We start from the raw sequence: 72,089 nt of genomic DNA on the forward strand, positions 1-72,089 counted from the left end.
CAGTCTGGTTGCAGAAATTTAAGGAAAGGCATAGCATTAAATTTTTAAAGGTTTTTGCTGATAAAGTGTTTGATGATCAGGAAGCAGCAGAGAAATTCAGTGATGAGTTTGCCAAGATCGTCACCGATGAAAATCTAATACGCTGAATTTTTGCATCAGTACATATGAGTGATGAACAAGTGTAAGACAAAGACATAAATTCAGAGTTAGAAATAATGGCGATCCCAGGCTATCTCATTCTATATTCCAAAATCCAAAACACTTCTGTCCCCAAGCATTTCAGGTAAGTGGTACTCACCCGGTAGAAGCAGAACATTATAAATGCATGAAAGCACTGGGGATTCTAAAGAATGACAAGGAGAATGACAGAAGGATGGGGTGACAGAAAGAACTAGAATTAATTCCTCAATCCTTGACTTCTGCAACAGATGACTCATTCTCCTGCAACTTGTTGGCATGTTTGTTTCGTTTGTAAGAATTCTACCCATGCTTGGAAACACTGCTTAGTTTAAACACAGCTTGAGCTATTTTGTTAGCTAGAAGTATCTCATCCTTGGTAGAGCGGGGATCCCAGCACTCAAGCAAAGGGTATTGGTAGCTAGACCTCTCTGCAGACACTAGACAGGGAAGTGAGCTAGTCTTTGAAGGGTAGGCAGATACAGTATAACCTCCCTGTAGTGAAGGCACCCATGGATAACTATATCGGATGGGGTTAAAATCTTCTTTAGAGTTTAAAGTTTTGCAGTTAACCATATAACTATATAACAATTACAGCACGGAAACAGGCCATCTCGGCCCTTCTAGTCCGTGCCGAACTCTTCCTCTCACCTAGTCCCACCGACCTGCACTCAGCCCATAACCCTCCATTCCTTTCCTGTCCATATATCTATCCAATTTAACTTTAAACGACAACATCGAACCTGCCTCAACCACTTCTGCTGGAAGCTCGTTCCACACAGCTACCACTCTCTGAGTAAAGAAGTTCCCCCTCGTGTTACCCCTAAACTTTTGCCCTTTAACTCTCAACTCAAGTTAGTGAACCCAATATCATCACACTCCATCTATTAATCCAAGCCTTCCCTCCTACTTAGGCCTCCATTTTTCTATCGTTCATGTACCTGTCTAAGAGTTTCTTAAATGACCCTAACTTGTCTGCCTGTACCACCTCAAATGGTGCAGAACAACTGGTGTGATATATTATTGACAATGAATATTTAAAAAAACACAGCCCTCTGAGACAATAATATATCTACTGAAATGCACAAAATAGCAAAGTTTGCACTCCTATAAGTGATTTACTATAAGCTCTGCAAACCCTCAAAAAGAACAAACAAGGTGAACTTGTGCCAACCTACAATGAGGCCAGTGTCAACATTAAACCAATTCCTATTCTAATTCCAATTAACAACAAAGACAATATCAAAACTTGGCCTGATAGGGTACCAGTGCTTTTAGTTCCACACAAACATCAAATAATGGATCATCACAAGAACCAGCCTCCCCTCCATGGAGTCTGTCTACACTTCTCACTACCTCAGTAAAGCAGCCAGTATCATCAAAGACCCAATCCACCCTGGGCACTCTCTTCTCTTCTCCTATCAATCAGGCAAAAGATACAAAAGTTTGAAAGCTCCTACGACCAGGCTCAAGGGCAGCTTCTATCCCACTGCTATCAGATTCTTGAACACACATCTTGTGTGCTGATATGGCCTCTTGGCCTTATAGTCTACCTTATTATGATCTTATATGTTATCGTTTACCTGCACTGCATTCTTTAAATCAAGTCAAGTGAAGTTTATTGTCATTTAACTATGTACATGTATACTGTAAAATGAGACAATGTTTCTCCAAACCAGGGTGTAAAGCACAGTAGTACACATGACACACAATAATTTAGGAAAGTAAGAATTAAATCTATAAATAGATTAACAAAGTAAAGTGTATAAATTAAATATTGTATGGTACAGTACAATTTATCCAGTGATACCTTGAATGTGATGTAGCAGGGAGTTTAGAAGCCTAATGGCCTGGGGGAAGAAGCTGTTCCTCATCCTGACCGTTCTTGTCTTTAAGCATCGGAGTCTCCTGCCTGATGGTAGAAAGTCAAAGAGGATGCTCGATGGATGGGTGGGATCCTTAATAATACTAATGGCCCTGCATACGCAGTGCTCTTGATAAATGTCCCCGATGGATGGTAGGGAGACCCCTATGATCCCCTCAGCCATTCTCACAGTCCTTTGCAGAGGCTTCCAGTCCAATGCTTGGCTGCTCCCATACCAGATTGAGATGCAACTTGGGAGTGACAAACCATGCCTGCCAAGACAAAGGACATAAGCACTCAAAAGCTTGCATCCAAAACAGAGAGCCCTCCTGGCACAGGAGGCCCAGTCGATTCACTTCACTGCACTGCCAAATGGCCACATGCACGCCCATCATATTTTCATAGTCAATCTGATATGGTAATCTCCCTTCCCTACCAATAGGAATCACAAAGGAAAGGACTATGTGAGATAAATGGAGAAAAATAATGACATGTTTATCCTGCTTGGTACCGGTCAACTGGCCAGCATACTCTAATGGGCTGTCGCAGCCAGCAGCTTCTCCCTCTGTGCGCTCCTGGTCTGTTGACGTGGGGGTGGGCAATGGGGCTGTGAATTCATCCCCCCCCCCAATCTCATCTGGATGAAGGGTCCATTGGTTCATCTGCTGAGATGCTGATTTCATCACAGAAGATAATTCTCTCGCTTCCCTGGATCGCCCGTCTGTTTGAGTCATAGACTCATAGAACAACACTGCACAGAAACAGGCCCTTCAGCCCATCTAGTCTGCACCAAACAGCTGTGCCCAATGATTTTCTGGGGGATGTGTTCCAAATGTCACCTGACAATTTGTCCGTCAGCTCAATCTCTGCTAGTTGACCATGACATTTCTTCCTGCGTGATGTGCATTTGTTTAACTCCATTATCATCACAGGTCCGCATCTGGCATCACCCTGGGGAACACCAATGAACAGAACATAGTGAATCTGACACATGCGGCTGGTGGCTATAAGACAGGTCAGAGGCTGCAAATTATGTGGTTGTGACTCACCTTCTGATTCAAAACAGCTGTTCTAATAGCTTCAAGGCACAACTAAAACGTGCCATGCCCCACGCTTCACTTGCCTGAGTAAGTACAGCTACAGCACTCAAGCAGAAGCAATCAAAAACAAGTGAGTTCCTTCATGAATATTTTGTTCGTCATTGCCAGACCAAGTACTATTTACCGGGGCACCAGAGACGTAAGAGATTTTGCAATTTGTGATGAGTTCCTCCAGCCTCCAGCATAAAATGCTGGAGGAATTCAGCAGGTCAGGCAGCATTTTATAGAGCGGACGATGCAGATTAAAGATAAGCTTTATTTATCACAGTTACATCAAAACTTCGAAACGTGCAGTGAAATGCATTATTTACATCAACGGCCAACACTGTCCGAGGATGTGCTGGGGCCAGTCCGCAAGCATCACCAACAGCATTATTGCAACTTGCTTTACACCTTTAGACTGTGGGAGGAAACCGGAGCAACCTGAGGAAACCCATATGGTCACGGTCTGAATGTATAAACTCCTCACAGACAGCAGAAGAATTGAACCCATGTTGCCCTACAGCCGAAATTTTGGACCGAGACCCTTCATCACGACTTGAAAGGAAAAAGTGGTCAGAAGACACGATAAGAAGGTGGGGGGGGGGAGGGAGATCAAGATGGCAGATGATTGCTGAGATTGAGTGGTGCCTGGCTGGGAGGGAGGGGGATGAAGTAAGAAGCTGGGAGGTGATAGGTGGATGAAGTAAAGGGCTGAAGAAGTAGGAATCTGATAGGAGAGGACCGTGGATCGTGGGAGAAATGGAAGGAGGTGGATGGACAGGTGAGGAGAAGAGAAGGGGCAAGGGAGGAGTCAGAGTGGGGAATGGAAAAAGGGAGAAGGTGATGGGAAAGAAAAAAAAGGGCGGCAAGTTAGAGAAATTGATGTCCGTGCCATTAGGTTGGAGGGAGCCCAGACAGAAAATGAGGTTTTACTCGAGCATTGACTATTTATTCCTCTCAATAGATGCTGCCTGATCTGCTGCATTCCAACAGCATTTGTATGTGTTACTATAGGGCAGGGGGTCCCAACCTGGGGCCCACAGACCCCTTGCTTAATGGTATTGGTCCATGGCATCTGAAAGGTTAGGAATCCCCGCTATAGGGCCATAAGACTATATGTCATTGGGCCTCTTGGATCTGCCAATCATGGCTGATCCTTTTTTTCCCCTCTTCAGTCCCGGCCTTCTCCCCATTACCTTTGATGCCATGGCCAATCAAGAACCTATCAAGCTCTGCCTTAAATACACCCAATGACCTGGCCTCCACTGCTGTCTGTGGTAATAAATTCCACAAATTCACCACATTCTGGTTAAAGAAAGTTCTCCACACCTCTGTTTTAAATGGATGCCCCTCTATCCTGAGGCTGTGCCCTCTTGTCCTGGACTCCCCCCACAGTGGGAAACATCCCTTCCACACCTACTCTGTCTAGGCCTTTCAACATTCGAAAAGTTTCAATGAGATCCCCCCTCGTTGTTGTGAACCTCTTCTGAACCCTCTCCAATGCCAGCACATCTTTTCCAGATAAGGAGACCAAAACTGTTCAGAATACTCAAGCTGAGGCCTCACCAGTGCCTTATAAAGCCTCAGCATCACATCCCAGCCCTTGTATTCTAGACCTCTTCAAAAGAATGGTAACAATGCATTTGCCTTGCTCACCATTGACTTTACCTGCAAGTTAACCTTTAGCGTATTCTGCCAAGTCCCTTTGCATCTCAGATTTTTGGATTTTTTTTCCCCGTTTAAGAAATAGAGCCTGGACATTTATTTCTACTACCAAAGTGCATGACCATGCATTTTCCAATATTGTATTTCATTTGCCACTCACTTGCTCATTCTCTGAATCAGTCCTTCTGCAACCCAGCTGTTTCCTCAACACTACCTGATCCTCCACCAATCTTCGTATCATCTGCAAACTTGGCAAAAAAAAAGCCATCTATTCTATCATTCAAATCGTTGATATGCAGCATAAAAAGAAGTGTTGCCAACACCAACCCCTGCAGAACACCACTAGTCACTGGCAACCAACCAGAAAAGGATCCTTTTATTCCCACTCGCTGCCTCCTACCAATCAGCCAATGCTCTAACCATGCTAGTAACTTTCCTGTAATACCCATGGGCTCTTAACTTGGTAAGCAGCCTCATGTATGGCACCTTGTCAAAGGCCTTCTGAAAGTCCAAATATACAACATCCACTGCATCCCCTTTATCTATCCTACTTGTAATCTCTTCAAAGGATTCCATCAGCTTCATCAAGCAGGATTTTACCTTAAGGAACCCATTCGGACTTTGTACTATCTTGTCCTGTGTCACCAAGTATTCCATAACCTTATCCTTAACAATTTACTCCAGCATCTTCCCGACCACTGAGTTTAGGCTAACTGGTCTATAATTTCCTTTCTGCTGCCTTCCTCCTTTCTTAAAGAATAGAGTGACATTTGTAATTTTCCATTCTTCTGGAATGATGCCAGAGACCAATAATTTTTGTCCATCCCTTCACTCTGGCCCCAATACCCTGACCTTTTGAATCTGGCCCGGCGTTTAAATTGTCCAAACCATGGTGGTTCCTTGCTGTTGGATCTGGACCCTGCTGCTTCGATATGCTCTCCAAGAACAAGGAACCTGAGCTTTGGACGACTTAAACGCCGGGCCAGATTGAATAGGTCAGGATGTTGAGGTTGGAAGTGAGGGATGGGTATTTATGCATATTTTTTATTCCATATCTGTACTATCAGGGTGTTATTGATGACAAGGTTGTGTGTGGCACATGTCTTGAGGAGCAGAAGGCCGTTGCTGTTACACTTGCCAGTGCCGTGTCTTCCAATGATCCCTTCCCAGGTTTGGTAGTCTGTCCCTACTCTGGCATTGAAGTCCTCGAGAACGATGAGCTTCTCTGACTGTGGGATTGCTGAGATGAGGGCGTCGAGTTCCTCATAGAACTTGTCTTTAATGTCATCTGGGTTGGTCATGGTGGGAGCATAGGCACTAATCAGCGTAGCACTCTTCTTGTTTGCAAGTGGGAGCTGAAGTGTCATCAGGCGGTTGTTGATGCTCTCTGGGTGCTTGGTGAGTTTACGGGCGAGGTTAGAATTGATGGCAAATCCCACGCCTGCTTCTCGTTATTCAGCGCTGCTGCAACCGCTCCAGAAGAACGTGTATCCACCACTACATTCTGTCAGCTGGCCCTTGTCTGCTAGGCATGTTTCGCTGAGAGCTGCTATGTCCACATTGTAGCGAGCTAGCTCGTTTGCAACCAGTGCAGTTCTTCTCTCTGGTCTGTCTGCCTTGATGTTATCTCGCAGAGTTCTCACGTTCCATGTGCCAAGGTTGAGCACCATCACTTTCTTCCGCGTTGGGTTTGAAGTCATGACTTGCGCTTGACGTGGATTAAAGTGAGGGAGAGTTGTGCAGGTCGTCAGCCTCACTCTCTTGTCCCGGCCTATCTGGACCCAGTGGCAAGACATAGTCGAGACGGCTGGAGATAGGTCAGGATGCAGTGGATGGCCAGCAGTGTCCCTCTTAGCGCTCCACGACGCATTGCTGAGAATTGCCTTTCTGCTCGTTGAACCAGTGACGGTTTCTTCCGCGCAGTCCGCCGAATCTAGGCTTCACACGCTAGGTAGACAAGCCCTGAGTGTTGTGGGTCTACGGCAGTTCTTGCGGCGAGCTCGCAAGCCTCCCTACCCAATGTTGGGCATCCTCATCTGCCTTTGCAGCCATTGGGAGATGTCTCCTCTTCCGCCTGCTCCGCCGTTGGGATGATCACCTAGTGGTGTGGTAATGACACCACCCCCTCAGTTGTTTTCGCCCGCTAGCTGCTCCACCTTGGCCAGGTCCTGCCGCTGCTCCCGACCCGCCGCCTCGTACTCGTCCTCGCTGTTGTAGCCAGCTTCTTGCTCTTCGGGCCCAGCCCCGCCGGGGCTGCTGACAGCCACTACCCCCCCGCGCTGCCGGCCCTGCCGCTGCCCCCTCCAGCCACCGCCGCCACCGCCCCAGGGCCACAGGCTGCCGCTCCGCCGGCTGCCCCAGCCACCCCGGGTACGCTCGGAGCGCCGGGCAGCGCCGCCCCAGGGTGAGGCGTAGGCAGGGGGAGGCTGCGGGGCTCACCCATAAGAAGACGTCATGGATGCACCCACACTCGAAGCACTGGCATCTGATTGACTACATCATCACCAGGAAGAGGGACAAGATGGATGTCAGGGCGACGAGAGCCATGTGTGGTGCCGACTGCTGGACTGACCACCGCCTCATTGTGTCCAAGTTCAGGCTTCACATTCTGCCCATGAGAAGACCCCAAGGGCAGAAGACTGCAAAGAGGTTGAATGTCTCCAAGCTGAAAAGCAGCAGGGTTGCAGAAGAACTCGTCAATGACCTTGAAGGCAGACTGCCAGACACACCACAGGAAGACGGGACCAGCGTTGAGGAACAGTAGACGGCCTTCAGAGACACTGTCTACACTACCGTCCCCGAACATCTCAGACCAGCAACCCGAAGAAACCAAGACTGGTTTGATGAGAATGATGAAGAAATACAGGCACTACTAACGGAGAAACATCAACATTACAGAGCGCATCAGAACGACCCCACGTCGCTAGCCAAGGAAGATGCCTTTACCAACGCAAGAAGAAAGGTGCAGAAAAAACTTTGCGAGATGCAGGACAGCTGGTTCAGCAAGAAGGCCGATGAAATCCAGGGCTATGCAGACAGCCACGACATAAAGCGCTTCTACGATGCGCTTAAGGCTGTATACGGACCCCAGTCCTCCAGCTCCTCACCTCTCCTCACCTCTCCTCAAAGCAGATGAGACGCAGCTGCTGACAGAGAAGAAGCAGATTCTGGATCAGTGGGCTGAGCACTTTAACAACATCCTTAACCGCCCTGCCGACATCAACGACGAGGCCATTGCCCGCCTGCCCCAGGTAGAGATCAACAAGAACCTTGACACCCTCCCCACAGTAGATGAAGTCAGGAAGGCAGTGAAGCAACTCTCCTGTGGCAAAGCGCCAGGACCCGATGCAATCCCTGCTGAGGTATACAAAGCAGGAGGCCCTGTCATGATGCAAAAGCTGACTGTACTCTTCCAGTCCATGTGGAAAAAGGGACAGGTCCCGCAACAGCTGAAAGATGCCAGCATAGTCCACATCTACAAGAGGAAAGGCAACCGCCAGTCTTGCGACAACCACCGAGGCATCTCCCTCTTGTCCATTGCGGGGAAGATTCTGGCCCGTGTTCTGCTCAACCGCCTTCTCCAACATCTTGAGCAAGGTCTGCTCCCAGAAAGCCAGTGCTGCTTCCGCGCTGAACGTGGGACCACGGACATGATTTTTGCTGCGCGCCAACTCCAGGAAAAATGCCAGGAGCAACACAGCGACCTCTTCGTGACCTTGTCGATCTAACCAAGGCTTTCGTTACAGTCAGCAGAGAAGGCTTGTGGAAGATCATGGAGAAGTTTGGCTGCCCCAGCAAGTTCATCACAATCGTCCGGCAGTTCCACGACGGTATGATGGTGAAAGTTCTGGATGACGGCGACGAGTCGGAGGCCTTCCCAGTGACAAATGGCGTCAAACAAGGCTGCGTTCTTGCCCCGACTCTGTTCAGTATGGTATTCTCTGCCATGCTGACAGATGCCTTCCGTAACTACGAAGAAAGAATCCACATCAGATACAGGACTGATGGCAGGTTGTTCAACCTTAGGCGCCTGCAGGCAGTTACAAAGGTGCGAGAGACTGTCATCAGAGACTTCTTGTTTGCTGATGACTGCGCACTCAACGCCAGCACAGAGCAGGAGATGCAGCGTGAAATGGACTGCTTCTCACAAGCCTGTGACAACTTCGGTCTCACTATCAGCACCAAAAAGACCTAAGTTATGTACCAGCCTGCCCCAGGAAAGCCATACCAGGAGCCGCACATCACGGTGAAGGGCCAGAACCTCCAGGCAGCCGACAACTTCACCTACCAGGGCAGCATACTCTCTCGCGCAGTGAACATAGACGCTGAGGTCAACAACAGGATTGTCAAAGCCAGCGCCGCCTTTGGGAGACTCCGTGAGAACGTCTGGGAGCGGAGAGGACTCAGCCTTACCACCAAGCTGAAGGTCTACTGTGCAGTGGTCCTTACCATCCTCCTTTACGCCAGCGAGACCTGGACTGTCTACAGCAGACACGCCAAACAGCTCAACCACTTTCACCTGAGCTGTCTCCGCAGACTCCTCCACATCAGGTGGCAGGACAAAGTCCCCGACACGGAAATCCTGGAACGAGCTGGGCTCTGCAGCGTCTACACCCTCCTGCTGAAAGCCCAAGCCAGGTGGGCTGGACATGTGGTCAGAATGCCAGACAGCCGATTGCCTAAGCAGCTGCTGTACGGAGAACTGTGTCAGGGCAAGCGCTCAGTCGGGGGCAGAAGAAACATTACAAAAACTGCCTCAAAGCGTCCCTCAAAGGCCTGGGTGTCGACATCAACACCTGGGAGACGCTTGCCCTCGACCGTCCAGCTTGGCGCAGCAAGATCACCACAGGAGCCCGTGCAGCTGAAGTCAGGCGCATCATCGAGGCGCAAGGAAAGCGTGCTATGCGCAAGGCCCGAGCAGCATCCACTGCCACGACAGCACCCACCCACTTGTGTCCCACATGTGGGCGAACCTTCAGGGCCCGGATTGACCTCATCAGTCACCTCCGGACCCACAGCCACCAATCTCCCATTTGACTTTGAAGCCATGGTCATCTTCAACTACGAAGGACGAACAACAACATCTGTACTATCATCTTTAACTTTACTGGTATATACTTATTTTTTTCTTTATAATTACTGAATGTTGTTTGTTATAAGTTGTGCCTGACCAACACACCACAGAAAATTCTAATACATGTAAATGTATTTGGTGCAAAAAAATTGTCCCTTGATCCTTGATCTTTATTCTTATATCACAGACACATCACCCATTTTTTCTTCTGAACACAAGGGATTCTGCAGATGCTGCAAATCCTGAGCAATGCACACACAAAATGCTAGAGGTATTAAGAGGGTACAGATAGGGTAAATAAAAGCAAGCTTTTTCCACTGAAGTTGGGCGGGGCTAGAATTAGAAATCATGGGTTAAGGGTGAAAGATGAAATGTTTAAGAGGAACATTAGAGAGAATTTCTTCAATCAGAGTGTTGACAGTGTGGAAAGAGCTTCTAGCCCTTGTAGATGTAGGTTCAATTGCAACGCTTAAGTTCAAATTTCAAGATTAAAAGTAAATTTATTAGCAAAGTACCTACACACTACTTTGAAATTCATTCTAAGAGAAGTTTGGTTAAGTACCTGAATGGGAGGTGTATGATTGATGGGACTGGGCAGAATAACAGTACAAGTTGATGGGACTAGGCAGAATAACAGTACAAGTTGATGGGACTGGGCAGAATAACAGTACAAATTGATGGGACTAGGCAGAATAACAGTACAAGTTGATGGGACTAGGCAGAATAACAGTTTGGAGCTGAGCAGATGGGGAGAAGGACCTTTTATGTGCTGTAGTGTTCTATGGCTCCTTAACTCAGGAAGTCAGGCAGAATTTATGGAAAGGAATAAACAATTGATATTTTGGCCTGAAATGTTAACTGCTCATTTCCCTTCAAAGGTGTTGCCTGACTTGTTGAGTTCCTCCTGCATTTTGTGTGTTTTCACTTTCTCTTCTTGATGCAGCATCAAATTCCTGGAGCTTCCTACGTTAACTTTGTAAACACAAGAGATCCTGCAGATGCTGGAAATGCAGAACAATGCACACAAAATGCTGGAGGAACTCAGCGGGTCAGGCAGCATCTATGGAGGGGAATGAACAGTCGATGTTTCAGGCTGAGACCCTTCATCGGGACTGGAAAGGAAGGGGGAAGGAGCCAGAATAGGAAAGTGGGCAAGCAGGACAAGCTAGAAGATGATAGATGAAGCAAGGTGGGTGGAGGGATAAATGAAATGAGAAGCCAGGAGCTGATAGGTGGGAAAAGCAAAGGGCTGGAGAAGAAGGAATCTGAGAGGACAGAAGAGTGGACCATAGAGAAAGAGAAGGAGGAGGGGTTACACAGAGGGAGGTGAGGAGAAGAGAATCTATAGAACTGAATAAACAGTTGATGTTTTGAGCCGAGACCCTTCTTCAGGACTGCATGAGTTTGTGGGTGTGGCTTCATTCCACATTCCACAGTGGCATGGCAAGGAACTTCTACAAGCACCTTCTCAAGGGCAAGAAGGAATGGGCAATACATGACACTGATGCCTGTAGCTCAGGAATGGTCCATTTTAAATGAATGTGCAGCCCGGAGTATACTGCTTAATAGCTATCCTGCAATCTGGTGAAATGAAAAGCAAAGGAATTTAAACCACAAAAGGCTCGGTAATTTGCATTGCAATCCAAACCACAGCAAGAGGTAAAACTATATGATCTATTGATAAATGTTTGCTAATGGTCTGTTCCTAGAAATCAATAGCTGCTGGGGGGAAGAAGTATCTATAGAGTCATAGAAAAGTACACCACAGAAACAGGCCCTTCAGTCCATCTAGTCCATGCCAAACCATTTAAACTGCCTAATCTTTTTGAACTGCACCGGTACCATGGCGCTTCATACCCCCTACCATCCATGTACCAATCCAAACTTCTCTTAAACGTTAAAATCGAGTTTACATGCACTGTCTGTACTGGCAACTTATTCTACACTCTCAAAACCCTCTGAGTGAAGAAGCTTCCCCTCATGCTCCTCTTAAATTTTTCATCTTTCACCCTTAACCCATGACCTCTAGTTGTAGTCCCACCAACCTCAATCCTTCTCCTCCAGTCCTTTAGCTTTTTGACCTTACTTCTTCCAGCTTCTTATTTCATCCTCCTCCCCCACCCGCCAGGCTTCACCTATCACCGAGTAATGGCATCAAAGGTTGCAGGGGGAAAGCAAGAGAACAGGGTTCAGAGGGATAATAAATCAGCTATAATGGAATGTTGGAGGAGACTTGATGGGCAAAATGGCCTAATTCTTCTCCTATGTCTTATGGTCTAAAAACAAGGAGCTTGGATGTTAACATAAGGGAAAAAGGGAGAACTTATGTCAGACAACAACTTTTGGACAGATCAATAGGGGATTACTCCATGACAGATGATGTGGCCTTTTACATCTCCAACAACAAAAGCCTTCAGTGATCTAGGTCATGATTGCTGTTGGTAGAAACTCACAAGAGGGTGGAGTGAGTGTGGAACGAGCTGCCAGCAGAAGTGATGATCACAAGAGGGTGGAGTGAGTGTGGAACGAGCTGCCAGCAGAAGTGATGAATGTGGGTTCGATTAGAACATTGCAGAGAAATTTAGATAGATACGTAGACAGGGGGGCTGTGGTCCCAGTGCAGGTCGATGGGACAAAGCAGATATAGACTAGAAGGGCCGAAGGGCCTGTTTCTGTACTATAGTGTTCTATGGCTCTATGACTTCATGAAAATACTCAGTTAATTAAAAGAAAAATATGTTTTCTGATTGAAGAATGATATTTGAAAATTTATCTATTGTCAGATCATTTTAGGATTTATATAAAATACTAGGTCAACTTAAAACACTCATCTTCTGCATGAAGCATTGAGGTGAATTTTGTAAAGTCAAGTTGAAGAGTAACACCGAAGGACAGAAAGTGTTCACCTTTTTTTATAGGTGTTTGTCATCAGTAGGTACTGAAAAGTTCAAGTCACAAGTGATTGCAGGTTAAAAGTTTCTTTATTCTGCCTCAGAAATGTATCTTAGCTTCAAGACACACTTCAATAGCCAGCATGAGATTTCTGACTCTTATCTCCTGAACACTGCATTAGATAGCCAATGGGTCCCAAAGAAAGAGCTGCCTTGTGTTACGGGATTGCATTTATTGGAACTGGAATGAGATTATGCGAACCTATTACACATTTTGCACTAACAACCGTAAAATAAATCATCGAGGACATCTTCAAAAGGCAATGCCTCAAGAAGACAGCATCCATCATTAAAAACCCCAAACACCCAGGACATGCCACTTCTCATTGCTACCAGCAGGGAGGAGTTACGGAAACACAAAATAATCTGCAGATGCTGAGGTCAAAGCAACACTTACAACATGCTGGAGGAACTCAGCAGGTCAGGCAGCATCCGTGGAAACGATGAGTCAATGTTTCGGGCCGGAACCCTTCGTCAGGACCGTAGGGGGAAGGGGCAGAGGCCCTATAAAGAAGGTGGGGGAGGGTGGGAAGAAGAAGGCTGGTAGGTTCCAGGTGAAAAGCCAGTAAGGGGAAAGATAAAGGGGTGGGAGAGGGGAAGCAGGGAGGGGATAGACAGGAAACGTGAAGAAGGAATAGGGGAAAACACAATGGGTAGTAGAAGGAGGCGGAACCATGAGGGAGGTGATAGGCAGCTGGGGGAGGGGGCAGAGTGAAATAGGGATAGAGGAAGGGAGGGGGAGGGAATTACTGGAAGTTGGAGAATTCTATGTTCATACCAAGGGGCTGGAGACTACCTAGACGGTATATGAGGTGTTGCTCCTCCAACCTGAGTTTAGCCTCATCATGGCAGTAGAAGAGGCCATGTATGGACATATCCGAATGGGAATGGGAAGCAGAGTTGAAGTAGGTGGCTACTGGGAGATCCTGTCTGTTGTGGCGGACGGAGCGGAGGTGCTCGATGGAGGTCCAGAAACCTGAAGATACACATTCAACATTTTTTGGAACAGCTTCTTCCCCACTACCATCAGATTCCTGAATGGAAAATGAACCTGTAAACACTAACTCACTATTTATGCTCTCTTTTTGCACTACTTATTTAATTTTGTTTTATACATTTCATATCATAATTTATAACATATTTTATGCACTGCTGCAAAACAACGAATTTCACAACATATGTCAGTGATAATAAACCTGATTCTGAAATAATTCCAATGTCAAAATGGGATGAATTCAAATACAAATACCTAATGTTCCATTCAGGCAACAGCTTGCATAACCTCAAGATATTCCAAACTACTTCAGAGCACTGAAGTAATTTTGAATTGAAACAGAACATAGAATATTGCAACACAGAACAGGTGCTTAAACCCAGAATGCTGTGCTGATTTTGTAATCTACTCTATGATGCCATCTCACTGGCTCTTCACTCAACCCTGGAACATCTGGACTGCAAAGATGCATACAGCAGGATGCACTTTATCATCTACAGCTCAGCATTCAATATCATCTTCCCATTAAAGCCAATCAATAAGCTCCAAGACCTTGGCCTCAATACATCCTTGTGCAATAGGATCCTAGACAACTTCCGTTCCTAGGTCAGCAGGACCAGGGAGCTGATTATAGACTTCAGGGGGAGGAAACCAGAGGTCCATGAGCTAGACCTCATCAGAGGATCAGAGGTCCAGAGGGTTAGGAACTTTAACTACCTGAGTGTCACTATTTCAGAGGATCTGGCCTGGACCCAGCATGCAAGTGCAATAGTGAAGAAAGCATAGCAGTACCTCATCTTCGTTAGCAGTCTGCAGAGATGCGGCATGTCATCTACAACTTTGACAGACTTTTATAGATGTGGGTAGTGGACAGTAAATTGAAAGCTGCATCATGACCTGATATGGAAATACCAATAGGTGTGAATGGGAAGTCCTACAAAAGGTAGTGGATTCAGCCCAGTTCATCACAGGTAAAACCCTCCAAACCATTGAGCATATTTACATGAAATGCGGTCGTTGAAAAGCAGGATCCATCCTCAGAGATTCCCATCACCCAGGCCATGCTCTCTTCTCGCTGCTACCATCGGGTAGAAAGTACAGAAGCCTCATGACACACACCACGAGGTTCAAGAACAGTAACTACCCCACAAGCATTAGACTCTTGAATAAAAGGGGATAACCACTCTCACTTGCCCCATCATTGGGATGTTTCCCAGAACCAATAATTTCATTTAAGGAGTCTTTATCTCATGTTCTTGTTATTTATTGCTATTTATTTATACTTGCACTCTGTTGATTTTTCATTGATCCTACAATAGTTACTATTCTATATATTTGCTGAGTATGCCCACAAGAAAATGAACTTCAGGGATGGATATGGTGACATATATGTACTTTGATAATACATTTATTTTGACTTTGATCAATCTAAAGCTTTCCTCCTCGATAGCCCTCCATTTCTCTCTCATCCGTGTGTTTTAAGAGTGTTTTGAATGTCCCTTCTGTATCTGCCTCTACGGACAACCCTGGTGGTGTGTTCCATGCACCTGGTACTTTCTGTGTGAAAAAAACCTAGCTCTGATATCTCCCTTTTACTTTCATCCAATCACCTTAAAATTATTGACACAGAAAACACAGAAAACCTAGAGCACAATACAGGTCCCTCGGCCCACAAAGCTGTGCCAAACATGTACCTACTTTGGAAATTACCTAGAGCTTACGTACCTACTTTGGAAATTACCTAGAGCTTAGAAAAATAGCCCTCTATTTTTCAAAGCTCCATTGTATTAGCCATTTTGAGCTTGGGAAAAAGTCCACTTGATATATGCCTCTTATCATCCCTACAAGCCACCTCTATCAAGTCACCTCCCATCTTCCTTCTGTCTAGAGAGAAAAGCCCTGGCTCACTAAACCTATCCTCATAAGACATAAGCACAAGAGATTCTGCAGATGCAGATATTAAATACTACATTGAGATTCATTTTCTATGGTGAATGCCCGCAAAAAATGAACTTTGATGCCGGACATCCAGAGCAACTCACAAGATCCATGGAGACAGCATCTATGGAGAGGAGTAAACAGTTGACATTTTAGGTGAGAACCTTCACCAGGACTGGGAAGAAAGGGGGAGGAAGACAGAATAAGATGGTAGGGGACGGAGAAAGAGTAGAAACTGGAAGGTGAGAAGTGAAACCAGGGGAGGGGGAAGGTAGGGACGACGATTTGAGAAGCTGGCAGGTGATAAGTAGAAGAGGCAAAGGGCATAAAAAGAAGGAATCTGATAAGAAGAGGGAAGCGGGAGGGGACCCAAAGGGAGGTGATAGGCAGGTGAGAGGAAGGGAAGGCATTAAAGGGGAACCAGAAAGGGAAATAGAAAAGGAGAGGGTGGGTAGAAATCACCAGAAGTTAGAAAAATCAATCCCTGTCTGTAAAGAGTTTGTACTTACAACCTGTGGCTGAGTGGGTTTCCTCCAGTTTCCTCCCACCACCCAAAGACATACCGGTGGTCGGTGAATTGGCCATTGTAAATTGTCCCGTGATTAGGCTAGGGTTAAAGCGGGGGTTTGCTGGGTAGTGTGGCTCAAAAGGTCAGCACTGAATCTCAATAAGTAACTAAACAATAACCTTTCTGTATAGATGTCCTTGATTGCGGGCAGCCTGGAACAAATGACGCATTGGGCAGTTCCACTACTCACTGTGGAGCAAGAGGGTGAAAGTAAATGCTGGCAAAAATACTCCTATTTCATGAAAGATGCTGACATTTGGATAAATAGCTGTAAATATTTCTCAGTCTGTTCTGGGGGATTTAAAAAATAAAAACGCAGCACAGAGTGATTAATCAGGGCTCCCAGATGCAATACAAAATAATATTCTTCTTGCGTAAGAAATAAGAATAGAACTTAATTCCATTTCCTTTCAAGTGTTTTGGATCTTCTTCACCATTTAAATAGATTTAAAAGGGAAATTCTAACTCCTTGCTGAATCGAAGCACTACTCTCTGACATTTCTCCAACAGATGGAAATAGTGCTAACACCTTTAACAAGTTTTCAGTCTATTTGCAATGCTCTGTTGAATAGCTGTGAAGTGATAGTTATTAGCATAACAATAGAGAAGTAGAGATATTCTTTAAAAATGCATTTAATCATTCAAGCTCTTTGATGCATCCAATTATGAGGATATATTTTCCTTTCAGCAAGGTTCAGATGTGTTTTAATGTGCTTGCATTTTACAGGGCCATTTTGTTAACCCTCTGTTCACACTGCTACATATGCAGCCCTGTTAGATGAGAAAATCTGCAGATGCTGGAAATCCAAGCAACACACACAAAATGCTTCTGGACTTCAGCAGGTCAGGCATTGTCGATAGAGAAGAGTAAACAGCTGTCGTCTCAGGCAGCCTGATAACTGGGCCAGGTGGCGGGGTAGAGAGACTCCTTCCTTCCGCTAGCCTGCAGGTCACCCTAGGGGAAGGTGTAGCACCTGCTTTATGCCCGATCATGGTCAGGTAAAGCCACAAGAGCAGGTGGTAGATGGTTGTACGAGCAGCTGGTGCATATCAGAAGTCCTCCTTATGCGACCATGATGCCAGGAAGACAATCTCTGAAGTGTCGACACACACAAAATGCAGGAGGTAAACAGCAGGCCAGCCATCATTTATGGAAAAGAGTGAACAATCAACGTTTCGGGCTGAGACCCTTCATCATGTCTCTCAGATCTCTGAAGAGTATTGATAATGGCTAAGGGGTCACTTGCCCAGAGGAAGGCAATGGCAAACCATTTCTGTAGAAAAATTTGCCAAGGACAATCATGGTCATGGATAGAGAAAAGAATAAGAACAGAATGAAGGGACTCTTCCCCACAGGCAGATTAAAGACAAATGGAAGACCATGATCACCTATGTCATACGACACAGTGCATAATAATAACCATGATGTTAACTGGACAGGTTAGAGCAGAAGGCAGTAAGATTCGCTGACCACATGGACTGTGTAGGTCAGCGGTGGAAAGGATGAGCAACTACGAGTTCCTGGCCAACAACATCTTAGAAAGTCATTCCTGGGCCCAACACTGATGCAATGATGAGGAAGGCACACCAGCAGCTATGCTTCATTAGGAGTTTTAAGAGTCGTGTAATTTCTACAGATGTATATTGTTGAACATTCTGACTAACTGCATCACCACCCAGTAATACGATCACTGGAGTTGAGTATGAGGTTCTTCTATTGGTGTGTCCCTGGTGCCTGTAGAGGCCGATGTGGGATCCACACACTCTTGTGCTGCATGGGCATGACAAATGACAGTTGTGGTTAGTGATTAAGTCTTTTAGTTGTTCAGTTCCTCCTTTCACAGCTGCCACTTGTTCTCTGTGGCACAGCGGAGGTCATTCTCATGCAATATAACTCCTTCCTGAACAGGTTACCTGCAGGTGTATCTATTGAATGCAATGTCTTCCAATTTTAGATGTAATGTTGAATTTCTTCAGGCTGATATTGATCGTATCTTTGAAACATTTCCTTTGCCCTCCAGGGGCTCATTGACCTTAATTCAATGAGCCCCTGTAAAGGATCTTCTTGGGAGATATGAGTTAGGCATTGGGGTGACACGGTCTATCCATCGGAGTTGGTGTTGCTTTATCATGGTGGAGATGCCGCACATGTTGGCCTCCTCCAGTACACTGGCGTTAGTGCATCTGTCCTTCCAGCTGATCCTCAAAATCTTTTGTGAGGATCTTTGGTGGTATTGTTCAAGGGTTTTCAAGTGTCTACTGTAGGTTGTCCATGATTTAGATCCATGCAGTAAGGTAAGAAGAATGACAGCTGGATAGACCAAAAGTTTGGTTTGGATCTGAGTCAATGGCAACGCACACGAAATGCTGGAGGGTCGCAGCAGGTCAGGCAATATTGTGGCTGTTGCTCTGGATTTCCAGCATCTGTAGAACCTCTTTTGTCACTGAGTTGACATCTCCTTTTGAGGAGAGAATGCTGCCAAGGTAGGGAAAGTAATCAACATTTTCAAGGGTCGATCCACATGATCCAAAGAGGCTGCAAAGGCTCAAATGTGTAGCATTGCAAAAGGGTTGGAAACTCAGTCAGCTCCATCACAAGCACAACCATCCCCAACATCAAGGACAGCTTCAAAATGCAGAGACTTAACAGAAGACATCCTTCAGTGAGGAGTCTCACCATTCAGGGCATGCCCTCTTCTAATTACTAGGATCCAGAAGAAGGTGCAGGAGCCTGAAGACTCATACTCTACTTTTTAAGACCAGCTTCTTCCCCTGCACCATCATGATACTATGAATAATACCCTGTTATTCCTCCTTTGCACTATTTTTTTTTGCTGGTTCAGCAGAACATTGTGGACTGAAGCGCCTGATCCTGTGCTGTACTGTTCCATGTTCTATGTTCTAACTCAGCAAGTCAAGCAGGATCCATGGTGGGAAATGGACAGTTGATGTTTCGGGTTAAGACTCTGCTTCAGGACTCAGTCAAATGTCCCATCTATACTAGTCCCGTTTAGCAGTGCTCAGCCTTCTACTCATTAGTGGTGGACAGTTGATTGGAGGTTGACAGAGCCCTGAGCCTGCAAGTCCATTGCAGCGGAAGTCGAAGACACAATGTCTGCGAATCTGCGAGTCCACTGCATGCTCGAGATGGCCTGTCCTGGGTTTACTGGACTGTCCATATGTGTGTGGGTGGATGGGACGAACAGGCTTGTTTTGCTGTTGTCGTTGTGTTCTGCGTTGTTTTGTTCCATGTTGTTCTATCGAGCAACGTGGGAACGCCGCGTTGACACCGGAATGTGTGGTGGCGTTTGTGAACTGCCCCTTCCCTGCATCAGACTCCTGAGCTGCTTGGCCCACTAAATTCATTCAGTGGATTATTCATTGTTCCAGATTCCAGCATCTTCCATCTCTTGTGTATGTAAGCTACTTGCTCAGATTTGTTGATTTTACAATACATGGGTTATGACCAAAGGAAAAAATGGTAGGTGTTGCTTAGCACTCCCATGCAAATAGGTGTTTATTTGATGTGTCAAAAAATCAAACTTACAAACATTAGCAAAAATAGCGAAAAGCTAACTGCCAATAGTTATGAAAAGATACCTAGCAGAAAGCTCCACACTATTTCCAGTGTGAACTTCTGGCAGCTCAGTCTCTCTCCCTTTGTCTCTTTTACCGAGAGCGATTCTCCACTTTTTTTAGGCACCAGGATATTCTATCTTTAATGACCCACAAAATTAACTTAAGACTACACAGGAATCAGAACACAATCCTCCCCACAATGTAGTTTACAATCAAATTACAAAATAAACAGAGATATCTAACTTAAATACAGTATACAAACAAGATACACACATTTACACATCCCCACTACTGAGGAAATAGAATATAAAGCCATAAGATAAAGGAGCAGGAGTAGGCCATTCTGCCCATCGAGTCTGCTCCGCCATTCAAACATGAGCTGATCCAATTCTTCCAGTCATCCCCACTCCCCTGCCTTCTCCCCATACCTTTTGATGCCCTGGCTAATCAAGAACCTATCTATCTCTGCCTTAAATACACCCAATGAATTGGCCTCCACAGCTGTGTGTGGCAACAAATTCCACAGATTTGCCACCCTCTGACTAAGGTAATTTCTCTGCATCTCTGTTCTAAATGGACATCCTTCAATCCTGAAGTACTGCCCTTTTGTTCTAGTATCCCCTACCACGCGAAATGACTTTGCCATATCTAATCTGTTCAGGCCTTTTAACATTCGGAATGTTTCTATGAGATCTCCCCTCATTCTCCTGAACTCCAGGGAATACAGCTCAAGAGCATCCAGACATTCCTCATACGGTAACCCTTTCATTCCTGGAATCATTCTCGTGAATTTTCTCTGAACTATCTCCAATGTCAGTATATCCTTTCTAAAATAAGGAGTTCAAAACTGTACACAATACTCCAAGTGTGGTTTCACGAGTGCCTTATACAGCCTCAGCATCACATCCCTGCTCTTATATTCTGAAAAAGAATATTTCGCTGTGTATGGCAGGAAAGGCACTGTAAAGCCAAAACTATAAGAATACACAAAATATACAAGCGTGTGTGTGTGTCTGCATGCGTAAATGCGCGAGTGTACGGAGTGCGTTTACCAAGTGCTCTCCGTCACAGTTGACTATAGGAAAAAATGGAACAGAGGCAGGGCAGGCTGGATGGAAGAGGCACTATATAAATTCAAGTAATTTGTTCTGTGAGAGAGACGCAGAGTTCAATGCTGTCTTCTACAACCGCAACATGAAAAACGGCGACCCTGTTCAAGTAAACAATGAAAACTTTTGTCACCAGGGATGACAAGCTCACAAAGAGCTGATGCAATGAAATATTAATCATTTGGGAGAGACATATTTCAAAATAATCTAAAATAAAAAAGAAATTCATCAACCATATCAACTTCATGTTATCTTGCTCCCTGTCTCTGAACACTTTGTACCAATGGATGAACTCGCTGCATTTCCAGATCAATGGATCTGTCATCTCTGTCTGAACAGACCTATGATGTCCTCAATGTGCTTCCTTTGAGGTTGAAGGAGGCTGTAACATAAAATGTCGGTTTTTGTGGTATCTTTTGCAATTATTAGCAAAGTTTTTTTGATTTCTGTACTGAGCAAGGCGCACAAAATGCTGTAGGAACTCAGCATCTATGAGAGGAACAAACAGTGGATGTTTCAGGCCGAGACCATTCATCAGGAGAATCTCATGACAGGGAACACTACAGCACAGAGACATGCACTACAGCCCATCTAGTCTTTACCAAAGCAATAATCTGCCTACTCCCATCGACTTGCTCCTGTACCATACCTCCAAACTCCTCTTATCGATGTACCTACCAAATTTCTTTTAAATGTGGAAATTGAATCCACATCCACCACTTGCCCTGGCACCTCATTCTGCACTTTCACCACCCTCTGAATGAAGAAGCTCCCCCCCAAGGTCCCCTTAAACATTTCACATTTCACCCTTAACCCATGACCACTAGTTGCAGTCTCAGCTAACATCAGTGGAAAAAGCCTGCTTGCATTTACCCTCATACTTCTGTATACCTCCATCAAATCTCCCCTCGTTCTTCTACACTCCAGGGAATAAAATCCTAACTTATTCAATCTTTCCCAATAACTCATGTCCTCAGGTCCCACCAACATCCTTGTAAATTTTCTCTGTACTTTTTCAATCTTATTTACATTTCTCCTGCAGGTAAGTGACCAAAACTGCACACACTAGTCCAAATTAGGCCTTTCCAATGTCCTATACAATTTCAACATAACATCCCAACCTGTATTCAATACTTTGATGTATGAAGGCTAATATGCCAACAGCTTTCTTTATGACCCTATCAACCTGTGACACCACTTTCAAGGAATTATGGATCCATATTTCCAGATCCCTCAGTTCTACTGCACTCCTCCGTGCCCCACCATTCACCATGTAAGACCTACCCTGACTGGTCCTCCCACAGTGCAATAGCTCACACTTGTTTGCATTAAATACCATCCACCATTCTCAGCCTATTTTCCCATCTGACCCAGATCCCACTATAAGCTTCGATAGTCTTCTTCGCTGTCCACTACACCCCCAGTCTTGGTGTCATCCACAAACTTATTCATCCAGTTTACCACATTATCATTCAGATCATTGATATAAATGACAAGTAACAATTAACCCAGCGCTGATCCCTGCAGCACATCACTAGTCAGAGGCGACCATCCAAAACCACCTTCTGGCATCTCCCTCGAAGCCAATGTCTAATCCAATTTCCTACTTCATCTTGAATGCCAAATGAATAAACCTTCTTGAGCAACCTCCCCAATTTAGAATCTCAACCTGAGGATCAGACCTATCCTTTTCCATAATCACCTTGAAACTAATGACATTATGATCAGTAGATGCAATATGTTTCTCTACAGAAACTTCTGTAACCTGCTCTGTCTCATCTTCAACTAGGAGAACTAATATCACACTCCCTCTCATTGGTACTTCTATGTACTGATTAAGGAACCTTTCCTGAACACACCTGACAAACTCCTGCCCATCCTGCCCTTTTATGGTATGGGTGTCTAATCGATATGTAGTAAGTTAAAATCAGCTACCATCAAAACCTTACATTTCTTGCAAGTTTGCAATTACTCTACAGATTTGCTCTTCTAAACCCTGCAGACTGTTGGGTAGTCTAAAAAAAATATCCCTATTAATATGGTCATACAACACACACAAAATACTGGAGGAACTCGGCAGGTCAGGCAGTATCACATAGAGTCATAGAGAAGTTCAGTACAGAAGCAGGCCCTTCGGCCCAACTAGTCCATGCCAAAACCATTAAAAAGCTATCTACTCCAGGACCACAGCCCTCCATATCCCTATTATCCATGTAGAGATTTCTCACCATTCACCCTTAACCCATGACCTCTGGTTGTAGTCCCACCCAATCTCATCCTTGTAAATCTTCTCTGCACTCTTTCAACCTTGTTTAAGTCTTTCTAATAGATAGATGACCAAAACTGCACACAATACTCCAAATTAGGCCTCATCAACATCTTATACAACTTCAATGTCACATCTCATCTTCTGTACTCAGTACATTGATTTATAAAGGCCAATGTGCCAGAAACATTCTTTACAACCCCATCTACCTATGACATCACTTTCAGTAAATTATGTACCTGGTATTCCCAGATCCATTTGTTCTACCATACTCTTCAGTGTCCTACCAATCACTGAGCAAAACCTACCTTGGTTTTTCCCACCAAAGTACAAAGCCTTGCACTTGTCTACGGTATATTCCATCTGCTATTTTCAGTCCATTTTTCCAGCTGATGCAGATCCCTCTGCAAGCCATGATAGCCTTCCTTGCAGTCCACTACACCTCCAGTCTTGGCAATCAACCACAAATTTGTTGATCCAATTAACCACATTATAATCTAGATCATTAATATAGACGACAAACAACAAAGGACCCAGCATCGATTCCTGCAGCCTTCAGTCAGAGAGGCAACCTTCTACATCCACTCTCTGGCTTCTCCCACAAAGACAATGTCTAAGCCAATTTACTACCTCATCTTACTAGTTGACTCGAGTTATAAGGAAAGATTGAATAGTTTGGGACTGTATTGTTTAGAACATAGAAGATAGAGAAGAGATTTAATGGAGGTGTACAAAATTATGAGGGGTATAGATAGGGTAAATGCAACTGGCTCTTTCCACTGAGATCTATGGAACAAAGTACAGTTGACGCTTTGGGCTGAAACCCTTCAGCAGGACTGCAGAAAAAAAGCTGAGAAGCAGATTTAAAAGGTGGGGGGAGGAGAGAGAAAACCACTAGGTGATAGGTGAAATCTGGAGGGGGAGGGATGAAGTAAAGATCTGGGAAGTTGATTGGTGAAAGGGACAGAAGGCCCATGGAAGAAAGAAAAAGGGGAGAGGGAGGAGCACCAGAGGGAGGCGATGGGCAGGCAAGGAGGTAAGGTGAGAGAGGGAAAAGCGGATGGGAAATGGTGAAGGAGGACTAGTGGGGGGCATTACCGGAGGCTTAAGAAATTGATGTTCATGCCATAAGTTTGCAGGCTACCCAAACAGAATATAAGGTATTGTTCCTCCAACCTAAGTGTGACCCCATCACAACAGTGGAGGAGGCCATGGATAGACATATTGGAATGGGAATGGGAAGTGGAATTAACAAGGGTGGCCAGTGGAAGATCCCGCTTGTTCTGGCAGACAGAGTGTGGATGCTTGGCGAAGTGGTCTCCCAAACTATGTCGGGTCTCACCGATATACAGGATTCCACACCCGGAGCACCAGATACAGTAGATGACTCAGACTCACAGGTGAATTGTCACCTCACCTGGAAAGACTGTTTACGGCATTGAATGGTAGTGAGGGGAGAGGTGTAGGGGCAGGTATGGCACTTGTTCCACTTGCAAGGATAATTGCCAGGAGGGAGATCAGTGGGGAAGGACGAATGAACAAGGGAATTGTGCAGGGAGCGATCCCGGTGGAAAACAGAAAGTAGGGGGAGGGAAAGATGTGCGTGGTGGTGGGATCCTATTGGAGGTGAGGGAAGTTTTGATAAATTATGTGCTAGATGTGAAGGCTGGTGAGGACAAGAGGAATTCTATCCCAAGTTGGGATGCAGGAAGATAGGGTAAGAGCAGACATGCGTGAAATGGAAAAGCTACTGTTGATGGTAGAGGAAGGGAAGTCCCTTTCTTTGAAAAATAAGGGCATCTCCTTTGTTCTAGAATGAAAAGGGCCCTAAACAGTCCTTTTAGGTGAGGCAACATTTCACCTGTGAGTCTGTTGGGCTCATTTACTGTGTCCGGTGCTCCCGGTGTGGCTTCCTGTATATCGGTGATACCTAATGTAGATTGGGATACCTCTTCGCCGGGCATCTATGCTTTGCTAGAACAAGTGGGATCTCACAGTGGCCCCACTTCCCATTTTCATGCCGATATGTTCATCCATGGCCTCCTCCACTGTCGTAATGAGGTCACACTTAGGTTGGAGGGACAACACCTTATATTCCGTTTGGTTAGCCTCCAACCTGATGGCAGGAATATTGATTGCTCAAACTTCCAATAATATTCCCCACCCTCCCTCCTTCAATATTTCCCAGCCCCTTTTCCCTCTCTCACCTTCACTCCTTGCCTGCCCATCGACTCCCTCTGGTGCTCCTCCCCCACACCTTTTCTTTTTCCCATGGCCATTTGTCCCTTTCACCAATCACCCTTCCAGATCTTTACTTCATCTCTCTCCCTCCATATTTCACCTATTACCTGGTGGTTTTCTCACCCTTCCCCCTCCACCTTTCAAATCTACTCCTCAGCTTTTATTCTCCAGTCCTGCCGAAGGGTTTCGGCACGAAACATCGACTGTATTTTTTTCCCATACTGCATATGCTGCCTGGCCTGCTGAGTTCCTCCAGCATTTTGTGTGTGTTGCTTGGATTTCCAGCATCTGCAGATTTTCTTTTTGTTTGTAATGTGGTCATACATTTCTTATTCCTCAGTTCCACCCACAAAGCCTCACAAGATGTGTTCTCCAGTCTGTCCTGACTGAGCATTTCCATGCCATTTTCCCTGACTAGTAATATCAGCCCCCTGCCCCCACTCTATCATATCTAAAACAACAGAATCCTGGCCAACTGAGTTGCCAGTCCTGCCCCTCTTGCAACCACGTCTCACTGATGGCTACAAGATCCTAATACCACTTATCCATGCCCTGAGCTCATCCACCTTTCCAACAATATTCCTTGCATTGCATTATATGCAGCTCAGACCATTAGTCCCACCATGCTCAATCTTTTGATTTCTAGCCTTGTGTGCAGGCTTAACAGCATGTTTCTCCACAACCACTCCACAACTCTGGCACTCTGGTTCCCATACCCCTGCAACTCCAGGTTAAAGCTCACCCCACATCTATGCAGCACTAGCAAACCTTTTGACTAGGATATTAGTCACCCTTTAGTTCAGGTGCAAACCATCCCTTCTGTACAGGTCCGTCCTCCCATGGCAGAGAGTTCAATAATCCAGACATCTGAAGCCCTTCCTCCTGTACCTTTGCCACATAACTGTTTGATCTTCCTATTTCTGGCGTCACTATCACATAGCACTGGTAGAAATCTTGAGATCACAACACAAGAAGTCCTGTTCTTTAACTTGGCACCAAACTCCTTGAGTCACTTTGCAGGACCTCATCATCCATCCCACTGGTACTAACATGGACCACAACATCTACCTTACCCTTCAGTTTCCCAAGAATTTTCTCCCTAGAAATGGTAACTTCACACATTTCATGACCCCTGACACCTGGAACTTCCATAGTTCTGCTAGGCGGGAGGAGAGAGAGCAGCGCGTCGTGCGTACGCAGTCCTCTGGTGAAAAATGATATCGTATCCGTTAAATAGGGGCAGTGGACAATTCTGATTTGATGGAGACAGACATGAAATCACAGAGGAACATCTGGAAAAATTTCTGAAACGCCAGTTCGCTACTGTTGTTACTGCGCGGTCGGGAATCTTCCAGAGGGAAGGTCTCAAAATCCCCGGCTTTGCCTGCTGTTGGCGACCGAGATGGAGGTCGAATCATTCAGATAGAGATGGCGCTCAGTACTCGGTGTCAGAGAGCTGATCAGAGCTCGAGGTTTTCGGATGACTCAGAGTCGGACCGTATGGCAGGGAGAGTTTTTCTCCCTTCCCCCGTCTGCGTGAGATGTGGGACGTTTGAGAGACTTTGAACTTTTTACTGTGCTCATGGACTTCTTCATCAAGTTATGGTGTTGTTGCACTGTTGTAACTATGTTATAATTATATGGTTTTGTTAGTTTTTTCATTCTTGGTCTGTCCTGTGTTTTGTGATATCACACCAGAGGAAATATTGTATCATTTCTTAATGCATGCATTACTAAATGACAATAAAAGAGGACTGTGTGTCTTCATAATCTAGTGTCTTCCACGGTGAAGACTGATGCAAGATATTTGTTCAGTTTGTCCGCCATTTTCTTGACCCTGTCCTGCCCAGGATTTGTCTAGTCCTGTCTCATGCATATGAATTTTGTGTACACCAGCTAAGCATCCGAGCTCCTCAAAGATATCTGCGCACTCTTCCATGAGTGTGGGAGCGGTCATCTTTGGTCTGTAAAGCACTCTGTTCACCAGGTTGAACTTTTCATGTGCACTCAGATCTAATTTTGGCTGTACTTGATTTTCTACAATCAGCAGGTGCTGTCCCTTGTGCTTGAAGGTCACTGTACAGCCCCATTTTACTTGAATGTTCTCTGCATTATAGCCTGCCACTTTTAACTTCACAGGCTCTTGCTCTTTACTTTGAGAATCTTGTATTCATCCACGGATAACAGTTTCACCTGGGCTCCAGTGTCAAGCCTTAATAGAATTACTGCCTCGTTCACAGTCACTGGAACAATCCAATCACAAACGAAAGAATCAGAGTTGTAGGAATCACAGTGGGGAAGCAGTGAGAGAGAGTTTCACTGAACAATCCATTCTGTTTTATCATCACCAGCAGTCTGTAGAGAACCCACAAAGACTTCCTCCATTTCCTCAGGAATCGTGTGCACCTTTCTCTTGGTAGTCCCAGCTTTCCAGCACTTTGCAAAGTGATTCTTCTCTTCACAATTATTGCAGCACTCTCCATAAGCAGAGACATCTTTGGGAGGTGACCACCTCCACGTTTCCTGCATTTGCTGTTTGAGCCTTCCTTTTTGTTTTACTGTTTCTTTGGGAAACGCCTTTTGCGTTGCTCCTCTGTTTTCACAGCATGCAGTGTTGTGCAGTTCCTTAGCTTCTGCTTGTGTGGTCTCCGCTGCCCTACACATACTCTCAGCCTTTTCCAATGTCAAATCCTTTTTATGGAGCGATCTTCCTCAGAGCCCATTATCTGGGATTCCACAAATTATTCTATCTCCAACAAGTGAGTCTCTCAAATCTCCAAACTCACAGGGCTTCAATGTGTGAAGTCCACTGTATTGGTTGAAGCTAACACTTTGATTCTGGTCACAGGAAAAGAACTTGTACCTTTCAAACGTGATGCTTTTACTGGGGATAAAATACTCCTCACACTTTATTATCGGAATGTCTAATGTAAAGGCTGTCTCATCAATTTGAAAGCTGTTATAGATGTCCAAAGCATCATCACCAATTACATGCAGAAAGACAGATGCTTTCAATTCTTCATCAGCCCCTCCCGCTCAGCGAACTGCTAAATATATATCGAATCGCTGTTTGAAGCTTTTCTAGTTGTCTGTTAGATTGCTGATAAACTGCATAGGTACAGGAGGACTTATGTTATCTATGATGGGAATTCTCGGCCTCTCATCTGAATTCGGGATGCAATATGCTCTCTGGCCAGCAGCTTCTCTCTGTTGAAACCTAGCATCCGTTTCACAATCACACTCAGTATTCATTTACGCTCTGTGTTTAGCCTTCTGACACACTGTTAAGTTTATTCTTAATGAAGACAAACTTGGTGTAGGTTTAACGCTAGAACATTATATTACTCAACACTGTTGAACGGGGAACGCATGTGACCAGCTCCTCCCCGAGGCTTCTGGTTCCGGGTGAACCACCCACATTGCCCACTGGGAATTGAAGTTCTTTATTATACATACATAAAAACACAATGGGTTAGTAGGGTAGTTAGTCTAATCAGAGGACGGTTTACACTGACTAGGGTTAATTAGGAGGTTTGCTGGGCAGCAAGGCTCGATGGGCTGGAAGTGCCTGTTCAGCACTATATTTCTGGAATGAGGAAAAGCACTCATTATCAAAGACTTGCCTCATCATCCTGCCCTTGCCCTTCAGGAAGGAGGTACAGTAGCCTTACGTCACACGCCAGCAGATTCAGGAACTGTTATTACTCCTCAAGCATCAGGTTTTTGAACCAGAGTGGATAACTTCGCTCACTTCAGCACTGAACTGATTCCACCACCGACAGACTCACTTTCAAAGACTCTACAACTCATGCTCTCAGTATTATTGATTTACTATTTTTTTATTTATTGTATTTGCAGTTTTGAAGTTTGGGCTAATGTGCATGTTGGTTGTCAGTCTTTGCATGTAGGTTTTCATTGATCCTATTGTATTTCTTTGCTCTTCTGTGAATGCCCACAAGAAAATGAATCTCAAGTGACATACATGTACTTTGATAATAAACTTACTTTGAGCTTTGAAGTTGTCCAGGGTTTGCAATCAAATGATTTTTTTATAGATTCACTGCCTACTCCCTGTTCTATTCACAGTGAGTGGTTAATGCCCCTTCTAATCAAAGACGGACATAGGCTGTTTTTTCATCAGCAGAACAAGGATTGTGGGTGCCGAAGTCACAGAAAATGGATTTAAATTGTTTAAGGTAAATTTTGTGGTTAAACAAAAGGCAACTATTACCATCTAAATCCATATGAAGCAGAAACAAGGTAGAGAGGAGAACAAGCTCGGTAGTGAACAGCCTTCACTACTGGCAGTCGTCGGACAACTGGCTTACCAAGCTTCTCTTCCAGAATTCCTTGTGAAGCTTCTCTTCCAACTGTTTTGTGCAAACAGGTGGACCCAGAGGTGAGAACAGAATCCAATAGAGCTGCAGTGAAAGTGAAAAGAGTCAATCATGAAACATGTGATTTGAACAGGTTTTTATTGAAAAGTTGAGAATAATTGAAAGATGTTTGAGATCTGTATTGGTAAATAAAGAAACATCAATTAACCTCAACCCTGGAATAATGTTTTTCATGCTTGTCGCTGGACTATGGGCACTGGTATTTCATTGACCCTGGAGAAAAGCAGCAGAGGGTTGCAAACTCATCCAGTTCCATCATAGGCACTGGCCTCCCCACCACTGAGGACTCCTGTGATGCCACAGAAAGGTGGCCTCTTTCATTAAAGACCCTCATCAAGCAGGACGTGCCCTCTTCTCATTGCTATCATGAGGGAGGATGTACAGGAGCCTGAAGGCAGACACTCAACTTTATAGGAACTGCTTCTTCCTCTCTGTCATCAGAGTTTGGAATAGACTATGAACCCGTGAACACTATCTCACTAGTGTTATTAATTCATTGATTCATTTAAAGATATAATACAGACTAGACCTTTCCGACCCTTTGAGCCACACCAACCAGCAATCCTCAACACCACCCCTAAATTAACCCGAACCACATCATGGGACAATGTACAATGACCAATTAACCAGTACGTCTTTGGACTGTGAGAGGAAACCACAGCACTTGGAGAAGTCCCATGCATTCTATGGGGATGATGCACAGACTCACTGCGGAGAATGCTGGGTCTGAATCCCCTAAATTATAATTGCGCTGTTAACTGTTACACCACCGTGCTGCCCTATATATTATTTCTTATTGTCATTTATAGATCTTTTATGTATTGCAATTTGCTGCTGCTGCAAAACAACATATTTCACAACATATGCCAGTGATTCTAATTCTGAGTAAGCTGACATGGTTGACAGCAGTTATGAAGTACACATAATCAACAAATGGGGACAATGTTACAGTTTTATTGCTGAAGTAATCCAGCCTTTGATAAATGGATTCCAGCTCCAGTTTTATGTAGGAAGGCTGCTACGCTCATCACTAGGGAAGCTCAACAGAGAATTGTTCATCCTACACCAGTGTAGGAAACTTAACATCTCGGGGCTATCCTGATGAATTTTTACTCAGCCATCACTGAGAGTCTTGTGTCCACCTCTATCAATGTTTGGATTCCGGCTGTATGTTTCATGTCGGGTCGCTCACGCGATGGTTAACCACTTCGAAGTTACCACGATCAGCACTCACAAAGCGGCTACATTTATATCCATTCCTTATCAAGTCAAATATTGCATCCCAGTGTCATTGGCCACAGGTCATGTGTCTGACCTTTAATGCCTTGCTATTGGCTCTGCTCCAAGCCAGCTTCCATGTATTGCCCTCTTCCCATCAAGTGACAGTCGATAATTTATGGCTCTTTGTTCTCAATCAGCAACAAGCTTGATTCATGCAGAACAGAAACTGACTCCAACAGTCAAAAACCTGCATGTTATATCCAACCAAAGAACATCTCACAAATAACTTCTTATTTGGAAATGATCTCCAGTCCAGCAGATTTCCTGGAACATCGTTGTGTCTTCTTTAAAACATTGATCAAGCCAAGCACTTCAAGCTCACAAAATGGGGAACAGAATGTCTTTACAAAATGACAGCTTTCATCCCCAAGTGCACAGCAAGAACAAAGACAATTGGTCTGCCTGCTTCCACTGTTCTCGATTCACTTGAATTCACTGATTCATAGACTGTTGTTCTTTCTGGCCAACAGGAGCATAAGCCGCTGATAGCAGCTCACCAGAGTTCTCTTTCCTGGGCCATTCTTTCAAGTTGTCCCCATTTTCGGAGATCCTTCCTCTCCCAGGGATGCAGTGTCAGGAGCTTCTATTGGTGTTTCTGTAGCTCTGAGTTTGTACTGGATGGGCTTGCTGGCCAATGCACAACCCCCCCTCCTTTCACAGCCGGGCTTGGGACTGTCCATGGTGAAGTTACAGACACTGTTGTGTCCTTCCAAATAAATGAGCTGATGAAGTGAATCTCTGTGGTTGCAATCTCCTGTAGCACACGCAATTCCTTCAATTCTGGCATCATGACAAATTTCATTCATAACCACCTACTCTCACCTACCAAAGCACTCAAAAGAATCAGAATCAGGTCTATTTTCATGCCATACTCTGTTATGAAATTTGTTGTTTTGTGACAGTAGCACAGTGCAATAAATAAAAAATGATAGGATACAATAAAAATATAGATATTGCAAAAGATGAAGAGTGAGGTCCTGTTCATAGGCTCATGGACCATTCAGAAATCTGATGGTGGAAGGGAAGAACCTGCTCCTAAAACATTGAGTGTGTGTTTTCAGGTTCCTGCACATCCTCCTTGATGGTAGTAATGAGAAGAGGGCACGTGATGGATGGTGAAGATCCTTCATGCTGAATGCCATCTTCTTAAGGCACCGTCTTTTGAAGATGTCCTCCATGGAAGGGAGGGCAGTTATAGGCTCCCCTACCAGGGAGTAGAAGGCTGCAACCATTCACCTTATCAAGTTTAAATTCAAGTTTATTGTTATCTGACTGTATATACATATATATATAAAACCAAATAGAAACAACATTCCTCCAAACCACGGTGCACCCACAATACATATATCACACACAGCATATAAAACAAAATATTACCACAAATAAGTTAATAAAATATAATTCAATGTGCACATAGTACATAGTACAGATAAACAGTAAACTGTAAACAGCTCACTGTCCTAGTGATGAGACCTCAGTAATGGTAGGGTATTCATTAGACCAAAAGTCAAGTCAAGTCAAGTCAAGTTGCTTTCTATTGTCATTTCAACCATAAACTGCTGGTACGGTACACAGTAAAAATGAAACAATGTTCCTCCAGGACCATGGTGCTACGTGAAACAACACAGAACTACACTAGACTAAGTGAGACAACACGCAAGTCCCTTTGTGCCTAGTTTTTTTTGTATCTTCTCTCCATTTAGAAAGCAGTCCAACATCTTCCCAACCATTGAGGTCAGACTAACTGGCCTAGGTTAATTAATTATTTCCATCTGCCTCTCTCCCTTCTTCAAGAGTTCAGTGACATTTGAAATCTTCCAGTTCTTGAACCATTCCAGAATCTAGTGTAACCTCCGGTTAAGATTTTTACTGTTGTGCTGTAGGTATTTCATTTTAGCAGTTCTGTAAGAGCAGCCTGTTTTGTTTCTAGCCTTTTTGGGTTTAAGCTAAGTTAAGGGGCTTTGCTGTTCAACCTAGGAAGGTTGTGTCAGACAATCAGGATGGTGGAATTGGGAGAAGGCTGTAAAGAACGATGGGCAGAGAGGTTATTCTGACGAACACTGGGGTGGGTCAAAGTCTTCTTGGGTCTAACTGGGAGAAGAGGGAGGGAAGGTAGCTGAGGATGCTGTCCCTGTTGCTCAAAGTGCTTTGTGCAGATGAATGGCTTCAAGGAGGAAGGATCTCTACTCCCGTGGGGGAGCCCGTTTGTTCGAGATGGATTTCAAGTGACATTCGGAAGGTGGTGTGTGCTTTCAAACAGATCGAGGATCCAGCGTGTGAGTTAAAGGCAACTTCAAATTGAGCTCCAACTATATGCACATTTGACTGTTTAATTATGATGGGCCATTTTGTTTTTTTTCTTTAATAACTGTTTGGTTAAGTTAGTATTCATAAATATACTTTCTTTAACGTTGTTTGCAGTGGACGGTCTGTTATTGCTTGCCGCCGGGCGATTGCATGGGAGCAGTACTCATATAGTGTTCACACATTTTGGGGTTCGGATAGGTGAGACATCCCAGCCTCATGGCTTTGACGGGACCCAGGTCATATATATCCTAGACGTACGGACGCTGAGAAAGGAAGTTTTCTCACCGCTGAGTCTGGTGGTTGTCAGTGAAGGACTAACAAGTCAGATCTCCAGAGTCACCTGGTAAAAAGATGCTTCCGCGGTGATTCTTGAAAGATCATTACTAACGCCTCCACAATCTCTTTAGTCACCTCTTTCAGAACTCTGAAGTGTATACTATGTGGTCCAGGTGAGTTATTTACCCTCAGACCTTTTAGTTTCCCAAGAACCTTCTCTCTAGTTATGGTAACTTCACACACTTCATGACCCCTGACACCTGGAACTTCTAGTGCCTTCCACAGTGAAGACTGATGCAAAATACTTATTCAGTTCATCTGCCATTTCATTGGCCCTGATTACTACCTCCCCAGCATCATTTTCCAGTAGTCCAATATCTACTCTCACCTCTCTTTTACACTTTATTTATCTGAAGACACTTTTGGTATTCTCTTTAGCATTATTGGCTAGCTTACTTTCGTATTTTATCTTTACTTTCTTAATGACATTTTTAGTTGCCTTCTCTTAGCTTTTAAAAGCTTCCCAATCCTCTTAACATCCCACTATTTTTTGCTCTATTATATTCCCTCTCTTTGGCTTTTATGTTGGCTTATGGTTGTGCAATTTTGCCTTCAGAATACTTCTTCCTCTTTGGGGATGTATATATCCTGTGTCTTCCGAATTGCTTTCAGAAATTTCATCTACTGCAGCTCTCTAATCAGTTCCAGTTCATTGCAGAACACCCATTCCAGAATAGCTGATCCCCTGGTCTACACAGCCTGAGGGAAGAAGTTGTTACCCAGTCTGTCAGTTCAAGTTCAGATGCTCCTGTACCTCCTTCCTGATGGTAGAAGGTGAAACATTGTGGGATTGGTGGTAGGAATACACAGCAGTGCCTCAAGTCCTTCATTTCCATGTCACGTATGATTTTACAAACCTCAGTGAAGTCACCCTTCACTCCTGATTATTTATGATAATACTTGGAATGTTTGATTTAGATTACATAAGGCATTTATTCTCAGTGGCTAGATGATGTGTTCTGTGTGACTTCAACCATGGAATGATTGTTGGTACCTGTTGAAAATGCTGATCTCCTGGGATTTTCATGCAGAAAAGTCTTAGAGTTTACAGGGAATGGTGTGAAAATTTAAAAAAAAACATCCGGTGAGTGGTAGTTCTGTGGGCGAAAATGCCTTGTAAATGAGAGAGGTCAGAGGAGAACGGCCAGACTGGTTCAAGCTGACAGGAAGGCAACAGTAACTTAATTAACCACACATTACAACAGTGGTGTGCAGAAGAGCATCTCTGAATACACAACATGTCAAATTTTGAAGTGGATGGGCTACAGCAGCAGAAGACTATGAACGTACACTCAGTGGCCATATTATTCGGTAAAGTGGCCATTAAGTGGAATGTGTTTGAACTACATTTCATTATGGCATGCCCTTTGCACAGTCATGAAGTTAATGTCACATTTCTAAGTCAAAACAATGCAGAGAGGAACATGCAATGTTCAACAATAAATGTTGCCAAAAGGAATAGTCCCTTGCTTTTTTCTTAATGACTCCTTAAGGTTGTTAGAGCTGGCACAAGCTCCTACTACCTATTAAATGCTCCCAATGGTGTGCATCTCAAATAGCCTGTGACAAACAAGTCCAGCTCCTGGCCCTCACGTGTTGTTTAGTTACTAAGCCCAGCAGAACCATTTCTACTGACAGGAGAGGGGGTAAAGACAGGTTACTGGCGTCTTAAAACTAGTCGCTTTGTGCAGATGGGGCTCAGCAGCCGTGGTTGGCAGCTCATCTAGGAGAAGGAAAACTCTGATCTCAAACCTCCGCTGCCTTGTGGTTACACCCACTCATGAAGAAGGCTTCAGGAGTAAACCCTGAGGGAAAAAATCTGGAGCTGGAGTCCCTAAGTTAGTCCTACATTGAGTTCAACGCTGACTGGCAACTCCTGCGATTCTGCTGGTGCCAAACTGTATCAGTCCCCGCTGTTCCTTTGGGTTCATCAGATGCATGGAGAGGGGAAGCTTCAAAGTCAAAGCACAAAATTTCAAAGTAAATTGTATTATCGAAGTACAAATATGTCACCACATACAACCCTGAGAATCATTTTCCTATGGGCATACTCAGCAAATCTATAGAATAACAACTATAGCAGGATCAATGAAAGATCAACTAGAAAGAGCAAACTACACATACAAATATAAATGAATAGCAATAGATAATGAGAACATGAGAAAACATGAGAAAAAGTCCTTAAAGTGAGATCATTGGTTGTGCGAACATCTCAATGGATGGACAAGTGAGTGAAGTTACCCTCTTTTATTCAAGAGCCTGATGGCTGAGGGGTAGTAACTGCTCCTGAACCTGCTGGAGTGAGTCTTGAGGCTCTTTTATTCTACCTGATGGCAGCAGCAAGTAAAGATCATGGCCTGGGTAGTGAGGATCTCTGATGATGGATGCTGCTTTTAGAAACATAGAAAATAGGTGCAGGAGTAGGCCATTCGGCCCTTCGAGCCTGCACCGCCATTCAATATGATTACGGCTGATCATCCAACTCAGAACCCTGTACCTGCCTTCTCTCCATACCCCCGATCCCTTTAGCCACAAGGGCCATATCTAACTCCCTCTTAAATATAGCCAATGAACTGGCCCCAACTGTTTCCTGTGACAGAGATTTCCACAGATTCACCACAGCATTTCTACAACAGCATTTCATGTACATGTGATCAATGGTGAGGAGGGCTTTACCTGTTATGTACTGGGCTGAATCCACTACCTTTTGTAGGATTTTCCATTCAAAGGTGTTAGTGTTCCAATACCAGGCCCTGATGCAGCCAGTCAATACATTCTCCACTACACAGCTATGGACGTTTGACATGCCAAATCTCCACAGACTCCTAAGGAAGTAGAGGCATTCCTGAGCTTTCTTCACAATTACATTCATATGAGCTTGCTTTCCATATTGTACTGCCCTGGCTTGCGTATCTAGACAGCTATGATGAACATCCATGGTCAAACCTGACCAATGGAGGTCTCCCTTGCTGGGCCCTATTCACAGATCGGGATTTCCAATTTTCCATGTAGCACTCTGGTTTATGTGTTTATTAAAGCTATGCAAAAATGTGCAAGGCGCTGTGTTACCATGGAAATTTGACCCCTGGTTAGAATCTGAATCCTTGAAGTATTCTGCAGTCACTGCACAATCTAATTGCCATCGAGTTAGAAGCTTTATAAGTCAATGTTCAGACCGCACTTGGAGCATTGTGACACACACAAAATGCTGCAGGCACTCAGCAGGCCAGGCGGCACCTATCGAAATTAATAAACAGTTAAACATTTTGGGCCAAGACCTTTCATCAGGAGGTATTGTGAGCAGTTTTGAGCCCCATTTCTCTAAGGAAAGATGTGCTGGTATTGGGGTGGGTCCAGAGGAGATTCACGAGAATGATCTTGGGAATAAAAGGGTTAATATTTGAGGAGCACTTTTGGGCCGTACTCGCTGCAGTTTAGAAGAATGAGGAGGGATCTCTTTGAAAGCTATCGAACGTTGAAAGGGCTAGATAGAGTGGACTTGGAGAGGATGTTTCCTACAACGAGGCATCTGTGATCAGAGGGCACTGACCTGAATGGAAGGGCATCCTTTTGAACTGAGATGAGAGGAACTTCTTTAGCCAGAAAGTGCTGAATCTGTGAAATTTATTGGCGAAATGGCTGTGGAGGCAAAGTCATTGGGTATATTGAAAGCGGAATTTGATGGGTTCTTGATTAGTAAGGACATCAAAGGTTACAGGGAGAACACAGGAAAATAGGGTTGAGAGAGATAATAAATCAGGCACATTGGAATAGCAGACCAAACTCAATCGTTCAAGTGGCCTAATTCATCTCCTACAGTACTGAGCAAAAGTTTTAGGAACATACATATGGCTAGGATGCCCAAGACCTTTGCAGAGTACTGCATTTGTCAATGTGGAGTGGAGAATGAGTTAAGAAATCTGGCTGGAGCAAAGGGTGGAGAGCCGTGGGAGGGGTGTGGGATGGGCGGCAGAGAAGGAGTGCTAGAGGTGGGGGGAGGTGTGGGTGCAGACACATCCAGCCCCGAGACTCCAGGCAAGGTCATTTGATTCCAAACATTTGGTTTATTACAGAATGTCTCTCTGGTGCTTCCTACTCCCTCCCCTCCCCTCTCCCTTCCCCTTTTCCAAACCATGATTCCCTTCTCTCCTCACCCTTCCCACACAGTCCAGGTTTATCATCACTCACATTTGTCATGACTCCTCTATAGTTGCTGCCCTCAACCACCTTTTCTCTATTCTTGAACATCCGTGCTCACCCCATCTTCTCACTGCCTGAACAGTGACAGAGTTCCTCTTGTCCTCATCTCCCACCCTATCTGTCTCTGCATCCAACACTTCATCCTCTATAACATCTGCCATCTCCAAAGGGATCCTACCACTAAACAGATCCTTATCACCTCCCGACCCCGACTCTCTGCATTCTCCAGCGATTACTCCTTCCTCAATTCCTTTCTATATTCATCCATCCCAACTACCCTCCCAGTGCTTATTTCCGCAAATGGCCTTAGTGCTACACCTGCCCAACACACCTGCTCCCTCACCTCCATTCAGGGCCCCAGGCAGCCCATCTATGGTGACGGATGTTTCCGATGTGGCCTCCTCTACACTGGTGAGACCTGTTGTAAAGTGGGGAACTGCTTTGTCGAGCACCTCAGTTCCAACAGCCAGAAGCAGGGCTTCCTAATGGCCAATCATTTTAATTCCCATTCCCATTTCTGTTCCAGCAAGTCAGTTCATGGCCTCCTCTTGTCCCTAGATGAGGCCATCCTCAAGGTGGAGGAGCAACACTTTATATTCCATCTGTGATTCCTACATGTTGATGGTATGAATATTGATTTCTTCTTCCAATAAACAAATCCCCCCCATTCTATTCCCAACTCTGACATTTCACCTCTTCTCCCCTGTCTATTACTTCTCCCTGTGCCCTCTCTTCCTTCCCCTCCTCCTATGGTCCACTCTCCTCTCCTATCAGATTCTTTCTTCACCAACCCTTGGCTTATCCCACCCTGCTGGCTTCACCTACCACCTTCCTGCTAGCCTCTTTCCACTCTCCCCCACTTTTTATTCTGGCACCTTCCCCTTCCTTCCCAGTCCTGAAGAAAGGTCTTGGCCTGAAACTTCGACTGTCTCTCCACTTCCATAGCTGCTGCTTGACTTGCTGAGTTTCTCCAGCATTTTGTGTGTGTTACTCTGGGTTTCCAGCATCTCCAGCCTTTGTCGTGTTTATCTCATGATTTTTGTTTTGAGGCAGTAGGACTACAGTACAATACATAAAATGACTACAATTACGTGCAAAAGAATTAGGCACCCAAGCTATATATATATGGCTTCGACTTTTGCGCAGTACTGTATATCATATGATCTTATCTCATGGCAAAGAACTGTCTGACTTGGGAAGTGAAAACAAAACAGCTGAGGAAGAAAATTGATCTGACCCTCCCATTAAGCACTGTCTGTAGTGCCAGCTCGAGAGGATTGACTCAAATGCCTTTGGGTCCTAGACTCCTCCACTATAGGTAACGTCCTTTCCACATCCGGTCATGGTCCAGATTGGGTTCCATTTAAATTTCCTTTGTTTGTTTTACGATCAGGACCATTGACTCCTCGTTTCCCTTGAATTCCCTGTTTTTCCGTGTCCTTCGGGCTTGGTGATTACATTTATAAGCCTCCGGCTTTCAGCCGTTCAGCGCGAGAGCGTTATGGAGCGTAATGAAGTCACCGAAGCTAGTGCAAGCCAACTAAGCTTCTTGCCGGAGCAAGCCTAGTCTCCTCCCGAAGCAAGTGCCAGCAAGCTGCCTTCCCTTGCCAGAGCGGGTCTGTCAAAGTTAACCCGCCGGGGTGAGTCAAGAGCTCACCGCTGCTTGGAGCAAACTTGTGTCCAGGTGAAGAACTGTCTATCGTTGTGTTGGGAACCGTCTCGTCGTGTTCAGCATTCTGTGTATGAGTCTTGGCCCTACGTCCTGTTCCCAAGGAGGGGTCCCGGCTCTGTGTTCCATGTTCCTGTCTTTCAAGTCCAAGCTCCGAGGTTCAAGTATCCAGTCCATGTCTGGGTCCCGAGTTCCAGTTTCCAGTTCCAAGTCCTAGTCCAAGTCAAAGCTTTGTGTTCTCGTCCTGTGCAGGAGTTCCTCGTCCAGTCCTGTTGCCTTGCCGTGACTTGTCCTCGCCTAGATCCGGGGTCCGAGCCCGAATCAAGACCAAGGTTCTGTGTCCCTGTCCAGTCTCTGGCTCGGAGTCCTTGTCCAAGTCCCTCTTTCCTAGTCTAGTCCTAGCCCAGACACTGAATCCCAGCATAAGTCCAGGGCTGGATTCTTAGTCCATTATGCTTATTCCTCCTTCAGTTTTTCTCTCTCCTTGATTTCTCTCTGTTCTATCCTTGTGTCATGGCTTTCCTTGTAATTATTGATAAACTCTATTTAGTTAACCCTACAAAACGTGTTTGTGTCCTGCATTTGGGTCCACCCTTGCTCCGCACTTGTGACACATCCACTCTATCGAGGCCTTTCAATATTTGATTGGTTTCAATGAGATAATCCACAATTCTTCTAAACTCCAGCAAATACAGGCCCAGAGGGAACAAACCCTCTGTATATGTCTGACAAATGCCTGGAGCATAGAAAAATGAGGGGAGATTTGATAGAAGTATATAAACTTATGAGGAGAAAGTAGGATCATATTACTTCACTCTATAAGTATATCATTTTCGGACTACTTCAGCCAAGGGTACCTGAGCCTAGGATTAAATTATGAGGACACTCAGTCCTCGTTTATTGTCATTTAGAAATGCATGCATTAAAAAATGATGCAATGTTCCTCCAGAATGATATCACAAGAAACACAGGACAAACCAAGACTAAAACTGGCAAAACCACATAATTATAACATATAGTTACAACAGTGCAAAGCAATAGTGTAATTTGATAAAGAGCAGACCATGGGCATGGTAAAAAAAAGTCTCAAAGTCCCGATAGCCTCATCATCTCACACAGACGGTAGAAGGGAGAAACTCTCCCCGCCATGAACCTCCAAGTGCCGCCAACTCGCCGATGCAGCGCCATTGGAATTACCCGACTGCAGCAGACTCTGAATCCGTCCCAAAACTTCAAGCCTCCGACCAGCCCTTCGACACCGAGCACCGAGCACCATCTCTGCTGAGCGCTTCAACCCCACCCCAGCCACCGAGCAACAAGCAAAGCCGAGGACTCGTGGCCTTCCCCTCCGGAGATTCTGGACCACACAGTAGCAGCAGCAGTGAAGCAGGCATTTCAGAAGTTTCACTAGATGTCCCTTCATGCTCTCATGTCTGTCTCCATCAAATCAGGATTGCGCACGGCACCCTTCTTGACAAATAACAGACATCACCACCGGAGTGGCCGCTGTGAGCTGCGTCGTGCCACCATCTTCTCCTCTCAGATTACCTCAGGTTAGGAGTACCTCAGTCTCAGAGTACCACAGCCTTGGATTACTTCAGCCTAGGGTACTTACTTCAGCCTAGGGGTACCTCAACCTGTGAGTGCCTCAGCCAAGAATCACCTCAACCCCGGAGTCTCTGTCTAGGATTTCATCAGCCTACAAATGTCTCAGCCTAGGATTACCTCAGCCCCAGACTACCGCAGTCAAGGAGTACCTCAGCCTAGAATTACCTCAGTCTGGGAGTACCTCAGAATAGGAGAACCTCAGCTGAGGAGCACTTGAGTCTAGAAGTACCTTCACATAGTAGTACCTCAACCTAGGATTACATCAGCTCAGATGTACCTCAGTGTAGGAGTACCTCAGTGTAGAATTTCTTCAGTCAAGGATTCCCTTAGCCTAGGAGTACTTCAGCCTTTTGTGCTAGGAGTCTTGCTTGAGTTCCAATTATTCTGAGCCATCCCAAGGACACATATGTTATAACCTAAAGGGTAAATTTTTCCATCTGATGCATAAACCAGATCTAATTGTTCACAATCAGACACGGTCTGAGTTTGTAAGTTCCTATTTCTACCAATTGTGTGAATGGGTTTAAAAATCCTACAATGATTAAAGATTAAACATTCTCTTTATTTGTCACATGTACATCGAAACATACAGTAAAATACATCAGTGATTCAATAATCTTCCTCTCTAGAACACTGCATGCCCTGGTTCATCGGCAAGTCCGATGGAAGGAGATCTGCATGACCTCAGTTGATGCACGGACCGAGCCCTCGTGCCATAGTGTTGTCTGTTGCAGCCACCCAGGAGAGAAAACACCTCTCCTGGTGTTTGTGGTGTTCCTGGTGGTGTGTGAGAGTACAGAGGCCCCTGTGGCACTTTGGAATACGTGCCTGTTTGGGGACTGGCCTTTCCTGTTGGTGCTTCCAGTGCTCGCTCGGTGGAAGACAAGCTGGATTGTGTCCATCTGCACTAGCGTATGGTGAGGAAATGCTGCTTGTTCTTGCAGAAACACGGCTATGCACCATCGATCTGCAGGCCATGCCTCTCAGGGATTTGAAACATATTATTTTCTTGTGTCCGTATGCTTTTCTGCTATCATAAATATATGCGCTGTGTGCTGTGTGTGACTGTCGGTATTGTGTTTTGATTCTTGCCCCAGAGAAAAGCTATTTCATTTGGCTGCATTCAAGTGTATGGATGAATGATAATTAAAGTTAGACTTGAACTTGAACGACATTGCTACACGCACCTCTGCTTATAAAATAGATTAGGTGGATTGAGTTACATGCAGTAAACTCAATGTGGTTATCTTATTTGATGTTAAGTGCTTTTGATGTACATGAGATAAATAAACTCGCACTTTATGTCAACCTGTCAATCTCAGGGGTGTGTGCTCAGCCCACTACTCTACTTTCTCTACACCCATGACTCTGCGGACAGCAACAGCTCAAATGCCACCTATAAACTTGCTGATGATACAACTATTGCTGCTAGAATTTCAGATGGTGACAAGATGGCGTACAGGAATAAGGTATATCAGCTGATTGAGTGGTGCTGCAGCAACAACCTTGCACAACAACAGTAAGACCAAAGAACTGATTAAGGACTTCATAAAGGATAAGATGGGTCCTCATAGATGGATCAAAAGTGGAACCAGCAAATAATTTCACGTTCCTGGGTGTCAATATCTCTGCGGATCTAACCTGGACCCAATATATCGGTACAGCTACAAAGGCGGCATAACAGTGCCTATATTTCATGAGGAATTCGAAAGAGATTTGGTGAGGAAGATAAAGAATGGTAGGGTGAAGGAACCATGGGTGACGAGTGAGGTGGAAAATCTAGTCAGGTGGAAGAAGGCAGCATACATGAGGTTTAGGAAGCAAGGATCAGATGGGTCTATTGAGGAATATAGGGAAGCAAGAAAGGAGCTTAAGAAGGGGCTGAGAAGAGCAAGAAGGGGGCATGAGAAGGCCTTGGCGAGTAGGGTAAAGGAAAACCCCAAGGCATTCTTCAATTATGTGAAGAAAAAAGGATGACAGGAGTGAAGGTAGGACCAATTAGAGATAAAGGTGGGAAGATGTGCCTGGAGGCTGTGGAAGTGAGCAAGGTCCTCAATGAATACTTCTCTTCGGTATTCAACAATGAGAGGGAACTTGATGATGGTGAGGACAATATGAGTGAGGTTGATGTTCTGGAGCATGTTGATATTCAGGGAGAGGAGGTGTTGGAGTTGTTAAAATACATTAGGACAGATAAGTCCCCGGGACCTGACGGAATATTCCCCAGGCTGCTCCACAAGGCGAGAGAAGAGATTGCTGAGCCTCTGGCTAGGATCTTTATGTCCTCGCTGTCCACGGGAATGGTACCGGAGGATTGGAGGGAGGCGAATGTTGTTCCCTTGTTCAAAAAAGGTAATAGGGGTAGTCCGGGTTATTATATACCAGTGAGCCTTACGTCTGTGGTGGGAAAGCTGTTGGAAAAGATTCTTAGAGATAGGATCTATAGGCATTTAGAGAATCATGGTCTGACCAGGGACAGTCAGCATGTTATTGTGAAGGGCAGATCATGTCTAACAAGCCTGATAGAGTTCTTTGAGGAGGTGACCAGGCATATAGATGAGGGTAGTGCAGTGGATGTGATCTATATAGATTTTAGTAAGGCATTTGACAAGGTTCCACACGGTAGGCTTATTCTGAAAGTTAGAAGGCATGGGATCCAGGGAAGTTTGGCCAGGTGGATTCAGAATTGGCTTGCCTGCAGAAGGCAGAGGGTGGTGGTGGAGGGAGTACATCCAGATTGGAAAATTGTGACTAGTGGTGTCCCACAAGGATCTGTTCTGGGACTTCTACTTTTCGTGATGTTTATTAACGACCTGGATGTGGGGGTAGAAGGGTGGGTTGGCAAGTTTACAGACGACACAAGGGTTGGTGGTGTTGTAGATAGTGTAGAGGATTGTCAAAGATTGCAGAGAGACATTGATAGGATGCAGAAGTGGGCTGAGAAGTGGCAGATGGAGTTCAACCCAGAGAAGTGTGAGATGGTACACTTTGGAAGGACAAACTCCAAGGCAGAGTACAAAGTAAATGATAGGATACTTGGTAGTGTGGAGGAGCAGAGGGATCTCGGGGTACATGTCCACAGATCCCTGAAAGTTGCCTCACAGGTGGATAGGGTAGTTAAGAAAGCTTATGGAGTGTTAGCTTTCATAAGTCAAGGGATAGAGTTTAAGAGTCGTGATGTAATGATGCAGCTCTATAAAACTCTGGTTAGGCCACACTTGGAGCAGTGTGTCCATTTCTGGTCACCTCACTATAGGAAGGATGTGGAAGCATTGGAAAGGATACAGAGGAGATTTACCAGGATGCTGCCTGGTTTAGAAAGTATGCATTATGATCAGAGATTAAGGGAGCTAGGGCTTTACTCTTTGGAGAGAAGGAGGATGAGAGGAGACATGATAGAGGTGTACAAGATAATAAGAGGAATAGATAGAGTGGATAGCCAGCGCCTCTTCCCCAGGGCACCACTGCTCAATACAAGAGGACATGGCTTTAAGGTAAGGGGTGGGAAGTTGAAAGGGGGTATTAGAGGAAGGTTTTTTTACTCAGAGAGTGGTTGGTGCGTGGAATGCACTGCCTGAGTCAGTGGTGGAGGCAGATACATTAGTGAAGTTTAAGAGACTACAAGACAGGTATATGGAGGAATCTAAGGTGGGGGCTTATATGGGAGGCAGGGTTTGAGGGTTGGCACAACATTGTGGGCCGAAGGGCCTGTACTGTGCTGTACTATTCTATGTTCTATGTATGCCACCAAAAACACTTGCGAATTTCTGCAGATATATAGTGGAGAACATTCTAACTGGGTGCATCACTGTCTAGTATAGGGGGATGGAGCGACAGCTCAGATTTGAAATAAACTGCAGAGAGTTGTAAACTTAGTCAGCTCCATCATGGGTACTAGCCTCTGTAGTATTCAGGACATCTTCAAGAAGTGTTGCCTTAAAAAGGCAGAGTCCATCATTAAGGTCCCCCACCTCCCAGGTCATGCCCTCTTCTCAATGCTACCATCAGGAAGGAGGTAGAGACGCCTGAACCAATCAGGAGCAGCTTCTTCCCCTTTACCATCCAACTTCTGAACGGACATTGATCCCATGAATACAACCTCACTATTTCTTTTATTTCTGCTTTTGCACTACTTTTTAACTATTAAATATTTATCAGAATACAGTTTTTTTCTTTTATTATGTATTTCACTGTACTGTTGCTGCAAAGGCAACAGATTTCATGACATATGCTGGTGATATTATACTTGATTCTGATTCAGGCAATGACAATCAAGGACTTGTGCCAATATTATTTTGTGACTATATGTGCTGTGTGTGACTATATGCATTGTGTTTTGTTCCTCAGCCCAGAGGAATGATGTGTCATTTAGGTGTGTATGGTTGAATGACAATAAACTTGAACTAAATTAAAACCCATCTCCATCTTCATCTCCAGTAATTGATCTAAAAGATCTCATTATATTCAACTTGAACTTGAATCTTGAATATCCAGATGTTGAAGATCATATATGATGTTTCTGGAGTTATAGCCAGTTTTAGGGACAGTTTCATTATCAAGAGTATGTTTTTGGTGTGAAAGCAATCCATTTCAAAGTGTGAATGGGTGATTCATATTGTTAACAGCTCCCAGTCACACATTTACAAAGAGTAGCTGGATGAAGATGAAAGCTTGTAGTTGCTGTGGTAGCTAAGAACAGCCCTGCTGATATTTTTCAAATAAAAGCTCCACTTTGTTTGAGAGCAAGAACACCAAAAGAAAAACACTTAATGTATAACAAATTAACAGCAGAAAATGAGATCTCTCACAGTCTGAAAGGACAGGTAATGAGAAAGTATGTCTTCTGCTATTTGTAATCACATTGCATGAGTATGCAGCCTGTATTGCTCCTGTGAGAAAAGCAATTGTATAACAGGATTGATGGAGTTCAGTCATAATGTGCAAGAGATTGGACTTTTGGATTTTAAAAAAAGACAAGTTCGCAAGCTTACCTAGAGTCCTGGAGCTATACAGTGTAGAAAAAAGGTCTTTCTGCCCAACTGGCCTATGCTGACCCCAGTGCCTTTCTGAGCTAATCCCATTTGCCTGCATTTGGTCCATATCCCTTTAGAACTTTTCCTGTCCATTACTTGTCACATGTGTATCGAAACATCAAACTAAGTGCATCATTTGCATCAGCATTTGTGAAGTGCTGGGGGCAACCATCACTGTCACCACATTTCCAGAAACAACGCTGCACACCCACAACTCACTAACTCTAACCCCTATGCCTTTGGAACGTGGGAGGAGACCGGAGAGCCCGAAGAAAACCCAGATAGTCATGGGGAGAATGTACAAACTCCTTACAGTGGGAATTGAACTCTGATCAGTGATTGATGCACTGTAAAGTGAATGTGGTAACCGCACTACTGTACTGCCCAAATTCTTCATTCTCTAATTACCCACACCTCTAATATCCCGAGTTATGCCATGCCCAGTTTAAAATCTATTTAAATGGTGCGTTATAAATAACTCCCATCAAAATCTACTTCCCACTGCAATTCCTTAGTTCAACCCAAATTCATTCTAGTTCAACATGATCAGTCATGCCTAGATTATACTGCACCTCTGCACTGGTCTTCTCCCTTACTAATCATGTGTGACACACTATAACATCCAAGACTAAGGATATACTGCTGGAAGATTACAAAGAAGCATGACAGCACTTTTACTTTCTTAAAAGTTGCACAGATTCAGCATGTCATGTAAAACTTTGGCAAACTTCTATAGATGAACAAGAGTATACTGATTGGTTGCATCACGACCAGGTATGGAAACACCAATGCTGAGGAATGGAAAAGGCTGCAGAAAGTGCTCGATATAGTTCTGTTTGTCGCAGGAGAAGCCCTCCCCCTTATTAAGCACATCTACAAGGAGCACTGACACAAGAAAACAGCATCCGTTATCAAGGATTCACACCATCCAAGCTATGCTGTCTTGTTGCTGTCATCATTAGGTAGGAGGTATAGCAGCCTTGGGTCCCACACCACCAGGTTCAGGGCAGATATTACACTACACCCATCCAGCCTCTGAACAGTGTGGACAACTTCACTCACCTCAACACTGAACTGATTCCACAACTATGGACTCCTTTTCTAGAACTCTACAATTCAATGCGTAGAAGCTTGCAGATACAGTCAAGAGGCTCAATTGTTCAGATCAAACATCAGAATGGGGAAGAAATGCGATCTGAGTGGCTTTGATTGTGGAATGATCGTGCCATCTGGGCTGGTTTGAGCAGCGCAGAAACTACTAATCTCCTGGGATTTTCATGCACAAAGTCTCCAGAGTTTATAGAGAATGGTGTGAGAAACATCCAGTGAGCAGCAGCTCTGTGGTTAAAAATGCCCTGTCAATGAGCGAGGTCAGAGGAGAATGGCCGGACTGGTTCAAGCTGCCAGGAAGGTGACAGTAACTCAAATAACCACATGTTACAACAGTGGTGTGCAGGACAGCACAACACATTGAACTTTGAAATGGATGGGCTACAGTAGCAAAAGACCACAAATGTACACTCAGTGGCCACTTTATACATACAGGGTGTATACATACTTGGATAATAAATCTACTTCGAGGTTTAAACTATGATGATAGGATTTGGTTGGGTAAATTTTTTTAGATTATGAAGACATGCAGTCGTCTTTTATTGTCATTTAGTAATGCATGCATTAAGAAATGATACAATATTTCCTGCAGTGTGATATCACAAAACACAGGACAGGCCAAGACTGAAAAAACTGACAAAACCACATAATTATAACATATAGTTACAACAGTGCAACAATACCATAACTTGATGAAGAAGTCCATGAGCACAGTAAAAGTTCAAAGTCTCTCAAATGTCCCACATTTCACATTTCAGGGAGAAGGAAGAAAAACTCTCCCTGCTATGCCGACCACAGTTCGACTCTGAGTCATCCGAAAACTTCGAGCCTCCGAATCAGCTCTCCGACACCGAGTACTGAGTGCCACCTCTGTCCGAACGATTCGACCTCAATCTCGGTCGCCAACAGCAGGCAAAGCCAGGATTTTGAGACCTACCCTCCGGAAGATTCCCGACCACGCAGTAATGACAGCAGTGAATGAGCGTTTCAGAAATTTCTCCAGATGTTCCTCTGCTTTCACGTCCCTCTCCATCAAATCAGAATTGTCTCTGGCCCCCATTTAACGGATGCGATATCATTTTTCACCGGAGGGCTACGCACACACGGCGCACTGCTCTCTCTCCTCCCGCATCATTTCTTTCTCAAGCACCACTGTTCAATTCCTTCCTTCTCTTTTGTAAAGTGTTCCTTTCATTTTATGGTTGTCTGTTTCCAGGACTTAAGCAAACGCTAATAAATAATAATATTTGTTTCATATAGTATGTGAGGCCACTGAGTGGCAAAAGATTTTTAAAAATGCATTAATTCAAGAAATGGTTAATTGTGACAAACTTGTTGTATGGCTTTCTGATACCATGGAAGCAGAAAAAGCTGCTGAAAGTTACAAACTCAGCCGTCTCCGTCATGGGCACTAGCCTCCCCACTAGAGTGTGAAAGTTAGTGAGATTAAAAGCATCAATAAATGGCCAAAATGCAATGAGTAAAGAAATGTAAGTTCAGAGATATAAAATAAACTTCCTCTGAAGAATTGAAAGAATAATAATTTTCAGTGGCTTATGGACAAAAACCAGGAAAATTATAACATTATGGCACAGACATCGCATCAGAGGAAAACGAAACGTTTGTGCAGTGAAGCTGCAGAGAATTAATAAATGTGCATCAGAAACCTCAGCAAAATGATTGATAGGAATCAGTGATGAGTGGAGGAAATGATTAATGTGAGGGAGATCTAACCAAGTCCGGCTGAGCATTTGAATGAATGGAATTAATTGAAAAATGCAGAGAGTGAATCAGCTTCACATTGTGCTTTAAGAGGTATCTGGCATAAAGTCAGATGGGAGGCTCTGTGATGGTAATCAGTTTGGAAGCACACAGTGGCGAATTCTGAATGTTGATTGCGTCAATTAAAAGTGACTTATTAATGTGTTCAAGATTTGGTAATCAAACCTTGCATAATGCATGCAACGAGATGAATCATATCAGAATCGGAATCAGGTTTAATATTATCGGTACATTTCATGAAATTTGTTAACTTTGCAGTAGCAGTACCTTGCAATACATAATGATAAAAACTATAAATTACCATGAGGTGTATATATACATGTTCAAACTAAATTTATCAAAGTACATATACAGTATGTCATATAAAACCATATATAATCATATATATAAAACCATATAACAATTACAGCATGGAAACAGGCCATCCTGGCCCTTCAAGTCTGTGCCGAACACTTACTCTCACCTAGTCCCACCTACCTGCACTCAGCCTATAACCTTCCATTCCTTTCCTGTCCATATAGCTATCCAATTTAACTTTAAATGACAATATCGAACCTGCCTCTACCACTTCTGCTGGAAGCTTGTTCCACACAGCTACCACTCAACCCTGGGTCCAGACCCATCCTTCTCCATAATTATATTGAAATTATTGGCATGGTGATCACTAGACCCGAAGTGCTCCCCAACACATACCTCTGTCACCTGACCTATCTCATCCCCTAACAGGAGATCCAACACTGCCCCTTCTCTAGTTGGTACCTCTATGTATTGCTGCAAAAAAAAACTATCTTGCACACATTTTACAAACACCAAACCATCCAGCCCTTTTACAGAATGGGTTTCCCAGTCTGTGTGTGGAAAATTAAAATCTCCCACAATCACAACCTTGTGTTTACCACAAATATCTGCTGTCTTCTTACAAATTTGCTCCTCCAATTCTCGCTCCCGATTAGGTGGTCTATAACCTAATAAGTGTGACTACATCTTTCCCATTCCTCAATTCCACCCAAATAGCCTCCCTAGACGAGTCCTCTAATCTATCCTGCCAAAGCACCGCTGTAATATTTTCTCTGACAAGCAATGCAACACCTCCCCCTCTTGCCCCTCCGATTCTATCACACCTGAAGCAACGAAATCCAGGAATATTTAGTTGCCAATCACACCCCTCCTGCAATCATGTTTCACTAATAGCTACAACATCATATTTCCAAGTATCAATCCATGCTCTAAGCTCATCCACCTTTCTTACAATGCTCCTAGCATTAAAATAGATGCATTTAAGAAACTCTCCATCTCTTACTCTGTTTGTCCCTAATGGTGCAAACAACTTCGTTGTTTTTTTTCTTCCTTCTCCCCTACATCTTCGGTCTGAGTGCTCCCATTCTCTGTCCCCTGCCTATCCTCCCTCACACACTGTCTACTAGCTTTCTCTATTTGTGAACTAACCTCCTCTCTCCTAGTCTCTTCAATGTGATTCTCACCCCCCACCCCCCAACCATTCTAGTTTAAAGTCTCCCCAGTAGCCTTCGCAGATCTCCCCACCAGGATTCCTGAGATTCATTGAATTGAAGGCATTCAGAGCAGAACAAGGAAATACAGTAGCATCAATGCAAATTTAAATAACAGCTGCCTTTTGTTTAACCACAAAATTTACCTTAAACAATTTAATTCCATTTTCTGTGACTTCTGCACCCACAATCCTTGTCCCTGCTGATGAAATAACAACGTATGTCACTCTTTGATTGGAAAGGGCATTATTCACTCACGGTGAGTGGAACAGGGTGAAGGCATTGCATCTGTAAAAATCAACCGAGATGACTTTAAAGTTCAAAGTAGATTTTTTGATCAAAGTACTTATATGTCACCATATTCAAGTCTGAGATTCATTGTCTTATGGGCATACAAATTAAATAAGTAATGCAAAGAGATAGCAAAAAAAAGGAAACAAATAGTGAGGTAGTTCACATGGGTTCATTGTCCATTCAGAAATCTAATGGTGCTGGGGAAGAAGCTGTCCCTATAGCACTGAGTATGTGTCTTCAGGCTTCTGTACCTCCTCCCTGATGGTTGCAATGAGATGAGGGCATACCCTCGGTGATGAGGATCCTTAATGATGGATGCCGCCTTTCTGCAGCATCATCCTTTGAAGGTGTCCTCGACGTTGGACAGTCTAGATTCACCACACCCTGGCTACAATTATTTCTACTCATCTCTGTCCTCTATTCTGAGGCTGTGCACTTTGGCCCTAGAAACACCCACTATACACTCAGTGGCCAGTTTATTAGGTACATCTCTACACCTGTTTCTTAATACAAATATCTAAACAGCCAATCATATGGAGGCAACTCAATGCATAAAAACATGCAGACATTGTCAACATGTTCAGTTGTTGTTCAGACCAAATATCAAAATTAGGAAGAAATGTGATCTAAGTGACTTTGCCTGTGAAATAATTATTGGTGTCAGATGGGGTGGTTTGAGTACCTGTATCTCAGAAACTGATGATCTCCTGAGATTTTCACGCACATCAGTCTCTAGAGTTTTTCCAGAGAATTGTGTGAGAAACAAAAAGAATCCAGTGTGCGGCAGTTATGTGGGTGAAAACATTTTGTTAATGAGAAAGGTTAAAGGAGAATGGCAGACTGGTTCTAGCTGACAGGAAGGTGACAGTAACTCAAATAACCACGCGTTACAACAGTGGTGTGCAGAGGAGCATCTCTGAACACACAACATGACAAACCTTGAAGTGAATGGGCTACAGCAGCAGAAGACCACGAACATGCAGCATAATATTCAATGACCACTTTATTAGGTAACTCCTGTACCCAATAAAGTGGCAACTGAGAGTGTGTCAGTTCTCAAAACATTCAAACAGTTCACTCCTCCCATACTTCCCTGTAATTGGTTCTCTTATGATCAATTTTTTTCCTGATTTGCCTGATAATCACCTACACAAGGTATAATTTACAGTTAAGATGGACTCTCGATCTCAACATCTTCATCATTACGATCTTGCACCTTATTGTCTACCTGCACTGCACTTTCTCTGTAGCTGTTACACTTTATTCTGCTCTTTGTAATTCTTTTATATTGTTCTACCTCAACGGACTGTGTAATGAACTGATTTGTATGAATAGTATGCAAGACAAGCTTTTCACTGTAACTCAGTTCATGTGACAATAATAAACCAACACCAATTCCAATTCCAGCTAATCAAACTGCTGCCATATCTTTGAGATGTGGGAGGAAAGCTAGCACCCAGAGAAAACTTCCTAGCTATGACAATTACCAATTAGGAATGTGGTTTAACCCCTGAATTTAGACAAAAGGTCACTCAAGTAGAATATCTAAAGTCCATCTCATCGGAAATCAACTAAGTATGTTCTTGCAGTAATTGATCTGTGTACAGAATATATGTGGTTAGTCTCCACAACTTCTTGTGGTGAGACAGCAGCTGTCACAGCACTCCATATTCCCAAATGCTGGCAGCCCCACCTGCATACATGCCAATGGAGGGGTTTCCATCAGTGGCAAAGGCTTCCAAGCCATGAGAGAACAAACAGGCATACAAATGGAGTGCAGAGCGCCATTCCACCTGCAACTGAGTGGGCTGGATGAGTGAAGGAATCAAGAGATAGGTGAGGCCTGGCAAAACTGGAGGGAAAGTAGGGTATACTTGTCTATGAAGTGCAACTGTCTGTAAACAAAGTGCTAATTGTGAAAACAGGCATACACAAGAATGTTACACCTTATTTCTTAATGTACAATGTATACATATCCCTGATCACTAACTCAGGCCATCCATTGCCTTCACCTGACATAACTCTCCTCAAGGAATTGAGTGTTTATAGGAATTCAAGGGAAAGCAAATGGACCTGAGAAAACAATTTGGAGACTACATCAAGGAGACAGTGCAAGAAAAGAAATTCCATAAAACTAATTTTGACCTTAGTTTTTGTCTTAGATGGGAACCTCCTTGTCTCATTACTCAGGTTATCAACCATAGGATTATAGTAATCAGAACCAGGAGGGGACAAGTGACTCCATGGAGAACATCAAACCTGCCCCAGCATGATTTGTCTCCCAAGAATGATGGAACCCCTGTATTAGACCGGTACATAGATCCACCATGGAACACCTACACCCTGATGGGTGGATGGGGAAGAGGTGGTGAGATGTACTGAAAGGATAAAGCACAAGTTTAGGTCTGAGAAATTCCCGCTTACTTGAAGACAATCACATTGATACATTAACAACAGGAATTCTGCAGATGCTGGAAATTCAAGCAACATACATCAAAGTTGCTGGTGAACGCAGCAGGCCAGGCAGCATCTATAGGAAGAGGTGCAGTCGACGTTTCAGGCCGAGACCCTTCGTCAGGACCTTGATACATTGCCCAGGGAGAATACCCATACATCCAGAATGTGCCGTTGTTTTCAGAGTAAGACAGACTCAAACTCCAGAAAGAAATGCTGTACTTGTTCCTGTATTTTATTTTTAATATTTGTGCTTTTAATAATGTTGTTCAATGCTGCCTTACTTGCTATTTGCTTTCTCACAGAGTCATGTTTACTACTGAAATTGTCCCATCTGACTCAGATACCCCTAAAACAATAACTCAGAGAATGGGGATCTGAAAGCAATGATGATGTTAAATTCTGGGGTTATATACACAGACAAGCCTTCAATTATTGCTGTGTATTCTGTCACATGTTGTTACTATCAACAGGCAGAGAGAGAATAAAAATGATTCATCCTGATACACTTTTCATGATTTAAAAAAAATGAGAGTAAAACTGCCTGTAAAGCCACTTACTTAATGCCTGTTCTGCGGCTGGCATTCAGACAGTAAAGAAGATCCTCTACCTCTGGTGGTGTCCAGAGCTTCCTTCATCATGTCAGCAGCTTCCTCTCAGTTTTCACTACTGTCATTCATGCAAGTCCCAGGTGGAGTCTCAAGAATACCTCTGCACTCAGATGTAGAAGGATTCTTCTTTGTTGTTTCCGTAACAATTTTATTTTACCAGTCAGAGTTGTTAGGCCTGAGCTGAACTCCTTAACCCAGAGGACCAGTGGACAGCTCTTAGTCTGGCCTCTACCCTTTGACCTGTTTGACATAGGTGACCCCACCAAGAACCAAAGCATAAAGCCCTGACTCCAGCCAGCATAGCTCTCCGGGTCATTGAGGCACACAAACGTCCAAACCACAAAAAGGTTGTGGTCCTCCTGGATAGTGCTCCCTCTCACACCAGCACTGATGTGATCCCTCAGGTCACTAGGAAGGTGAAAATCTCTCATGAGGAAAATTATTCAGATATACATCAAAGGATCACTATCTTTGTAAAGTTTCTAAAAGAAATTACTCTTGTAGTAATTCAATGATTTAATCTATGTGACACATCACAATACAATAGATACAAGTCCAGTTTTAAGGAATGATTTACGATGGATGTATCAATGAATGATCTAAAAGAAATTGATATCAATTAACAATGGCTAGAAAAAAAATCAGTCATGTTAAAAGTATATTGCAATACATACATTAGATTATAGATAACAATCAACAATTTATATATACACATATATCTTTACAAGAGTCTTAAGCACATATATGTAGCTAGGGTGCATAAGGCCTTTGCACGATACTGTAGTAATTTTATGTTTTGCACTGTACAGCTGCCATTTTAAAAAAATCAAATTTCATGACATATTGTATGTGAGTGATGATAAACCCAGTTCTGATACAGGTCTCAATAGTGGGCTGAGAGTGGGAAGGGGTAGGTAGAGAGGGGATTCATGTTTGGGAAAAGGGGAAGGGAGAGGGGAGAGAGCAGGAAGCACCCGAGAGACATTCTTAAATGGTGAATAAACCAATTATTTGGAATGACATGACCTTGCCTGGTGTGTCCGGGCTGGGTGTGTCTGCACCCACACCACCCACACCCCTGGCACTCCTTCTCTGCCATCTGTCCCACACCCATTCCGCTGTGCTCCACCCTCGCCACTCCCAACATCTTTGCTCCCACCAGATTGACAAACACGCTTTCTGCTCAATGTTGACAAATACAGTACTGTGCAAACATACTGTTAAGTACATGGATTATAATGGAAAAAATGCCTGGAGTCCCTTAGCACATTAGTGAAAGGGTATTTATTGGGTGCATCAAAATCAGATTTACAAAAATTAGTGAAAATAGTGAAAAGAAAAATAACAAGATTTACAAAATGGTATCTACAAGTAAACACAACAGTAGCCCAGAGTGAACTCCTGGCAGGCCCAATCTCTCCCTCACTGAGGGTGATGAGCCCATTTTTATTCGGCAACTGTCACAATGGGGGAGCATTTGGAATGGACCCAAATGAAAGACACAGACACTGAAGTACAAGGAACAGGACTTGACTAGAGTAGGGACGTGACAGGATACAGACAAGGTGCAGGGAGAAGAATGCAGACTAGGGCTTGGAGCCCAAGCCAGAGAGTGGACAAGGACCAAGAACCTGGGTCTTGCCTCAGGCTCGGGCCCCAGAACCAGGCATGGACATGACATGATTGCAGGACTGGAGGCTGGGGTCATGAGGCTTGAGGCTTGGATCCTGAGGCTCAAGCTTGGAGGCAGGCTGAGGTCTTGAGTCCCGAGGCTCGCAGACAAGGGTCTTGGGTATGGACTCCGAGCCAGAGACTGGGCATGGACCCAGAACCTGGGACTTGACTCAGGCTCGGACTCCAGAACTAGGCAAGGTCAAGATGAGGCTACAGGACTTGACATGGCTTGGGTGTGTGACCTCCTGGGTAGGCCAAAACACAAGGACAGGTAAAGGCACATGGACAGGACTTGGATAGGACTGGACTAGGCATGGACTAGACAAGGGCCTTCAGGAGCATGGAGTCTTGGACTAGAAGAGACAGGAGCATGGAACATAGAGCCAGGACCCCTCCTTAGGAACAGGACATAAGGCCAGCACTCACACACATAACACAGAGCCCGGACCCCTCCTTGGGAACAGGACATAGAGCCGGGACTCATACACAGAACACTGAACATGAAGAGACAGATCCCAACACTAGGTGGCAGCAAACAACCAGACCTACCTAGCAAAGGTGTGGACGCAGAGAGACAATTCCACACAACAAAAGACTGTTCCTTATCCTGACCTAACAAGGCTCCAGTCTTGCTCTGGCGGTAAAACTTCAGTGATACAGGTGGGGTATCCAGGCTAGGTGAGCAGGCAGTGATTCGGGAGGGGGGGGGGGGGGGAGAGACAAAGAGGGCAACAGAACAGTCCAGCAGGGAATCCCTGGTTTGCAGAGGTATTTATGTCTCAGCCCCAAAATGAGAAACATGTGCCTACAGCAGAAACTTGGGAAAACCAGAAACCCCGGAACAAGGAGCCATGGACCGGACCATGAACCGGAACACAGAGTTCACGGACCGGACTATGACAGCACCAGGACTTACCATCTTTCATTACCAACAAAGTTAACTTAAGACTACACGTGAATTAGAATATGAGACAACACACAATGTAGTTATAATCATATTACAAAATAAACAGCATCTAGCTTAGATACAGTGGACAAATTACATACACACATCTACATATCCCCATTACTAAGGAAATAGAATGTACCACCACGCATGACGGAAAGGCACCACAAAGCCAACCCGAGCATATTAAACTAAACGTTGGTGTCTGACTCTGAATGTATGTGGCAATTCGGAGGGAAATCAGTGTGTATACCGGGGAAGACACAAAATTGTGTACACTCACCACAATGACAGCTGAATGGCAAGGCAGTGTTTGCATGTGAGTGAATGCGTGTGTGCACAGTATATATTTCTATATACTTCTTTTTCTGCATTTTTTTCCCCATTACTTATATACACACTGTCTTGTCTTCAGTTCCAACGAGACCTGGGTGTCATTATACACCAGTCAGTGGTACGGTCAGCAGCAACTTCCTCCAGGTCCTCGGGTCTGATCTTGCAAATCCTTAAAGCATTTTCATCTGATCCTTATAGCGCTTCTTTGGCCCTCCAGCTGAGCATCGACCATGATGTAGCTGGCCGTACAACGCTCTGCGGGGTAGCCAGCTTGGGGGCATCCTTATCACATGCCCCAGCCACTGCAGCTGATGCTGGGTGATCATGGCCTCAATACTTCTGCAGTTGGTCTTTACAAGTATTTCAGTGTGAGGCACCTGCTCACGCCAGGTAATTCCCAGGATGTGCTGGAAGCAGCTTATGTGGAAGCGCTCCAAGGACTTGATGTGACGGCTGTAGGTTACCCAAGCTTCACAGCTATAACGGCGGGTGGAGACACAGACCGCTTGGTATAGGGCGACCTTTGTGAAGGGACAAAGGCTCCTGTTCTGAAAGACTCTACGCATGTCCTGGGAGATGGGGTCCTAAATGATGGATGCTGCCTTTTGAAGATGGTGTTGGTGCTGGGAAGACTAGTGCCCATGATGGAGCTGTCTCAGTTTACAACCCTTTGCAGCTTTTTATGATCCTGTGTGAAGATCATATGTGCAAGGAGTCCGTTCATATGCAGGGCTTGTTATTGCAAATATTCTCAAAGCCAATATGTCACTAACCCTTTAGAAACATAGAAACATAGATAATTTATGTCACAATACAGGCCATTCAGCCCACAAAGCTGTGTCGGACATGTCCTTACCTTAGAAATTACCTAGGCTTACCAGTAGCTCTTCATTTTTCTGAGCTCCATATACCTGTCCGGGAGTCTCTTAAAACAGTGGTCCCCAACCACCGGGCCACGAGGAAACGATATCATTTGGCGGTATGAGTCAGCTGCACCTTTCCTCATTCCCTGTCACGCCCACTGTTGAGCTTGAACACACGCGAGGTCATTACACGCGCGTCATCCATGTCAACACGGGAAGGAGATCAACTCCTCGAGCTTGCAAATGACGGCAGGCTGAAAAGTATGTTTGACATAACATCTCTGCCAGCGTTCTGGATCAAGGTCAAGGCTAACTATCCTGAGATAGCCATGGAAGCACTGAAAACGTTGCTTCCATTTCCAACATATCTCTGCAATGAATGCAACGAAAACTAAATTGTGGAATAGACTGGACATAAGGAACCTCCTTCGATTATCACTGTCTCCCATCACCCCTCGATGGGACCGTCTTGTTGCAGGGAAACACGCCCAGGGCTCGCACTGATTCAGCGATATTGGTGTGTTGCAATGATTTTATATGTTCATACGGGGAAAATATGTGCTGTGTGTTCAATATCCAAACATTACTTAAAATGTTATGATGCTTTTGACTTATAAGTGACTTATATAACCATATAGCAATTTGAGCATGGAAACAGGTCCTCTCGGCCCTTCTAGTCCGTGCCGAATGCTACTCTCACCTAGTCCCACCTAGTCCCACTGACCTGCACTCAGCCCATAACCCTCTATTCCCTTCCTGTCCATATACCTATCCAATTTAACTTTAAATGATAATATCGAACCTGCTTCTGCCACTTCTGCTGGAATTTCGTTCAACACTTACTTCAAACTCCCCTGTCCTCTCCTGATAATTGACTTATCACTATATTCATGCGAGGAAAATACACGCTGTGTGTTTAATATTAAATTCGTTAGATAATCCCTTTTAGAAACGAAATTGAGTGTATTAGCCACTTATCACCTATATTCCAGTCGTGATTAAAACTCCCCCACCCCCCGACAGAATTGCCAAAAAGGATTTGTAGAAAAAAATCGGCACATACATGCATGCGCACTGGTGCCCACGCAAGGCTTCATGGTCATGGTAGTCTATCTCTGGGTAAACACAACGTACAGTATTTGACTGCTACTCTTGTCCGTTGACAACCCTACCCCCACCCGCTTCCCCAGGCTCGGCCGGTCCGCAAGAATATTGTCAATATTAAACTGGTCCACAGTGCAAAAAAGGTTGGGGACCCCTGTCTTAAAAGACCTTACCATATCCGCCTCCACCACCGTCACCGGCAGCCTATTCCATTCACTCACCACTCTCTGTGTAAAAAATTTACCCCTGACATCTCCTCTGTACCTACTTCCAAGCACCTTACAACTGTGCCCTCTTAAAAGCCTTTGACTATCCACACGATCAATGCCTCTCATGATCCTATACACATTAGTTACCTTTAAGAGATAACTAATATTATGCAGTAACAGATAGTACAAAGAAAAATATCAATTTTAATTTTTCAAATTAGCAATTGAAATTGAATTCCCAAGATTGCAGTCCTGTTTCAGAGAAAATGCACTCTTTAATTATTACTCAGCGCAGTTGTTATAAAAACCCTTTCAAGAGAATCTTATAATACATACTGTATGAAAAACAAAATCTGCCTTAGCTTTTCTGCTAGTACCTACAATCAACTCAGTCACTAATCTGTTTACTTGTTTTTGTTCAGTGTGGTATATTTAGATCAGCAGGAAATTCCCTGAAGGTGTTACCACATCAAAAAGTCCATACTGATATTCACACATTAATAAAAGATAAAGAAATAGCTTTATTTGTCATATCTATATAGAAGCATACAGTAAAATGTGTCATTTGTCTTAGAGGTACGCTGGGGCAGCCTGCAAGTGCCATTAGGCTTCCAGCACCAACAAAGCATGTCCATTAGACCCTAAGACCATAAGATATAGGAACAGAATTAGGCCATCTGGCCCATCCAGTCTGCTCCATCATTCAATCATGGCTGATCTTTTTTACTATCTCGTCCTCAACCCCAGTTCCGATCTTCTCCCAGTAACCTTTGATGCCACGTCCAATCAAGAACCTATTGATCTCTGCCTGAAATTGAATTCCCAAGATTGCCTGTATGGGGCAACAAATTCCACAAATTCACCACCATTTGGCTAAAGAAATTTCTCTGCATCTCCATTTTGAATGGACACCCTTCTATCCTGAGGCTGTGCCCTCTTGTCCTAGACTCTCCCATCATGGGAAACATCCTTTCCACCTCTACTCTGCCTAGGCCTTTCAACATTCGAAAGGTTTCAATGAGATCCCCTTTCATCCTTCTGAATTCCAGCGTGTACAGACCCAGAGCCATCAAACGTTCCTGGTATGATAATCCTTTCATTCTTGGAATCATCCTTGTGAACCTCCTCTGAACCTTCTCCAATGCCAGCACATTTCTTCTAAGATGAGGGGCCAAAAACTGTTGACAATACTCAAGGTGAGGCCTCACCAGTGCCTTATAAAGCCTCAGCATCATATCCCCGCTCTTATATTCTAAACCTCTTGAAATGAATGCTAACATCATATTTGCCTTCCTCACTACGGACTCACCCTGCAAGTTAACCTTCAGGGTGTTCTGCACAAGGACTCCCAAATCCGTCTGCATCTCAGATTACTGGATTTTCTCCCCATTTAGAGAATAGGCCACACACTTATTTCTACTATCAAAATGCATGACCATGCATTCTCCAACATTGTATTTCATTTGCCACTTTCTTGCCCATTCTCCTAATCTGTCTAAGTCCTTCTGCATCCTACCTGTTTCCTCAACACAACTTGACCCTCTACCGATCTTGGTATCATCTGCAAACTTGCAAACATCATCTAAATCATTTACACAGAGCATAAAAAGAAGTGGTCCCAACAGCAGCCCCTGTGGAACACCACTACTCACTGGCAGCCAACCGGAAAAGAATCCTTTTATTCCCACTCGCTGCCTCCTACTATAGGACCATAAAATGATAGGACATAGGAACATAATTAGGCCATTCAAACATTTGAGTCTGTTCTGCTATGGCACTGCCACAAACTACACGAGTTTTTAGGTTTCATGAATCTCTATCACCACTTCATTCCACGAGCTGCTGAATTTATGATCCCCCTGTAGAGTGTGCTTAAAGTCAATATCCCTAATCATGTCCTTGACCAGTCATGATTAGGGATATTGCGTTATGACCAGGGCGTGTCATGATACCAAACAAGCGCTTTCTAATGTGACCCTGCTACCATACCCACCCCCAACGTGCCCATAGCCATTAATACTGATACTTCAGACTACGTTAGAACCATAGAACCATAGAACCATTACAGCACAGCAACAGCCTTTTGGCCCTTCTTGGCTGTGCCGAACCATTTTTCTGCCTAATCCCACTGACCTGCACCTGGACCATATCCCTCCATACACCTCTCATCCATGTACCTGTCCAAGTTTTTCTCAAATGTTAAAAGTGAGCCCACATTTAGCACTTCATCTGGCAGCTCATTCCACACTCCCACCACACTCTGTGTGAAGAAGCCCCCCCCCAATGTTCCCTTTAAACTTTTCCCCCTTCACCCTTAACCCATGTCCTCTGTTTTTTTTCTCCCCCAGCCTCAGTGGAAAAAGCCTGTTTGCATTCACTCTATCTATACCCATCATAATTTTATATACCTCTATTAAATCTCCCCTCATTCAAATCTCCCCTCATTCTTCTATGCTCCAGGGAATGAATTCCTAACCTATTTAACTTTTCTCTATAACTGAGTTTCTCAAGTCCTAGCAACATCTTTGTAAACCTTCTCTACACTCTTTTAACCTTATTAAAATCCTTCCTGTAATTTGGTGACCAAAACTGTACAAAATACTCCAAATTCAGCCTCACCAATGTCTTATACAACCTCGCCAGAACACTCCAATTCTTATACTCAATACTTTGATTTATAAAGGCCAATGTACCAAAAGTTCTCTTTGCAACCTTATCTACCTGTGATGCCACTTTTAGGGAATTTTGTATCTGTATTCCCAGATTCCTCTGTTCTACTGCACTCCTCAATGCCTTACCATTTACCTTGTATGTTCTACCTTGGTTTGTCCTTCCAAAGTGCAATACCTCACACTTGTCTGTATTAAACTCCATCTGCCATTTTTCAGCCCATTTTTCCAGCTTGTCCAAATCCCTCTGCAAGCTTTGCAAACCTTCCTCATTGTCCACTACACCTCCAATCTTTGTACCATCAGCAAATTTGCTGATCCAATTTACCACATTATCATCCAGATCATTGATATAGATGACAAATAACAATGGACCCAGCACTGATCCCTGTGGCACACCACTAGTCACAGGCCTCTATTCAGAGAAGCAACCCTCTACTACCACTCTTTGGCTTCTTCCATTGAGCCAATGTCTAATCCAATTTACTACCTCTCCATGTATATCTAGCGACTGAATCTTCCTAACTAACCTCCCATGCGGGACCTTGTCAAAGGCCTTACTGAAGTCCATGTAGACAACATCCACTGCCTTCCCTTCATCCACTTTCCTTGTAACCTCCTCGAAAAACTCTAATAGATTGGTTAAACATGACCTACCATGCACAAAGCACAAAGACTCTCCCTAATAAGTCCCTATCTATCCAAATACTTGTAGATCCTATCTCTTAGTACTCCTTCCAATAATTTACCTACTACCGATGTCAAACTTACCGGCCTATAATTTCCCTGATTACTTTTAGAGCCTTTTTTAAATAAGGGAACAACATGAGCTATTCTCCAATCCTCCGGCACCTCACCTGTAGATACTAACATTTTAAATATATCTCAAACAACAGGAATTCTGCAGATGCTGGAAATTCAAGCAACATACATCAAAGTTGCTGGTGAACGCAGCAGGCCAGGCAGCATCTATAGGAAGAGGCGCAGTCGACGTTTCAGGCCGAGACCCTTCGTCAGGACTAACTGAAGGAAGAGTGAGTAAGGGATTTGAAAGCTGGAGGGGGAGGGGGAGATGCAAAATGATAGGAGAAGACAGGAGGGGGAGGGATGGAGCCGAGAGCTGGACAGGTGATAGGCAGAAGGGGATACGAGAGGATCATGGGACAGGAGGTCCGGGAAGAACGACGGGGGGGGGTGACCCAGAGGATGGGCAAGAGGTATATTCAGAGGGACAGAGGGAGAAAAAGGAGAGTGAGAGAAAGAATGTGTGCATAAAAAAGAGTAACAGATGGGGTACGAGGGGGAGGTGGGGCCTAGCGGAAGTTAGAGAAGTCAATGTTCATGCCATCAGGTTGGAGGCTACCCATACGGAATATAAGGTGTTGTTCCTCCAACCTGAGTGTGGCTTCATCTTTACAGTAGAGGAGGCCGTGGATAGACATGTCAGAATGGGAATGGGATGTGGAATTAAAATGTGTGGCCACTGGGAGATCCTGCTTTCTCTGGCGGACAGAGCGTAGATGTTCAGCAAAGCGGTCTCCCAGTCTGCGTCGGGTCTCACCAATATATAAAAGGCCACATCGGGAGCACCGGACGCAGTATATCACCCCAGTCGACTCACAGGTGAAGTGATGCCTCACCTGGAAGGACTGTTTGGGGCCCTGAATGGTGGTAAGGGAGGAAGTGTAAGGGCATGTGTAGCACTTGTTCCGCTTACACGGATAAGTGCCAGGAGGGAGATCAGTGGGGAGGGATGGGGGGGACGAATGGACAAGGGAGCTGTGTAGGGAGCGATCCCTGCGGAATGCAGAGAGAGGGGGGGAGGGAAAGATATGCTTAGTGGTGGGATCCCGTTGGAGGTGGCGGAAGTTACGGAGAATAATATGTTGGACCCGGAGGCTGGTGGGGTGGTAGGTGAGGACCAGGGGAACCCTATTCCTAGTGGGGTGGTGGGAGGATGGAGTGAGAGCAGATGTACGTGAAATGGGGGAGATGCGTTTACGAGCAGAGTTGATAGTGGAGGAAGGGAAGCCCCTTTCTTTAAAAAATGAAGACATCTCCCTCGTCCTAGAATGAAAAGCCTCATCCTGAGAGCAGATGCGGCGGAGACGGAGGAATTGCGAGAAGGGGATGGCGTTTTTGCAAGAGACAGGGTGAGAAGAGGAATAGTCCAGATAGCTGTGAGAGTCAGTAGGCTTATAGTAGACATCAGTGGATAAGCTGTCTCCAGAGACAGAGACAGAAAGATCTAGAAAGGGGAGGGAGGTGTCGGAAATGGACCAGGTAAACTTGAGGGCAGGGTGAAAGTTGGAGGCAAAGTTAATAAAGTCAACGAGTTCTGCATGCGTGCAGGAAGCAGCGCCAATGCAGTTGTCGATGTAGCGAAGGAAAAGTGGGGGACAGATACCAGAATAGGCACGGAACATAGATTGTTCCACAAACCCAACAAAAAGGCAGGCATAGCTAGGACCCATACGGGTGCCCATAGCTACACCTTTAGTTTGGAGGAAATGGGAGGAGCAAAAGGAGAAATTATTAAGAGTAAGGACTAATTCTGCTAGACGGAGCAGAGTGGTGGTAGAGGGGAACTGATTAGGTCTGGAATCCAAAAAGAAGCGTAGAGCTTTGAGACCTTCCTGATGGGGGATGGAAGTATATAGGGACTGGACATCCAAGGTGAAAATAAAGCGGTGGGGGCCAGGGAACTTAAAATCATCGAAAAGTTTTAAATATATCTGCCAGGCCCCTGCAATTTCAACACTAGTCTTCTTCAATATCCGAGGGAATACACTGTCAGGTCCCGGGGAGTTATCTACTCTAATTTACCTCAAAATAACAAGCACCTCCTCCTCCTCAATCTGTATATGTTCCATGACCTCACTACTTGTTTGCTTTATTTCCATTGACTCCATGCCAGTTTCCTTAGTAAATACAGATGCAAAAAACCCATTTAAGATCTCCCCCATTTCGTTTGGTTCCATACATAGCCAACCACTCTGATCTTCAAGAGGACCAATTTTATGCCTTACTATCCTTTTGCTCTTAATATACCTGTAGAAGCTCTTTCCATTATCCTTCACCTGACTGCCAAAGCAACCTCATGACTTCTTTTAGCCCTCCTGATTTCTTTCTTAAGTATTTTTTTGCACTTTTTATACTCGTCAAGCACCTTATTTGCTCCCTGTTTCCTATACATGTCATACAACTCCCTCTTCTTCTTTATCAGATTTCCAATATCCCCTGAGAACCAAGGTTCCTTATTCTTTTTCACTTTGCCTTTAATCCTTACAGGAACATACATACTCTGCACTCTGAAAATTTTTCCTTTGAAGGCATCCCATCTACCAATCACATCCTTGTCAGAGAACAACCTGTCCCAATCCATTCTTTTTAGATCCTGTCTCATTTCTTCAAATTTGGCCTTTTTCCAGTCCGGAACTTCAACCCAAGGACCAAATCTATCTTTATCCATGATCAAGTTGAAACTAATGATGTTGTGATCACTGGAACCAAAGTGTTCCCCTACACATACCTCCGTTACCTGTCCTAACTCGTTTCCTAATAGGAGACCTAATATTGCATCCTCTCTAGTTGGTACCCATAGTTTTAGAAAACTTTCCTGAACGCATTTTACAAACTCTAACCCGTCTAGATCTTTAACAGTATGGGAATCCCAATCAACATGCAGAAAATTAAAATCCCCTACTATCACAACTTTATGTTTCCTGCAGTTGCCTGCTATCACTCTGCAGATTTGCTCCTCCAATTCTCGCTGACTATTGGATGGTCTATAATACAACCCCACTAATGTGGTCATACCTTTCCTGTTTCTCAGCTCCACCCATATGGCCTTGGTAGACAAGCCCTCTAATCTGTCTTGTCTGAGCACTGCTGTAACATTTTCCCTGACCAGCAAATGCCACCCGACCCCCCGCACCCTTCATTCCTCTGCCTCTATCACGCCTGAAACATCAGAACCCTGGAACATTAAGCTGCCAGTCCTGCCCCTCCTGCAGCCAAGTTTCACTAATGGCTATAATGTCGTGGGTGCTGTGCTCAAACAGCTGGTTGGGAGCATGTGGCACTCACTCACCTTCATCGGCCAGCAGCTCCATCCCACCGAAAGGGATTGCAGTTTGATTGACTGTGAATTTCTAGGTCTTTTTCTGGCTGTCTGCCATTTCAGTTTCTTCTAGAGATACGCTATCTCACAGTGCTGGATGACCACAAATCCCTTGTGCACACAATGGCCAAAGCATCAGACCCTTGGTCTGTACAGCAGCAATGCCACCTGACCCCCAACATATCAGAATTCACAACCGATATACGAGGGGTGATTGATAAGTTCGTGGCCTAAGGTAGAAGGAGTCAATTTTAGAAAACCTAGCACATTTATTTTTCCTACATTTACACACTTAGTCCAGCGGTCCTGGAGCATATGGATCGTTTCTTTGTAGAAGTCGGCGTCTTGGACCTCCAGCAGTGGTCTACAGCAGGGGTGATTGATAAGTTTGTGGCCTAAGGTAGAAGGAGATGAGTTATTAACTTCAAACTTTCTCCATTTTCACTCAAAGAGTTGAACTGCACGTGCATGTAACGAGAGCTGAATAACTCATCTCCTTCTACCTTAGACCACGAACTTATTGATCACCCCTGCTGTGGACCACCTGGAGGTCCAAGACGCTCTCGTTACATGTACGTGCAGTTCATTTCTTTGTGTGATAATGCAGAAAGTTTGAAGTTGATAACTCATCTCCTTCTAGCTTAGACCACAAACTTATCAATCACCCCTGCCGTAGACCACTTCTACAAAGAAGGGATCCGTATGCTCTACGACCGCTGGACTAAGTGTGCACATGTAGGAGGGGACTATGTTGAAAAATAAATGTGCTAGGTTTTTAAAAATTGACTCCTTCAACCTTAGGCCATGAACTTATCAATCACCCCATCGTACAACATATCAAGGGCAAAAATAATGCCATGGCTGATTACCTGTCATGGCCAGCTATTGAGTCCGTACACGTAGGGGCTGACAGCCAACCAAGTTACTGACCCAGAGGTCCAGGTTTACAGAACAGCAGTCATGGGCCTGCAGTTGGCTGACACTAAATTTGGGGAAGCTGGGGTTTCTCTCCTTTGTGAAGTCTCAACCAGTCACCCTCACCTCATCGAGCCTGCGAACTGGAGGCAGACGGTTTTCGACTTCATAACATGGCCTCTCGCATCCAGGCCAGAAAGCCTTACAGAAACTGATTGCACTAAAGTTTGTTTGGCACGACCCCAGAAAGGACGTGCATGATTGGACTGCAGATTGTGTGGAGCGCCAGCTGGCAAAAATTTAACCGTCATGTCCAGGTGCTATTGTCAATGTGGACCTTGTTGGTCCTTTTGCCCCTCCAGTGGTTTCACGCACCTTCTTATCATTCTGGACTGCATCACCATGTGGCCAGAGGTCGTCCCTCCAGTATCGATGATGGCCGCAAATGTGGCTCGGGCCTTCTTCAGCACCTGGGATGCTCAGTTTGGCACCCCATCTGTTAGTTCCTCTGACTCCAGTCCCAATTCAAGTCAAACCTCTGGGCTGTGATGGCCCAGAATCTTGGCATTAGGTTACATCACACCACGGCAGTCCAATGGACTATGCGAGCAGGTTCACCATTCCTTAAAGGCAGCTGTAACTGATCAATGTTGGCATGGTTGTCTCCCATGAGTCCCACTGGGCCTCAGAACTACTCCAAAGGAGGACTTGCAGTCGTCTGCGACTGAGTTGGTACATGGGCAGTCATTATGTGTGCCAAGTGATTTCATTTCTGACCCCACGACTGCCTTATCAGCCTCTCAGCAGTGTTCCACCCTCCTCAGTAAACTCAATTCCTTTTCACCTATTCCTACCTTCCATCATGGTATACAGCATTCTTGGTCTCCTGCTAACCTACAGTTCGCCTCGTTTGTTTTCTGTCTGCCATGATGCACACCATCATCCGCTTAGACCTCCTTAAGATGGCCGGTTCCGCATTTTGGAATGGGGAGAAAAGACTTTTATGAAAGGTAAGAGGGGTAATTCTGAACGTATTTCAGTAGATTGCCTTAAACCGGACCACCAAGATTTGGAGTATTCCACTGCCAGGCCCCCAGTGTCACAACATGACCATCAAATGTCAATGCACCTCTGGACGAGCCAGAGGCCCCTGCAGTTCCTCCACCCATGAAACACAGGACCCGAGCTAGGCAGCTCGCCCGAGCTCCAGACAGGCTCACAATGCCGGTTTTAGTGAATTCTGGGGGGACCGGTGTCGGGTAATGTCATTGGGAGAAATGTACATAATTCACAACCACCTACATGAAGTTGGGGTTTCACTTTAAGAGGCTGGTCTGACATGAAGATATTGTTCTGTAAGGATTTTTAGCATGCTTTTATGTTTAGGTTTTGGATTTCAATAAAATGTGTTACAGGTTTCATTAAACATAAAACACCTCAGTTTATTTTATTTGCAAAACTCTATATTATCAGACTCTTGAGTGGACCTCTTGTATAATAAGTTGGACCTTTGGCCTCACAATCTACCTTTGGCTCATCCAGAGGTACGTTGACATGCTGATGGTCATGTTGTAATGCCAGGGGCATGACAGCAGAAAAATAATCTTGCACTTTACCATTTACCTGCACTGCACATTATCAGCTGCTTTTAAACTTTATTCTGCACTGTTATTGCTTCACCTTGTTCTAGCCCATTTCACTGTGTAACGTGTGATCTGCATGAACATGCAAGACAAGCTTTTCACTGTACATGTGCCAATAATAAAACAATCTCACTAACAATACCAATAGTCCAGAAACTCATCTGTACTAGCATCCTCTGAAATTATGCATTTATTTATTGAGTGATATAGTGCAGGGCATGCCTTTCCGACCCAATCAAGTCCAGTTCCTAGCCTGGTGGAACTATCACTACTGACAAGGGAAGGGGCAAAGGTGGGTTACTGGTGCCTTAAAACCAGTCACCTCTGGAAGATGGGGCTCATCCACCATGGTTGGCAGCTCAGCTAGAAGAAGGAAAACTTGGATCTCAATCCTCTGCTGCCTTGAGTCTATGCCCGCTCATGCTGAAGGTTTCGGGAGTAAATCCAGAGGGAAAATTCAGAGCTACAGTCCCCAAACAAATCCTATTCACTTAGGATCATTGGTGTTGGTATCATTCAACACCAACTGGCAACTCCACTGGTGCCAAACGGTATCGGTCTCTGCTATTCCTTTGGATTCATCTCTTGCATGGAGAGGGGAAGCCTGTTGTATGGGCAACAGCTTGCTCTCCATATCGTATTGCTCTGGTTTATGTATCACATAGAATACTGGAACAGTCGTGGTCGACCCCGAACAATGGAGGACCTCAATAGCAGATAAAAACAACCATCTTCTGTATTTAGTAAAAGCCTCCTCCACCTGTTTCTCAGAACTGTTTTCCAACTGAATATTTGTGATGTCCCACATCAAGCCATGTTAATTCAGTAAAAATAATCCTTGTTGTAACCTGATTGGCACAGTAGTGTAGTGGCTAGCACGATCACTTTACTGCGCAGCGATCACCAAATGGGTTTGATTCCCACTGCTATTTGTAAGGAATTTCTACAAATGCTTGTACGTTTTCCCCGTGACTGTGTGGGTTTCCTCCAGGAGATCCAGTTTTCTCCTACATTCAAAAGACATATGGGTTAGGGTTAGTGAGGTGCGGACTAGCAATTTTGCCGCTGGAAACACAAAAATAAAAAAAGCTATAAATTACAATAAGTATACTTAAAAATAATTAAATATGTAGAGCAAAAAGAGAGGAAAAATACTAAGGTAGTGTTCATGTGTTCATTGTCCATTCAGAAATTTGATGGTGAAGTGAAAGAAGCAGTTCCTAAAACATTGTTTGTGTGTGTGTGTGTGTGTGTGTGTGTGTGTCTGTCTGTCTGTCTTCTGGTTCCTGTACCTCCATCTTGATGGTAGCAATGGGAAGAGCTGATGGGGGACCTTAATGATGGATGCTGCCTTCTTAAGGCATCAGCTAGAGAGGCTAATGACCTTGATGGAGCTAGCCAAGCTTACAACTCTCTGCAGCTTTTTCCGATTCTATGCATTGGCCTCTTCAAACCAAACAGTGATACAATCAGTCAGAATGCTCTGCACAGTACATTCGCTCAAGTATGTTGAGCTTTATCCCCGTTTAACAGAGGCAGAAGGCGGGAAGGCAACTCAAACAATTGTGCTTGAGGATATTGAGGTTAAAGATGCACTTCTGACATCAACAATTATAAACAAAACTGGATGAAATTGTGAAGATAACCAAAACGTCGACTGCCCATTTCCCTCGACAGATGCTGCTTTAGTTGCTGAATACATCCACTTGGTTTTGTGCTCCAGATTCCAGTATTGCTATGCTATTGTGAAAGGCCTCAGCATGCTTTAAATTCCAGTGTATGTATATGTTGTATGTTTAACACTGCTTCTATTAAACAGTATCAGGAAGGATGAGAGGCTTTAGAGATGGTGCAGAGGAGATTTACCAGGATGCTGCCTGGATTAGAGAGTGTGTTTTATGAGGATAGGTTGAGCGAGCTAGGGGTTTTCTCTTTGGAGTGAAGGAGCCTGAGAGGTGACTTGATAGAGGTGTTCAGGACCATGAGACATAGAGCTAGTGGATAGCCTGAAACATTTTGCTTGGGTGAAAATGGCTAATACAGGGAGGCATAATTTGAAGGTGATTGGTGGAAATTATAGGGGGGGTGTCAGAGGTAGATTTTTTTTCCACAGAGTAGAGGGGTGTGGAATGTTTTGCTAGGGGTGGTGGTAGAGGCTGATACATTAGGGACTCTTAGGCATATAGATGATAGAAAAAGAGTGTTATGTGAGAGGGAAGGGTTAGATTGATCTTTGAGTAGCTGGAAAGATCAGCACAATGGGCCAAAGGGACGGTATTCAATGTTCTGTGTTCTAGGTTCCACGTTCTATGTAATGTTTGTGATCCGCTTCAGCATGCGTCAAGTATCAGCATAAGTAAATACTCAGCGGCCACTTTATTAGGTACACCTATACATTAATGCAAATATCTAATTAGCCAATCATGTGCCAGCAATTCAATGCATAAAAGCATGCAGGCATGATCAAGAGGTCCAGTTGTTGTTCAAACCAAATGTTAAAATGGGGAAGAACTGTGATCTAAATGATTAACTGTGGAATGTCTGTTGGTTTGAGTATCTCAGAAACTGCTAATCTCCTGTGATTTTCATACATAACATAGAAACATAGAAACATAGAAAACCTACAGCACAATACAGGCCTTTTGGCCCACAAAGTTGTGCCAAACATGTTCTTACCGTGGAAATTACCTAGGGTTACCCATAGCCCTCTATTTTTCTAAGCTCCATGTACCTGTCCAGGGGTCTCTTAAAAGACCCTATCGTATCCACCTCCACCACCGTCGCCGGCAGCCCATTCCATGCACTGACCACTCTGTGTAAAAAACTTACCCCTGACATCTCCTCTGTACCTACTCCCAAGCACCTTAAACCTGTGCCCTCTTGTGGCAGCCATTTCGGCCCTGGGAAAAAGCCTCTGACTATCCACACGATCAACGCCTCTCATCATCTTATACACCTCTATCAGGTCACCTCTCATCCTCCGCCACTCCAAGGAGAAAAGGCCGAGTTCACTTAACCCATTTCAGTCTCCAGAGTTTACAGAAAAAGGTGCAAACAAAAAAGACATCTGGTGAGCGACAGTTCTGTGGGCAAAAGCACTTTGTTATTGAGAGAAGTCAGAGGAGAATGGCCAGATTGGATCAAGCTGACAGGAAGGCGACAGTAACTTAAATAACTTCAGAGGTGTGCGGAAGAGTATCTCTGAATGCAGAACACGCCAAACCTTGAAGTGGATGGACTGCAGCAATGGAAGACCATGAACATGCACTCACTGGCCTCTTCATTAGGTACAAGAGGTAACTAATAAAGTGGCCACTGAGTGTGTATTGCTGATGCTGCTGTTAAACAATAATCTACAAGAGTTAATAAAAAGTTTCAATAAAATGACCACCTGGAGTACTTTTCAGAGCCAGAGGAGGAAGAGAATCAGTAACACACTGCAGTGAACCATGCTGTGGGCCAGGGAGAGAGAGAGCACAGCATTGCCTAGATCACGTGCTCACTTGTTG

Source organism: Mobula hypostoma, chromosome 3 (assembly GCF_963921235.1).
Source record: "Mobula hypostoma chromosome 3, sMobHyp1.1, whole genome shotgun sequence".
Taxonomy (NCBI): Eukaryota; Metazoa; Chordata; class Chondrichthyes; order Myliobatiformes; family Myliobatidae; genus Mobula; species Mobula hypostoma.